Source organism: Camelus dromedarius, chromosome 8, assembly GCF_036321535.1.
Source record: "Camelus dromedarius isolate mCamDro1 chromosome 8, mCamDro1.pat, whole genome shotgun sequence".
In the NCBI taxonomy this organism is placed as follows: Eukaryota; Metazoa; Chordata; class Mammalia; order Artiodactyla; family Camelidae; genus Camelus; species Camelus dromedarius.
Genome location: NC_087443.1, coordinates 8,817,624 through 8,889,712, shown reverse-complemented (window position 1 = coordinate 8,889,712; position 72,089 = coordinate 8,817,624). Strand labels below are relative to the sequence as shown.

Sequence of the window (72,089 nt, the reverse complement as noted above, 5' to 3'; positions counted from 1 at the left end):
TGGCCTTTCAGAAAAGCTTATCTGAGTGCACTGCATCCTGGCCTAGAAGCATTCCCATGGCTAAGCAGTGACTGCCCAATGGAGTCCAAACTCTTCAGCAGGCCCTTAAGACCCTTTGCAAAGATGGCTTGCCATCTTCTGATTCCATCTCCCTAAGCACCTTATGTTCTAGCTATATCAGATTTTACCATCCATTTCTTGTCACTTTATTGGTTACTTTTCAAAATTCAATTTAAATATAATTGTACAAGTATATTTAGTCGTTCCTCTCTTGTGTTTCTATAGTATCTTCTTTATATAACTAAAAAAATACCTTTATACTGGGTAGTGGTTACTCAGATATCTATCTGTTCTCCACTAGTCTATGAGCTATGAAGGAAGGGTCTATGTTTCTATTTTTTATTTTCTATTAATTTAATAAAACAGTTGTTGAATGATAGGAATTAGACTATAATATATCTGAGATTCCTTACTGATCTAAATATCATAAATTTTTATTATCCAATTCTATTTTAGGAGACAAACCAACCTAAATTTATAAGTTGCCCTTGTAGAAAGCATTTTGGTAATAAAAGTATCAGGAATGTTAAAAAATGTCCATTAAATCTGATCCAGTAATTGTAATTGTAATAATCTATATTAAGGAAATAATCAGAAATATAGTGAAAAAAGGCTATCAATAAGGATGTTCAACAAAATATTTCTTAAGAGCAGGGAAAATTGGAGTCTAATTTCTTACAACAATCTAATGACTTACTAAATTACAGCACAATCATAAGATGGATTATTATCAAACCACCTTAAACAGTTCTTGAATTATAGTAAATGACATAGGAAATGCTCATGGTATAACTTCCAGAGGGAAAAAATATATAAAAGTGAATAAAGATGTCCAGTCAAATGGAATGATGAAATCATAGGCTGAGCCTTTCTTCTGCTGAAAACACATAGCAATGAATGGGAACATAAAAGAGAAAATCAAACCAACACAATGTGTTAATATCTCTTTGGACCAGAAATAGCAGAGAAGCCCAAGTTAATAAATAATGTGGAGATGAGAGGTCACTGGAGTGTGCACATGGAAAGGAAAAGGTAAAGATCTTAGCTTACATGGAAACTGGTGGGGAAAGAGGTCACACAGCAGGGAATGGAACTGGTCTCACCACTGGAAACCCAGAGCTGTGACTGGGCTCCACTCATGAAAGGAGTGTGAAAAGAGATATGGTCCATACACAGCTGTGTGTCTAGGGCAGCAACAGCAGACAGATAAGCTTTCCAGGCAAGACCTGAGCCAAGTCATTCACTAGCTTGATGTCTGAATCTGCAATAACCTAACATGTCCACATGGCAGGACTTTTAGGCAGGCTAAGTCAAAATAATTGAAAAAATTAAGAGAGTGCAAATGTGTGGGGTCAGGGGACAGGAGAGAGCAAGGGACAAACAGATTGACAGGCATTTTCTGTCAGAACTCCTCAACTCTTCAGTTGTAACACAAAAGCAATCATAGATAATTCATAAATGATTGGATGTATAAGGCTATGTTCCAATTGAATTTTATTTACAAAAAGCCTACAGGCTGTAAACTTCTGACATCTTCTGACACCTGTTTTAAATCAACATTCTAATACCTTAAAGAAAACTAATGAGTAGAAACAAAGGATACAGCTATTAACAAATGAAAGATGATACAAAAACTATAGGAATTCCAAACAGAATTTTAATATATTTTTATAAGCATCAAAGAGATAAAGGAAAGATAATATTCAAAATAAGAACAAGAAATTATTTTAAAAGTAATCATAGATATGGTAAAAAATATTATAACTCTTAAGAAACAAAAAATCATTATGATTTTAAGATAATTGCATTGAAAATATAAACATCAGGTTGGACAGAGTCATAGAGAAAGTTAGTGAACTGGAAGACATTGTTGAGAAATACAAGAAGGTTATAGCAAAAGGAGTAGTGTAGGTTTTAAAAATATAAAAGACAAGTTAGGAGACACAGAGTGTTGGACCAAATGGCTCCGATACCCATCTAAGAGGAATTTCAGGAAAAGAGGAGAAACTGATCAATATATGAAAAGGTAATTGTGAAGAATTCTTGAAACATTAAGGTACACATCAGTCTTTAAAATAAAAGTTCTAAGTACAGGGAAAGATAATAAATAAATAAATAAACAGACAAATAAACAAATAAATAAAGTCATACTACATATATTAAAGCAAAGCCAAAGATGAATAAGGATGAGAAAATACAAAAGTCAACAAAAATAAAAGTCATTATCCACAAAACATGACAGATTGAAAACAGATTTATCAGTGATAAGAGATGGCAGAAGAAAAACAGTATCTTCAAAATATTGATGAAAATGTGTCAATCTACAATTCTATGTCCAGCACACTGGTCATTCAAAAATAAGAAAGACAATTTTTTGCAGTCATTTCCAGACTCAGAACTTAACACCCACCAAGCCTCACTGAGCAAACAACCAAATGAGAAGGGAAAAATGGGATGCAAAAGTGCTGGCAGAGTGATTAAATATGTTGGTAAATGTTATTATTTAAGGATTATAAAATATCAGTAATTTTTAAAAGAAAAATGATACTAGTAAAAGTCTGAAAAACAGAAGAAAGAAAAGAGTAGTTAATTATTAGTCAGAATGTTCTAAAAGTTTCAGCTTATTTGGGAAGGTAAATATATTGAGTAAATTTATGGGATATTTTAAAACTATACACATTAAGAAAATATGTTAACAATTAAGATCAGCCAACAATAGTAATACTGTCTATAGCTTTCACAATGTATTGCAGGAGTCAGGGAGAGAATGTCAACAAAATTTTCAGACAATAGAAAGCCAGAAAAAGACATAATGTAAACATAAATATATTATCCAACTATAGAGCAGAGAACGTAAGAATGGACAAAAATTACAAAAATTGTATGCATCATGGTGTCGATGGAATAATTCGTGCATGTGCAACATATACACACACTAGATAAAAACATGCCAAATATTAACCTTATATTACTGGACTATAGGATGACAGATGATGGAAGAAATTTTCACATACTGAAATATGGGTAAGTCATTCTGGCTTACACATGATTTGGCTTAAAGTTTATGCTAGCTACAACAGACTGTTGTGAGGCTTTCAAACATGCACTGTACATCTGCTTTGACTATGAAAGAAAAGAATGCATTCAAGAATCAAAATGGATCAGTACCATACTGTTTTAATTACTATAGCTTTGTAGTATACTCTGAAGTCCGGGAGCATGATTCCCTTACTTCTGTTCCCCTTTCTTAAGATTGTTTTGGAAATTTGGATTCTACTGTGTTTCCACACAAATTTTAGTAATTTATTCTAGGTCTGTGAAAAATGCCCTTGGTATTTTGATAGGGATTGCATTGAATCTGTAGACCGCCTTGGGTAGTACGGTCATTTTAACAATACTAATTCTTCCAATCCCAGAACATGGTATACCTTTCCCTCTGTTTGTGTTGTCTTCAACTTCTTTCATCAGTGTCATTATAGATGTGTTCCTGTATTACCAAAAACTTGAATTTTCTGCACCGTAGCAAACTCAAGGACACCACCAGTCACTCTCCAAACAATATGTGCTAGTAGTTGCTAGCTGTAACCTCATGGTCTCAAGGTCTCCCCTTGTAACAATGCAACTGTTTTGGACCAATCTTTGCTTAACAAACACCCTTACTTCTTGCCAGCTCCAATTCTAGTTCTTGACAAACAACATATGTAATTTTGCAGTTTTTGCCTGTATAAGCCTTCCCCATTTTGTGGTTCAGCAGAATACAATCCAAGTGCTTCCTGACTCTGTCTCTCAGGCTATAATCCTCAGATTGGCTCAAATAAAACTGTTCTCTGTTCCTACTGTAATTGTTTATTGATTATTTCCATTGATAAAAATAAATATATTTTCTTCCCTACATTTTTCAATGTTGTCTGATGTTCCATACTAAAATGTTACTCATTCTAAAACCATATTAAGAAGTAATTTTTAAAAAGCTACTGGTTGCATTTGAATTAAGTTTATAACATCATTTTTTCTTTTCTCAAACAAAAATAAATAAAATCAGACATCTACAATTATAAATGTAAGTGTTCAAAACAAATATAAATCAATACAAATAAGTCTATGAGCTGATTTTTCCTGTATATGTCTGGACAAAGACATTATTTCAACTTGAAATTATAGGTAATGAATTTTAAATATTTTCAAGTCAGATACTGAAGGTGGGGGAGGGCAGGAGGTACAGGGAAGAACGTGCATGAGAACATTCGTGCCCAGTTTCAGGAACTTAAGACCTTGTGTTCCCCACTGTTCCAACCTAATCTCCAAGTGGACGCACAGCGGTTTCAGGGTGGGGTCTCAACTGTGTACACTTTCGTGTTTTCACCCTCCTAGACCAGAAAATTAGCTCATTAATTTTTATGTTTTATTATTAAAAGTATAACTACCATCTAAACTGAAAAGGCAAACTCTCTCCAGCATTTCTGCACAGCTGGGCCAACAGTGCCACTCCAACAGTGAGTCTGACCGAGGCTTGTTAGTATGTAGATTAAGAAAATTTTAAAGTTAAGTATTATTTCAAATAAGCTGGAGCTTTAAAAAAAATGCAAAGACATATTATAAATCACGTTAGCAATTGAGATGTAGAAATTAACATCCAGGTAGCTATAAATAATGCAAAATGTGTGTAGTTCCAAAGAAAAAAGTAAAATTGTTTCATATCTAACAAAGAAGAAGCTGTTCACCTTCTTTCTGGCACATTTAGAGACATTAATTTTTTTCATTGCTGAAAATCTGGATATGTGAAACCTAATACATGTTTTTTAAAACACCCTCTGTAATACAAGCTTTGTTTTGTGTGTGTATAATATTCAATCAGCCAGGACTATTTCCCCCATTGATAAAAAGAGCAACATGGCTTTACAATCAAGTTTGACATGACATGATAATATATCTATTAGATTACCCATATAGTAATATATTCTGTACTACTAACATATCTGTATACAGTGTATGTACAGCTATGGTAATAAAAGTGATATATTTTTAAGAAACAGGATTGTTTGTAAAATGATTTAAGCAACTTGACTTCCTTTGTCTTTCCTAACTTGTAAATCAGTGAACTGACTAGCAATACCTGAATCAATTAACAAAACATGTAGTAAATGCCTGCTGATAGGCACGCTGAGCAAAATTAATTCCGAGTGATTGGAGTAACAGCTCCAACCACGTGGGTATACAAATAGGACTAACTATATACATATATAACTATATAAATATAGTTATATGTGTTTTATAGAGAAAGAATGAAATCAGGAAGACTTTGCATAGCTCTTGTGAAATTATCCAAAAATCTTGCTTCATTACTTTTTACTCAGATTACTTCTTAATTCTTTAAATTAATGAAATTTAACGTATTGGAGGATTGAATAAGATATATTTACCAATACAAAAGAAATCTTTATTCATATACAGTTATGATCCTCAGACTCTGTTTCAAATCCATTGTTATAAGTAACATTTACAAAAACTACTTGTTTCAATCCAAAAATCAGTTGTTAAAAACTATTCAAGAGCTAGCATATGTTTAGAAGAAAGTTTTTGTTTTTAAAGAAATGTGATTTAACAGGTTGACAAAGTGGAGATTCCTATGAAAATGTGTATCATACAGATAAACAGCGTTTGAACAAATATAACCATAAAAAATCACAAAAATTACATGCTCTTCGTGTCCTAAGCAAGGATGATGTCTTCCCCAATTTTGGGAAAGCACGGTGTCTGGCATTTCACAGAAGCCCGATGAAAGCCAAGTTAAGAGGTAAAAGACAATGCACAAAACACGTTTATCCTCACATTATTCATGACACGTGTGCACAGAAGATACTGCATTTTCCAAATGGAAAGAGCCCACCCATAGCCTGGATGCCATCTACAGGGTCCTATGATGCGCTCACTGCTCAGGTTCGTCCAGAGACTTGGCATTTTCCTTGTCTTTGGAGGACCGGCCATGCGTCTCCATTTTTTCCAGTTCATCTGATTGTGCTCTGTGGAAAAACAAAAGCCAAGTGGTTGTTAGATAATCATGATCTTAAATACAGGAAAATTCTGTGTATTTTGATATTTTCAGCATCTATTTGAGGTAAAGCTTGACTTAATTCATGACACATTTTAAAATGTTTAAATATGTTTAATGCAAACCAGATCATCTCCAAATCTTCCAAATGCTATTGGCTATTAGTCATGCACCAAAAAAATATATATATATTTTTATTTATTCCAGCATGCTTTAAAACAGTACAGTTTTCCTCCCTTGTTTTTAGGTATTTATAATGCTCTCTGGAATGCAAGACTTTTATTTTAAAGTGGTATTTCTCTCAGAAAGTAATCAAGTTAAATTTGAAAGTAAAGGTGTTATAACTTTTTTAAAGAAAAAATATGTATTTAACTATTGCAATCATTGTTTCTGCCTCTTTGTTTTGGGAAAAGAAAAGTACAATTTCATTATTAAGTCATGGAACAAAAAGAAAAGATTTTGATTCTTTCCAATTTTTTCGTCACAAAAATGCTCCAGGCTTCTTTACTTCCTCACTGTCCTCTTTCACAAAATTTGTTGCTCTAAGTTTGGTTCTTTATAGGAGAGGATCCTCTGCATTTTAACATAAGGCAGAATATTTTACAGGTTTCAAAAAACACAAAATTTATTCTTAATACAGAATTTAGATGATTTTTATTTTCAGTCTTATCTCTATAATTCACAAAGATGTTTCAAAACAGTCAAAATCCTACATTTTCTAAGTGCATTAAGAAGTCTGAGTCAACCACCATATCTTGGGTTTGAGTCTAGTCCTCAGAAGTTAAAATCCCTTCAACATTTTCTGTTGTTTAAACATAAGGCAGCTCAGCCATAAACTGCTGTAAATGATAGAACCCGAGAGATTTCTAACAAAGCTATTTTGTGTTTTGCGTTCGCTGACTGATTTGAAATGCAGGCTTTTCTGTTGATGGGATTACCCAGCAAAGGCTAGCTCCTCAAAGGAAGCTTCTTTCAGCAGGGAAAGAAGATTTGATGACAGATCAATAGATCTTCTGAGGGCTTGATCCATTTTGCTTTTGGAATGTAATGCAACAAAAGATACATAGAAGTAAACAAGATGGTTTGCCTGCAGCATAACCTCCACTAAAAAGCCTGCCTTGCCCACCTTGATCCTCATTATAACAAGTCTCTGTCCACAATAACACAGAACCTTATATTTGTTCTATTCTGTGCTTACTACAATGTCTTACTGGTGCTACACATGTATGTCTACTTCTTCTACTGACTGGAGCTTATTGGGGAGAAGGGCTATGTCCTGTGTATCTCTGTGGTCCTAGTGACCAGTATGATTCATGGTACAGTCAGCACTCTGTATCCATGAGGTCTGCATTTGTGGATTCAACTGAACACAGATCCAAAATACTCAGGGCAAAAAATTTCATAAAGTTCCAAAAAGCAAACAAATTTGCTGTGCTCCAGCAACAATTTACATAGCATTTATGTTGTATTAGAAATTATAAGTAATCAAGAGGTGATTTCAAGTATACAGGAGGATGTGTGTGGGTTATATGCAAACTACAAACAATTTTATTTAAGGGATTGAGCATCTGGGGATTTGGGTAGCAATTCCCTGCAGGTACTGAGGGATGACTGTATGTAGTTAGAAGTCAGTAATTTTTTTTAAAGACAGAAGAATTAAATCAGTAATTGCATAGGAAAAAAGAAAGCCTCCATGTCCTGGGAGAAGAGAGAAGTTAAAGGAGGAAAGTTAATGACAAGACAATCAAAATAAGAAATATCAAAGACATAATGATATACAGATAATGCCAAGTGTTTACCATCATCCTACAGTAAAATGAGGGTCCTTATGAGGTAATTTGAATCTCAAATAGATACTTATGCATGCCTGAGACAGAGCTGGTCATGTCAAACACTAGGATACAAATAGATAGATTAAGAAATAAGAAGGCTGCGTCCAGCAAAGGTACATGTGAATTCACTCATGTATACATTCACTCAAAAAAACACTCTCGTGTACATATCATTCATCTCTTATGCAGGAATACTTATGTGTAGGAAGTTACAAAAATAGAACTAAAACTTAATGTTAATCAAATCTGCAATATTCCGCTATTCATTGCTACAGCAAGACCAGCTGTTTCTTCTTGCCTGACATCTTGGCTTTCTCCTTGCAAGACATGTGGGATCAAGCAAAAGTCAGTAATTTTCTACCTGTTAAAAACCCCAGTTTCTCACTCTTATCAGCAACTATCAACTATGTCAAACTAGTGCTACGAATTCATGCCAGAACTTAGAGGTCATCTCGATACTTTTGGCTTTGTCTGACCTCCAAAGTTAATATAGACTCAAGGGTTCTCCCCTTGTTCTTCTTTTAAAAAATGAATTTTAGGGATTATTTATTCATCCACCCATTCAATCAAAGGCTGACTGTTTACCAGGCATTACACTAGGCACTGGAGATAACAAGATAAATGCTGGGCTTCAGATTCCAGCAAAATCCCACCTCACAAAATACACACTTACTCATAATATCACTCTTACTTGCTCAAACCTTCTATAGTGATCTTCTTCCTCTGCTTTTTAAAACTGTATATAACCCTCTATGAAGAGGATGTTGGTGATCTCACTGCCATACCAGTGGTGATGAGAGTTACTTATTGAAATAGGTTCATTTTTCCTTATGGCCAAAGCTATGTACAAAGTAGCTACACACTAACACATCAATTACCAACATAAAGGAACTTCCAAGTTCTAAACGTTTAAATAACAAACCTTCCATCTCCAAATCTCACTCATAAACCTTCTAAGAGTAAATCATTTCAGTCTCCAGGACAGGGGTTATCTTTTGGTTACTTCCTTTGTTTTACTGTTCACCCCTTCCCACCCCCACCCCAATTATCTGCAGAAGGTTTCTTCCAGAATATCCTTTTCTGAGGGTTTCCTGTTTGCCTGTAAATGAACTAGAGCCCTGCTGCTAAGTCGGAGGCTTTCACTGGTTACCAAAGATTCATCCCACCCAACACCCAGACACGCTATTCACCCAACCACTGGCCGGAATGGATCCAGATTCCTGGCTGTCATCTCTGATTTCACCAAATATTTTGACCTCCGCTGCCCTAAACCCACAACACTCTGACACTGAACCCTGCTATTTCAACGCCTGAGAAAAACTGTACCTTTCCCAGAGAGGGGGTTGGGGAGCAGGGGTGGAGAGGGAGGGGAGGATGTTGAGAGGGACGGATGCACAGTTCTGTGGCCGAGTCTGTTAATGACACCCAGCAGGTGTCTCTCCAGTGCTGTTCCAGAGAACGCGGACTTGGATCCCTGAGAGTCGGTAAGTACTGCTGCATGGGCCGTCCACCTTCAGACTCACAATCGTAGACAAACACTCTTAGAAGTTATGTTGTTGACAAACTGTTTCGTCTTAACAGCGATCCCCATACTTACTCCATCATGAAACATGATTGTGCGTGAGAGAGAGAAAAAGAGAAAGACAGAGACAGAGAGACAGAGACAGAGAGAGAACATGACAGTAACACTCCCAAGACCCAGTGCTCTAAGGGATACGGGTGAAAACACTGTGCCAGGCCAGACTTTTACCACTTTCTTCATTCAGTTTCTACAATTTTCATACTATTTCTACACTAAATCTAATCTTTAAATCTTTGCCTCTCTCCTCAGACACCGCCTAGCCTCTCACTCTTGGACTTGCCTCCTAATGCTGTCCCCTTTGATGACAGTACTATACCCTCTGTCCTGGATTTCCTCCCACCCCTCTGCCGACCTCCTCAGTCTTCACTGCCCAGGCTGAAGCCCCTGTTTCCATCATAAGCCTTTGTTTTCCCTTCATATCCACACAGGCAACTACTTTCTCAACATTTCCAAGAAGCATCTTGGATCAAATAAAAGTCTAAAAATAAACTCATGTTTTCTTCCCCCAAATATTCAGTGATCCTGATTACTGGAAACTGGAAACTAGTCACCCAGCCACAAAGCTGAAAGTCATCTAAACATCCCTCCCTACTTTGCCTCCGTATCTGATGCATCACTAAGTCTCCAGTTCACTTACCTCCCTCCATTTCCACGGCCATAACCCTTGTCCAAACTGCCTCCTCTCTCAATTTGCCTCCTTTGATACTGGGCTTAGTCTCCTCATACCCATCCGTGGCTCTCTCTAATATAAATCCTACAGGGCACACAGTGTCATTTCTTAAAGATGTGGACCAGAGCATGTACTCTATGTCACTCTACTTATGACTCTGTAACAGCTAACCGCCATTCTTAGAATAACACCCTAGACCTTGGGTGCCTACGATGTCCGCATGGCTCACCTTTCTCCGCCTCCCATCTCAGGTCTTGCTTCTACTTGCTGAACACACTGGTCTTGGTGGCTTTCATTCACTTCCACAAACATTTCACATTCCTCTTTCATAAATGCTGTGCCCTGTGTCTAGAACATTCCCCATGCTTCTCAGCTTCCACAGTACCCACTACCTCATTTCAGCTCCAATCTCTCTACCTTGGGGAGGCCTTCCTTACCCTCCACATCCATGCAGAATCCCCCTGGTAATATAACCCCACTGTACAAATTCCCTTCCCCTCACAGCACATGTCACAACTGTGCATGAACACGTAAGGCTTGACTCCCACATTCGAAGGAAAGCTCCATAAGCCCAAGGATAATGTCTGTTTTGTCATCATCATAACCAGAGCACAACCTGAAATAAAGCAGATGCTTAATAAATGTCTGATGGCATAATAATGAATGACTGGAGCTTATTATATAAAAATTCCTGATGTCCCAGCTCCTCATTCAGTCTCACCTTTCCTCTGTTTCTCTCCTTTCTGCAACAGGAGCTGCAGACTACCAGGAGCTGAAGTGGTGGGTAACAGTTCCAGTGGGTGTCTGATTTGGAAGTGGTAAAGGTCAACATACTTGGTGGCATCAGTGATGACAGCCAGGAACTGGGCTCTGTGCTGGACGGCAGTTCAGGGCAGAGTGTGTCTGGTCTCAGGGAATAGTTTTCTTTCCTTTATACCAGGTATTAAATGCAGCATCAGCAGCAACCTGGCTCTTTCTGTAACTTACCTGTTTATTTCTCCCTCTTCAGTCCTTTATTCTTTCCTATCTAAACTTCACACTCCTGGCTCCCCCAGTCACTTCCCTGAATCCCTTCACAACCCTCTCTCTACTTGTCCAGCAAAATATCTTGGAGGTACGCTGACTTCTTTTCTCATCTTTTGGTTGGTTTTTGAATCCCTGTAATCTGGCTTTTGTTCTCACTTAGATCACTCTCACTAAGCCCAAAAACGATCTTCTTAGAGCCAAGAATCTCATCTATAGATAAAACCAGAGCTCAGTTTTACTGGGCCCTTAGTAACAGTCAGGTATCCTGCAACTCACTTTACATGTATAATGTCACAGGCACAGGCATTATTAGCAGCAACAACATCACCCCCATTTGAACGATGAGAAAGCCGAGCCTTAAGTCCCAACCGGGAAGCACAGGTGCCAAGGTTCAGACAAAGTTGGAGTGGCTCCCAAGCCCTCATCTGTCATCTCCTGGTGTCAATGGCCCTATGCTGAGGTCTCTTCACAAAGCTCTACTGAGTCTAGACCACCTCCTGAAGCAGCTCAGGTCCTTAAAACCCAACATGGGGCCAAGATGAAGTCACTCCATTGCTGCCAGTCCTTCTTGTGACTAAAAATCCTGGCACTAATACCACAAACAAACACAGGAAAGCTATGAAAAATGGAGGGAAGGCTAACTAGCCAGGAAGCTGACAACGTGAGGAGTGGTGAAGCTCCCCAGGTTTTCTTTCCCCCTTCATCCCTGATGAGGTGCTGGAGAAGCCTGGACCTGGAACCACCAGAAGATAAGGGTTGTAAATAAAGCCTCTCTCCACCTGTAGCCTAGGGACAGAGAAAGGGACGTCTGGCAGAAAAACCTTGTTCTTAATACTGGCTCTACTCCAGCCAAGACCAAAAGAAAACTGACCCCTTGTGGAATCAGTGTGGCCACGTGCAGAACTGGACCTGCAGCCTGACCTGGCAGTGCTGAGGTAAAGGTGGTGAGTGGGAGGAGTGCTACTCGGCAATCTGCCTCCCCCAACCTCCACCCCGCGGGTCTAGGGGGCCAGCAGGTGCTTCCTCACCCCCTCCCCCAGCAGCGACGAGGCAGACTGAGGTGTCTCAGAGTGGTGATACTGAGCCCTGTAATACAACTAGGACATGGGCAAAGACATAGATGTTTTTATCAAAGAGAATACACAGAAGACAAACACAGGAAAAGATGGTCATTTGCCATTAGGAAACTGCAAATTAAAATCACAAGGAGATATTACTCTATACCTATCTATTAGAACAGTGAAAACTTTTTAAAATGGTGACAATACCAAGGATGTGGCAAAATTAGATACCTCATATATTGCTTCTGAGAATGTTAAAATGGTACAGCCATTATGGAAAATAGTTTGGCAGCTTCTTAGAAATACATTCTAAATATACATTTAATATACAACACAGCAGATGCAATGCTGGTCACTTATCACAAAGATATGAAAATGTATCCACACACAGAAGTTAATACATATGAATATTCATAACAGTTTGATTTGTAATAGCTAAAACTTCAACACAACCCAAATGTCCCTCAATGTATGGAACAAATTTTGGTGCATTCATACCACGGAATACTACTACTCAACAAGGGAAAGAAGTGAACTTTTGATACACTCAACAATTGGATGGATCTCAAGGGAATTAATTCTACTGAGTGATAAAAAGCCAATATCAAAAGGTTACATACTATGTTACATACTATTTAACACTCTCAAAAATGACAAGAATTACAGAGATGGAAAACACATTCGTGACTGCAAGGGGTCAGGAAAAGAAAAAGGGAAAGGGTGTGAGAGATTTTGCAGAGGAGGAACAATTCTATATCTTGATTGTAGTGATGGTTACACAAATCAACATGTAATAAAACTGCACAGATACAAAGAGGCATACATGCACGCACACATACACGGGTGCCTGGGAAACTGGCAAAATCACAAAAAGCTCTATGGATCATACCAATGTCAATTTCCAGATTTTAACACTGTACTACACTTTTGTAAGTGTTATCATTCAGGAAAACTGGGTGAAGGCTACCTAGGATCTCAGTGTACTAATTATGCTATAATTATTTCAAAATAAAAACTTAAAAGAAAAGAAATCAATGTGACCAATTGATCATCTGTTCCTTTATGTCCCCAGTGTCCATCCTCTGAATAGCCAACCTTGGTTTATGGCCATTCGGTCCAAACACCCAAGGAAGAAGTCTTCTTCCAGTCTCTCCCCTCCACATCCAGTTAGGCAACACTTCCTATCTAGGTCAGCCCTGAAAAAAAATCTCAGAAGCAGATTTCTCCCTCTCCAATCTCACTGCCACTCCAGAATGCTATGGCCACATCCATCTCTGTCAGTCTCAACCCCTACCCAAATCCCATTCCAATTCCCCTATACATTACCTTCCTCCAACTCAGAATTCCTCACCCCAAATACATTTTATAAGAACAGCCCCAAATATTGCCTCACCATGAAGATTACCCCAGGTCCCCCAAGATCAAGAAATCGTGGCCTCTTCAGCAACTATCCTGTTCTTTCCATAGAACTCTAGCCTAGCACTTACCACATTAGGCTGTAATTATTTAGTTGTGTCCCAGGGAAATACAAACGCTCCCAGAAAACTCCTAGGGACTGAACCTGATTGTCAATCTACACAAGGCCAGGCCAAGAAAGTGCAGAAGCTGGTACTGAAAAGACTTCCTGACCTGTGACCTCCCAGCCTGATCACACATGCATCCATGGACATGCAAACTCCCTCACACTCAGAGGGGAGACACAGCGGCAGGTGATGACCCTTCCCAGGAGCTACCCATCCTCAAGCTTCAATCAGCTCAAGTTGCACCACTGGTAGCCACATTTAAGTCTTTATTAAGTAGTTATTTATTTTAGCTTTTCCTCTATTATTTTCTATTAAATCTTCCAAAGCCAAAGGTTACTTCCCAAGAAAAATGAACAAATTAATTTTCTATCAGACGACTAAAGAATGACTGAAGTATGCTGGCATATACATTCACATGCAGATTTGGAAAAAGTCATAGGTTTATTAAAATGAAGTGAAATATATTCTCACGCAATTCATTCATTCTTCCATTTGCATTCATACTGGATTACCTAAAGTGAATTACATTTGGGAAAAAGTAGTAACAAACTGATTTAAAAAATCCTTTATGAAGTTTCCAATTCAGTTAAGAATTAGACAAGTCACAAAAGACTACTTTACATGGACATGGTAATAAAAGCTTGAAGGGAAATGAGGCAGGGAGGTGGGATGGATGGTGATGCATGGGGCTGTCATCATTGTTCTTACTGGGTGATCACTACAAGGGATCCAGGGAGATCTTACTGACAAGAAGGCATTTGAGCCAAGACCTGAAGGAAGGAGGGAGACTACCACATATGTGTCCAGGGAGGATTCAATGCGAGGGAAGATGTAATGCCAGGCCCTGGGGCAGAATATTCTCAAGAAAGTAAGGGACAAGCCGCAGTATGAGAGACTGTTTTTCACAAATCATATTTCTGAAAAGAGCCTTTTATCTAGAATACACAATTGCTAATACATACTGCTCCAAAGAAGATATACAAATGGCCAACAAGCGTATGAAAAAGCTCAATATCAGGGAAGCGCAATCCAAAACCACAAGGAGATGCCACTTCAGAACCATGAGGATGACTATCAACAAAAAGACAGACGATGACAGGTGTTGGCTATAGTGTAAAGATAAATTGGAACCCTCATAGTCTGCTAGTGGAACTCTGTAAAACGGTGCAGCCACTTTGGAAGCAGTCTGGAGTTTCTAAAAAGGCCAACCATAGAGTTTCCTTATAACCCAGCCATGAGAATCTCAGGTATGCAGCTGTGAGAAATAAAACCTAGATCCCAAAAAAACTGGTATTCAAATGTTCACAGCAAAATTATTCCTAATAGAAAAAAAAATACAAATTGCGTGGACACCAGTTTAGGTATCCTGTCTCCATCCTGAGGCGAAGCCCCGCCCCCAGACCACAGGAGCCAATCCTCGCGCTCGCTGCCAGGACAGGCCCCGCCCCAGAGCCCTCCTCGGCCGCGCCCCTTCCTCCGCCTACCGGCCCGCGCATTGGCAGTTGGCAGTTGGCCTGAGCGGCCGTGGGTTCAGACGGCCCGCAAGTTCCCCGAGGCGGCGGCGGCTGCTGCTGCGGTGGCGGCAGCGGCGGCGCGGTCCCTCCGGGAAGCGCGGCGTGGGCCGAGCGGCGGCCGCGGAGCGTTGAGCCCAGCGCGGCGGCGACGGCGGCGGCGACGGCGGCGGCGACGGCGGCGGCGACGGCGGCAGCGACGGCGGCGGCGGGCGCGGGCCCCGAGCTGGTCCGCCGGCAGGTGTTAGACGTGGGGCCGCGCTCCAGCAGTCTCATCCGCGAGGGCTCCTACCGCGTGGTGTGGTGAGTGTCCGCTCCCCGCGTGCCGGCCGCGCCCGCCCGTCCTCCCGCTCGGCCTCCTTGGATGCGGCAGTGGCGTCGTGTCCGATCCGCCACCCTACCCTGGCCTGACCGCAGCCGGGATCCCCCGTCGTCCGCGCGCCGGGGGTCTCGGGCGGGGCTAGTCTGCTTGGGCCGGGGCGTTACTCGCGGTGCTTCCCGGGCGGCCCTCGATGGCGCGCGGAGTGGCGGAGCGGCGCGGGGGTCGGAGATCGGGACCCGGGACCCCCTGGACGGGAACGGCCCCCAGCACCAGGGTGCTTGAGTAGCGGCCTTCCCTTGACATCCCCATAGTGAAGCCGCGAAGTACTTCAGATGCTTGAGGAGGCGGCTGCGGTCTGGAAAGCGGTTCTCAGCGGCGCGTGTGCACAACCCCGAAGTCATCGTCTTGTTTTCCCCCCTCCCCTGCCTTTTCCGCGGACGGCTTTCGTGGTGCCAGTGGTGCTCCCCTGCGCAGGCTCTCTAAAAGGCATAAAGAAGCACCAGTGTGGGTGTGGAATGTCTCCATCTTGAAGTGTTTAAGTGGGTTTGGGCATGGTACTGTTCTCGTTTCAGGAAAGATAAGTCAGCATCGCTGTTGTGATTTATTTAAGGAGTCTTTTGGAGTTGGGCCTCATTTGACTTTTCCCCCCTTTTACCGGGCGTGAGCTCTCGTGCTAGCATAAAGGCTTCCAGAGGTTTTAGTACAATGACTGTGGACTTTTCCTGTTAAAGCTTTAGTGGTCTGTGTGTATGCCGCCCTGATGGAGTTCTTGCAGAACCACATGCAGGCGCCTTTGACTGGCTCCACATCCCTCAGAAGTGTTCGTGAGATGGAGGTGATGGTGGGTTTTTTTTCCTTACTTTTATTAGAACCAACTACCTGTGGTATTTTGTGCTGATGGAGTCTTGTGTAGTTGTAGGCTTCCTTACACATAAACCTTCATGTGAGTGTGTCTTTTGTGTTGAATGAAGGAAGCAGACTATGATCACTTCGTGTCAGGTACTGTGCTGTGTACCTTATCTCATGTTACCTGAACAGCCACCTGCAGAGAGGGAAGGGCAGTGCTAGCTCTATTTCAGATGAGAAAGTGTTTTGAGGTGAAGCCAGTTCTGAAGGTCGCACAGCTAAGGAATCAGACTTGAGATTGTAGGCTGAGATCCTGTTTCAGTTGCCAGAGCTCTTTTCATAACTCCCTATTTTCCTTAATTAGTGTTATTAATAATTTTGAAATTTTAGCATATTTTACCCTTACAAGCAAATTTAGTTCAGAAACATTCAAATTTGAACGGTAATAATTTTAGAAATACATAGAGGGAATATTTTACCACGTATGCTAGCTAGGTACAAAGACTAGTTAAAATTCTTTAAAAAAATACTTGAATATTTGCATTCTCTTTAGGAGCAGAGTACTTCACAGTACACAGCTATGAAGATTCACGTGAACTCAGTAGGCTAGGAGCCAGAAGAGGAATTAAAATTAGGCCAGGCCTAAAAGAAATAAGGTCCTAGAAGGTAACAGAAAGACGGTACTGCCCACAACATCACTTATCTGGAGTAAGTCTGATTGCTGTGCACCTGCTGGTATGTGTGCTAGTCACCAGGTCTCGTTGTGAGAGGTTCGGAATTGCCCATCACATCCTTGGGCCCTTAGAAAAAATTAACGCTTAAATGTGTACTGAAAAAGTCTAGTTCTATGACATCTCAGTCAAAATTTTTTTTTTAATCTGATGAGAATTTTTCCTAGCCTGAAGATGATTTAGATCTGGTAACTTTGTATCTCGGCTGTGGACTTAAGTGACTTAAGTCTCTATTAGGTGAAATGTCAAGTCCACTTACTAAATATATATTTTCCTTTCTTAAGAAACATCCAAGTACAAATAATATTGGAGTTAGAATCCTGGGACCAGACTATAACTTTCTACCTTCAGGTTGATGATATTTCATATAAGAGTTTAATTTCCATTGTGCATTATTAGTATTTAGTAAATGTTGGTTAACAATGCTGGGTTTTTGAAGGATTTCTTGATTGAAATATTAATAATATTTGAAGAACTGATATTTTAAAAAGCTTAATGTTTCCAGAAGGACTTAAAATTTTAAGGAAGAAAACAATTTTGTTTAATTTTCTGAATTTGTTCATTAGGAATTTTGCCTTTTCCATGAAAAGTCCTTTCCTAAACATTACATAGGGGATATAAAGAGTGGAGTTTGAATTGAGCCTTTCTGAGTGGTGTGATTTTGATAGAAAGATAATAGGTGCGAGTGACAATCTAAGCTATGGAATCCAATCCTGGAAAAGGACTTAGGTGGCAAATTGTGGAGGACCCTGTAGGCAGAATGGAGTTAGATTTTATGTTTGTGCAATGGACAAGCATCAGAGTTTTTGAAAAGAGGCAGGCTAGGCTAGTGACCTTATAAAGGTGAAGTGAGGTAGCGGTGTGGAGGATGGAGATGTTAGAGTCAATAATGGGCTCTTGTCAGAGGTGTGGTGGACTTTTCATCATGGTAGGTATGGGATGCAAAGGATGATGAGGTCTTACAGGGTATTGGTTTTGCTTATGTTTTCCTTTGCTGTGCAAAAGCTTGTAAGTTTAATTAGATCCCATTTGTTTGTTTTTGCTTTTATTTCTATTTCTTGAATAGGCTGCACTAGGAGAACATTGCCGAGATATATGTGAGATAATGTTTTGCCTATGTTTTCTTCTAGGAGGTTTATTGTGTCTTGTCTTATGTTTAAGTCTTTAATCGATTTTGAGTTTAGTTTTGTACATGATGTGAGGGAGTATTCTTGCTTTATTGATTTACATTGCTGCTGTTCAGTTTTCCCAAAACCATTTGCTGAAGAGACTGTCTTTATTCCATTGTATGTACTTGCCTCCTTTGTTAAAGATTAATTGACCAAAAGTTTGTGGGTTCATTTCTGCACTCTCTATTGTGTTCCATTGGTCTGTAGGTCTGTTTTTGTACCAATGCCATGCTGTTTTGATGACTGTAGCTCTGTAATATTTCTGAAGTCTGGGAGGGTTATTCCTCCAGCCTTGTTCTTTTTCTTCAGGAGCGCTGTGGCAATTCTGGGTCTTTTGTGATTCCATATAAATGTTATTATTATTATTTGTTCTAGTTCTGTGAAATATGCCCTGGGTAATTTAATAGAAGTTACATTAAATCTGTATGTTGACTTGGGCAGAATGACCATTTTAACAATATTGATTCTTCCAATACAAGAGCATGGGATATCTTTCCATTTTGTTAAGTCTTCTTTAATTTCCTTAGTCAATGTTTTCTAGTTCTCTATGTATAAGTCTTTCACCTCCTTGGCTAGATTGATTCCTAGGTATTTTATTACTTTGGGTGCTGTTTAAAAAGGGACTGTTTCTTTACTTTCTTTTCCTATTGATTCATTGTTAGTGTAAATGAATGCAACTGATTCAGTCTTGGTGGACTGTATATTTCCAAAAATTTGTCCATTTCTTCTCAGTTTTTCACTTTGTTTCTATGTAGTTGTTCCTAGTATCCTCGTATGATATTTTGTATTTCTGTGATTTTGTTGGTCCTGGATTTTTGTTGGTAGGAAGTTCCAAAATTTACTGATTCTTACTAGTTATCAGTCTGCTTTGGAGCTCTCTGGGCTTCCTGTAACTGGGTGTCTGTTTCCTTTTCCAGGTTAGGAAAAGTTTCAGACCTCGTTTCTTTAAATATGTTTTCTGCCCCCTTTTCTCTTCTCCTTCTGGAGCTCCTATAATGAGAACGTTATTGTGCTTGATGTTGTGCCATTAGTCCTGTAAGCTGCCTTCACTTTTTTTCCCTTCCTTTCCCTTTTTGCTTCTATCTTTGAGGTAGTTCCTCATACCTGTCCTCGACTTCACTGATTCTTTCTCGTGCTTCATCTATTGTATTTTTAAGTTCAATTATTGTATTCTTTAGTTTTGTGAGTTCTGTTAGGAACTTTCTTATATTTTCTAACTCTTTGTTGAAGTTCTCACTGTCTTCATCCATTATTCTTCTGAGTTCAGTGGGCTTTATGAGTGTACTTTGAATTCTTCATCTAATTACTAATTACTTTTTAGTAATTACTAATTTTAATTACTAATTAAATTTTACTTCATTTCATTGTTTTTTTTTTCTGGGGTTTTATCTTGTTCTTTCATTTGTAACATTGTCCACAGTCTTCTGTTTTTTCATTTCACTTGACTCTCTGTGTTGGTTTCTATGCATTAAGTAAAACAGCCACCACTCCCAGTTTTGAAGAGTTGTGTGGGAGATGAACTTTGTCAGTTAGCCCTGCCTGCTCTTGCTTGTCAGTGAAACTGTGATTATCCAAGCAGCTAATTTTATTTTGACAGCTCCCAGCAGTTGAGGGTGTACCAAGACCAGTCAGTATCTTAAAGGGGAGGATCTCAGCACCAAGGTTCAGAGAGATTGGAATCCATACCCCCCAGTAACAGCTTTTGAAGAATATAAATATCGAGGCTTGGGACTGCAAATGTAGTCCCTGCTGGCCCCTAGAGCTAGGAAGTCTGGAGGTGTCCCCTGGAGAACAGTCACAAAGAACAGGGCTACAGATAAGTATACAAGCTCCTTTCTGGGAAATGTCAGTGAGCTGGAGCAAGGCAGGCTGAGAGTGTAATGAAGGTGCCCCCAGCCTACCTTCCCTGAGAGCACCTCAGTAGCCTCCTGATGTGTGCCAAACCTGAAGCCTGCCTCCAAGTCCAAAGCTCTTGGACTAGAAAAGGAGGCCTTTTTTCGCATAAAGGCTGGGGGTGTGTCTCAGTCTAATGTGCAGGGCCCTGAAAGTGGTAGCCTGCCGGGAAGTGTGTCTCCAACTGTTACAGATCCATGGGACCGAGACATGCAGTCGGTCCTGGCCTCCAGAGCCAGGTGATCAAGGAGCATCCCCTGAGTGGAAGCCACAAAACCTGGGTCACCAGTGTGTAGACATTCCCTGCTTGGAGATACGCTCACTCTGCAGCCTATCAGAGGGAGAGTGCAAATATGGCTGGAGTGAGGCAGTGGGAGGTTGCAAAGATGACACCTTCTGAATAAAGGGGAGCAGAAGAAATGGGAAAAGATGAAGTAAGAAATATAGCAAAGCAGAGGGAGAGAGGCGATGATGGCACCTGCTGGCTGGAGCATAAAGCTGGCACCCAAAGGGAAGGGGAAAAAAAGATGGTACCTGCCAGTTTTATTAAGGCAGAGGGAGAGCAGGAGGATGGCACCCACCACCAGCCTCAGTCCCTGAGGAGTATCCCAGCAGCCCCTGCCCCTCAGACCAATGCTTTACATTTTGGAAATGAGTCTCTTTCACATAAAGTGTGGGTGCTTTTCCAAGGGCCACTTCTGCACTTGGCCCTGGACCAAAAGCACAGGCCCTTTAAGAGGGGTTCCTGAATTCACCACATCCCAGTGGGTCTCACAGCCATGTGTCCTGAGGGTGTTGCAAGTCAGATGCTTTGGGGGTTTCTCTCTCAGTTGTCAGTCTTCAAAGTTTGAGTCCCCAGTGCGGGGGTACAAACTGTTCACACCTCAGGGAGATGTTCCATGTTTTGAGCTCCCTCCTGAGTGTGTCTGTGCACACCAGGGGTGGGGTTTCTGGTGAAACTGTGCCTCAGCCTTTCCCGCCTGCTTTGATGTGGTTTCCCTCTGGTTTGCCTGATGTGAAGGGGTTGCTCCACCATTTCTCAGGCTTTTCCAGAGGAAATTGTTCCACATGTAGCTGCAGATTTGGTGTGTTTGTGGGAGGAGGTGAATTCAGGATGGTTCCATGGCGCCACCTTGAAATCAAACCTATTGTATATGTTTTAAATTTTGGTTTTCAATTGCTCAGGTCACTGCTAGTATATGGAAGTATGATTAATGCTGTGTATTCATGTTTATGTATGGATCTTATATTCTGGGATCTTTCTAAAGCTATTTATTATAATTTATTATGAGTTTTCTTACAGATTCCTTGCAGTTTTCTCCATAGACAATGATGTCATCTGTAAATAATGACAATTATATTTCTTCTTTTCTAGTCGGTGTGCCTTCATTTCCTTTCTTGCCGCACTGCACTGACTAGAACCTGTAGTGCTAAGTTGCAAACTGACAGAAAAGAGCAGACATTCTAACGTTGTTTTCAAACCAAGAAAAGCGTTCATTCTTTCACCATTATGATGTGGGATGTGGGTGTTTTGCGGATGTTCTTTGTTAGGTTGAGGTAGTGCCCTTCTACTCCTAGTTTCTGAGCATTTATGAATGGGTGTTGAATTTTGTTTAATGCTTTTTCTGTATTAATTGATGTGACTGCATGGGTTGTCTTCTTTAGACTCTTCATAGGGTAGGTTACAGTGTTGATTTTTGACTATTGAACCAGGCTTGCATTCCTGGAATAAATTCCCCTTGGTGATTGTCTATTCATGTGGATGCTTATGGCAGGTATTCTTGTGGATTTCTTGCTGTAGGCTAAATTATGGTTCCCCAAAGGGGTCCATGTCTAATCACTTCTATGACAACGAGTGAGTGTTACCTTGTATGGCAAAAGGGAGTTTGCAGAAGTAACTAAGTTAAAAATCTTGAGATGAGTTTATCACAAATTTTCTGGGTTTACTTAATATAAAAGGAGGTACACAGGAACTGAGTCAGAGAGACCATGAGATGATAGAAGCAGAGACTAATGTGATGCACTTTGAAGATGGAAGAAGGGACCAACTGCAAGGCAGGCAGGCATCCTCTGGAAGCCAGAAAGGGAAAGGGAACAGATTCTCCTGTGAGGCCTCAAAAGCAATCAGCCCTGCTTACACCCTGACTGACATCAGACTGCTGACCTGCAAAAGATTACTATAATAAATTTGAGATATTTTTAGCTAGTAAATAGTAATTTGTAATTTAATGATACAGTTTGTAATTTGTAATACTTTATAATAATTTGTCATAACAGCCAGAGAAAATGAACACACATATTTTGTTGAGAATTTGGGTGTGTATCCTGGGGATATTTGTCAGAAATTTTGTTTTTTGAGCTGTCATTGTCAGATTTTGGTGTTACGTTATGCTGGCCTTATAAAATAAGTTGGTACATAATCACTTTGCTTCTACTTGCTGAAACAGATTTTGTGGCATTCATATTATTCTGTATAAATGTTTGTGGTTTTCAAGGAATTTACCCACTTCATGTTTCTTCTCCCTGCGTTTGTTTATGTGTGTGTGTGTGTGTGTCTGTTTGTATAATTTTTTTTGAAGTGTAGTCGGTTTACAATGTTGTGTCAATTTCTGGTGTGCAGTGTAATGCTTTAGTCATAAATGAACATACATATATTTGCTTTCATATTCTATTTCATTAAAGGTTACTGCAAGATGTTGAATATAGTTCCCTGTGCTTTACAGTATAAACCTGTTGTTTATCTATTTTATATATTGTAGTTAGTATCTGCAAATCTCAAACTCTCAATTTACCCGTTCCCTCTCCCTTCCCCTCTGATAACGATAGTTTGTTCGCTCTGTCTGTGAGTCTGTTTCTGTTTTGCAGATAAGTCCATTTGCATCTTCTCCTTTAGATTCCATATTTAAGTGACATCATATGGTATTTATATTTCACTTTATGGCTAATTTCACTTAGTGTGTCCATCTCCAAGTCTATTATTGTTGTTGCAAATGGCATTATTTTATTCTTGTTTATGGCTTGAGTCGTATTCCATTGTGTAAATATACCACAACTTATTTATCCAGTCATCTGTCGTTGGACATTTAGGTTGTTTCTGTGTCTTCGCTATTGTAAGTAGTGCTGCTGTGAACATTGGGGTGCATGTTTCTTTTCCAATTAGAGTTTTCTCTGGATATATGCACAAGAATGGGATTGCTGGATCATAGGGTAAGTCTTTTTAGTTGTTTGAGGAATCTCCATACTGTTTTCCGTAATGGCTGCACCAAACTGCATTCCCACCAAGAATGTAGGGGGGTCCCTTATAGGAGGAACTGTTTCATATGCAAATACAAATCTGTGTTGACACCAGTCCACACACAGGTCCAGCTGTGGGTGGGAAGGGGACAAATGGTAATTGTGGGGTGCCTTTGCAGACTCGTTAGTCCTTAAGGCCACAGCAAGATGGGTCATCCTCCCTCACCTGGACAAGATGCTACCGCAGAGAAATCCCACAGCATTGCTGACTGTCATTCCCCTTTTACACACCTTTAACAGGCACCCCTTGAACTTCCTGTCAGCCCATTCCCCTTGTGTCCTTGGGATTAAGAGGGAGCTGTCTCCACCACTCCCCACATTGCAGTAATCCCAGGAGGCTAGAAGAGGCTCCCTCTACAATGGTGCAGAGAGGCAAAAAGCCCTGTCTCTCAGGCCAGGTCTTCCCCTCTGGTCAGGACACCCTGGTCTGTCGTCTGGCCACCTCAAGGAAGCAGACTGAAGCTCCCCAAGGCCAAAGGCTGTCTCCAGGCTCCATTCTAGAGAACTGGTTAGTGTCCAGAGGGCTGAAAGGCATGAAAACAGCTCTCCATCCCTAGTTTGCTGAGGGGTGCAGATGATGACGGGATGCCCCACAGGCCCGTGGCCAATCAGGCTCGAGGGAAAAGGACAATGCAGGGGTCCCTGGGGGAAAGTGAGAGCCGCAGGCTCCCAGGAGCAGTCTGAGGACCCCGTGTCAAAGTGGAGGAAGGTCTAGTCAGCCCCCTGTGGATCCGTAGCTCCTGGGACCTCCTCAGCCTCCTTCTCAGGACCCCTCTCTGTAGAGCAGCACAGACATGAATAAGACTACAGTGGTCTGAGATCATTTCCAAACAAAGCTATCATCATTCACATTTTACATGCATCACCCCAAGGTGTTGCTCCCACCCACAGCCACCCAGACCCTCCTCCCCCAGCCTCTAACTCCCCACCACCCCACCCCACCTTGGCCCTGATGGTCCCCCCTCCTTCCCTGCTCTTCCTCCCTGCCCCCCACTTCAGCTGGGGTCAGCACTGAATGAGGAGGAGCCCCTAAGGTCCCCTGGGGACCCCCTGGGCCCTGGCAGTGGAGGGCTGGCCCGCTGTTCCCTACTGGCTGTTTCTCCTCCTCCTCCTCCCTGCGACAAACAGGTCACACTTTGTCTGTTTTGCCTGTGAGGGGCGAACCAGCCCCAGAGTCAAGGCAGGCCCCCCAGATCCCGAGGTCAGGCCTGGGCAGGGACAGCTTCCCAGCAGACACTGGGCCTCCACTAGAGGCCGCTTCCCCGACTTGATATCTGGTGGAGGTGCTGGGCTGAGGCCAGTTCTTTGAGGGGAAGGGGCCTGGGGAGCCCCCTGACCTACAGGGCAGACAAATCTCAAGGGCCCTGAGGCAGAGCTCTGGGACATCCCCCAGAGCCAAAGGCTGTACTGAGAGGCCAAGAGGAAGGCCAGGCTGCGGAGCTCCTCCTTGTGCTCACTGGACCCATCCCTTGGCCCTGGGGCCTCCCTAAGAGGAGACGTCTCTCTGAGAACTGAAGCATCACTGGGTCCCAGGCTCTGTGCAGTGCACTTTTGACCCTGGGGAGGTGAGAGGGGCTGTCCAGCCTGGAATGGAGGGAAATCATGATGTCCTGGAGAGAGAATAAAGCCTTTGGTCCACTGTCTGCTCAGTAGTGCCTTAGAAGTTCCTCAAAATCAATGTCTGGTGGGCTGTCTTTATCACTGACCCCTACCTGGGGGTCTTGGTCACGTGTCTGGTATCTTGGCCAACATTAGACTCACGAGTGCTTGAGTCCAAATGGGGTGCACTGTGACTGGTGGGTGCCCGCACACCCAACTCCTCCTTCAGGTCCAGGAATCGTTTCTGCACCAGCTGGTAGGAGGGAGGTGGACAGTGACTGGCCTTGCATACATGGTGAGGGGAGAAGCAGGGCTGGGTACGGGGATGATGGCACTGGGGAGCAAGAAAGGGGGCGTCGCCAGGACTTCAGTCAAAGTACAGACACTAGAGCACTCCTGCTGTCCTCCCGGGCCTTATTCTGAGCTGTGTGTCCTTCCTTTCCCTCTGGGCCCCCATCCTCTCCTTCCTATGGTCCTGCATCGCACCCAGTCCCTAGCAGGCCCTCCACAAGGCCAGGCCTTCCAGGCAGGGGAGGGATGAACAGAGCCATGTGGGCCTCCTGTTCTGCGGTCCCATCCCTCCCCCGGCTGACCTGGGTCCTTGCCTCCCTTGGTTACCTGGGTGTCCCTTGCCTTCCCTCTTCTACCTGGGGCCCATCCCTCCCTTGTCTCCCTGAGTGTCCCTCCCTCCTCTGGCTCACCTCTTCAAGGGTGAGTCCTTCCTCCTGTTCCAACTCCTCAGCTAGGGCCAAGAAGTCCAGATGTGGTTCTGTGGAAAGCAGTTCTGCCAGAAATTGAGGGTGAATGACTGCCTCTACCTAAGAATGAAGGAAGAGGCTGTGAGTATCCTTGGCCTGGAGTAACTTGTGAGTCATGAATACCTGGAGGGAAAGTGAAAAAGAGACCCACCCCATTGTGCTCCACAAGGTAGCCTGTTTTAAACCACCGAGGCAGTTAGCTAGACACAGAGAGAAAGAGAGCGAGCGAGCAAGCGAGAGCACTCAGGGACAAGGATCAGAACTTAAGTCCCAAAGACCCGGCAGAACCCCAGTCCTGGGTGCTGAGAGTGCCAGTCCCTGGAATCTTGCAGCCCCCAGGCTCCAGGCCCAGCCCACCTTGGTGACACAGGCTTCCTGGGAGCACAGCTTGTCAGCGTAGCTCAGGACATCCGGGTCCGTGTAGGTCCCGTTCTCTTCCTGCTTCAGTTTATTTCTGTCCTCTTGGAATTCTGCATCTAGCCCTCCAGTGGCTGAGGGGACAGGCCCCGCCAGCTTCTCCATGGTGTCCACATACTGTTTCACAGCCTCAGGGGGAATCTCCTTAGGTGCCCTGGTCTCCCAGGGACACTGGGATGTGTGTACCTTCCTGGGCACACAGACTGGGGCAGAGCGGGAGGAGGAAATAAAGGTGAGGGTCTCCTGCGTCCAGCTCCTGACCACGCAGCGCACATGTCGGTTCGGACAGTGTTTGAACAACATGGACGTGGGTGTGGTTGGATTCAAGACTGCCTGCATCTTCACCCACAGTGATGGGGAATGAGGAGAGAGAGGTAAGGGGGAGCTTCTAAGAGAGTCACATGTGAGGAAGTGTGGAACCTCTAATTTTCCAAGAGTCTCCCCATGCAGCCCGCTTCTCAGGCAGGCTGTATGTGGTGGCCTTAGACAGGGAGGCGGGAGTTTTGTAACTGACCAAATCAATACCCCCGGGTGACAAAGTGCAGCTGAGACCCCTCGATGGCTGTTGAGGTTGAAAGACCAATGACCCCCTTGAGGGAAAAGGACTGATGTGGGGACAGTGGCCATCCCTAAGCCCCTGTTACCTTTGTGTTCAGCTCCAGTGGGCATGTGGGTACCTGATTGAGGGCCCACTTTTGGGGCTGGGAGCCCCCAAGTTTCTGGCTTTGGTGGGGCTGGAGGAGGCAGGCCCTGTACCCCCTTCATCCACTGCACCTGCTGAGTCTGCATCTCCTCCTTTGCCTCAAACTCCATGAACCTGAGGGATGAGGGAGGCACAGGCCATGCTGAGAAAAAGGCCTGGGCTCTGGAGCCCACCAAGGGAGCAGAGACAGAGGCATCAGAAGAGATTGTGCTGGGGCAGTCAATGTCTGTAAGGTACTGTCCCCAGCGGGGAACTGCTCCTGGAGCAAATATCAGATCTGGGGACACCCCTGCCTCCCCAGCACTGGGTTGTGTTCAGTAGCATACACCCAGGTCACTGAATTGAAATGGGCCTGTGTGGAAGGCGTAGAGGGGAGATCAGGAAGGAGTCACGTGGACTGTACTGAGAGCACTACCTGGATGTGACGTCTTGTGTGACGGTGTGACTCCTGGGAGAACGGAAGCCCTGGAGGGCAGGGCTGTTGTCTGCTGGATGCATTAAATGATGGTTGTTCCTAGGAAAGCACCTGTCCCTAGTGGACCTTCCTATTTGCAGAATGAATGAGCCCAACCAGCCCCATCACACAGATCCGAATGTGCCTGGGACCCCACTTCTCCCTCCCAGGGGTCCCTGCCCTCACTCGCCTAGGACAGGGACAGCTATTGGACCACATGTCCCCTTTGAAATGGGAAAAAAGTTCCACCCAAAGCCAAAGTGCCAGTGATCCAGGAGGCAGAGGCTTCCTCATGGGCAGGAGGACAGTGACCAATTAGCCCAAACACATCCCTTCCAGCTGACGTTTCCAGGGGCCAGGGCCTCAGGAAGCACTTTCCATGAAGGGCCCCCTCTGTTCCTGCCCTCCTAGGGTCTGATCCTCTCTTGACCCCAGTGTGCAGAGGGGAAAACTGAGGCTCACAAAGGTAGGGTGACAATCCCACATGTGACTGCTAGTAAGTGGCTGAGTCACCAATGTCCCATGAGAACAGAGTGCTCACCTTTGGAACAGAAGGTCCAGGACCTGCTGGGCAGTGGCGAAAGTTTATAGTTGCCCAGGAATGTGTGCAGGTAGGAGAGGTTGCTGCCCAGGACGGCAGTTACCAGAGTCACCACCAGCTTCTCCAGCCTGTGTCACTGAAGGCTCCACACCCTGTAGGTCTCATCCCTGCTCCCTGATGGTCCAGCTCCCCCCTGGGGTGGAAAGAGGAGAGACCTGAGGCAGAGGCAGCACCGGGGACCCCCAGGGGTTTGAGGCTGGAGCTCAGACCAAATGGTTAAGCCTAAAGTTCTTGTGCTAGAGGTGGAAGAGGGAATCCCTGAGTGGATTCAAGGTTCTCAGCATCACCAGTACAAGGGGCGGAAGGCGATGATTAAATGCATCAGTGTCTCAGATCATTGTGTCAGCACAGCAATGACAGCACCTCCCTGATGAACTACCTCATCCCTGTGACTGCTGCCACAACATCCCATTCCAGAGATGAGAAGACAGAGGCTGATCCCAGGGTGGGAGGGATCAGGGTCCTCAGGCCAACGTGGACATGTGGGGATGGAGGAGAAACAGGACGGTCTGTAGAAAAATGCAGAAACACTCTTGACTTAACATGAACTGAGATTCTGTCAAAGTCTCTTAGATTCCGACTCATGTGGGCACTGACTTTGCATCTGGCCAAGGCAGGGCTTGGGCTGTGAGGGCGGGTGGGAGAGATGGGGAATCAGATTCCTTTGCCAGCAGGTCTCTAAGAGGGAGCCCAGGGGAGCAGCAGGGCAGCTCTGGGACCCGGGCTTCCTGGGTGTGGACTCTTCTCGTTCACACTCACCCTGAGCCTGTCCTGGACTCTGTTGGTGTCGTGGGTCACCTGCCCTTCCTGCAGGGATATGGCATGGGGTAGTCTATGGACCAGGTCCTGTGAGGAGTCCTGCAAACACAGTGCCCAGCAGCCAGGCAGAAACCTCAGAGCCCTGTCTGGTTGTCCTGACTGGTTCTCAGACTCATAAGACAGCTCCAGTCTCGACACGCACACACCACTCTCTGCACAGACCTCCATCAGGGACAGAAAGCTGACAACCTGAAGGGCTTGGATTCCCACTGGCATGGAGAAGAGGCCCCTCAGGAGTCCTCTTTCCCCCCTGCCAGCCATGTCCTCGGGTGTGGCCATGACAGGACCACCAGATTACCACGTGTTCAATGGCTGGTTCCTGCCCAGAGGGGCCACCTCCCCTCAAGTCTCCCTTCCCCCACATGGAGACGAGGGGAAGTGGGCCTGCCCAGGGAGGGCTCCCAGAGGAGGCTGGTCCCAGATTGGCCTGCTCCAGACTGCCTGGTGTTACCTTAAGTGATCGCCTCATAACAGAGCAGAGGTGTTGGGGTTGAGGGTTCCACCAATGCCTACAGCCTCTCAAAAACCTCTCACTCCAGGGTTTCCTGGACGAGAAGCCCCGAGAGTTCACAAAACTGAAAGAACATGTTTCTCTGTGAACTGTCTCCAGCCAAGTGAGCTGGCTCAGGGGCCGTCACTAGAATGTGGGTGCCTGGTTACTGGGTTCCAATTCTGTTGGGGTCTGTTATCAAGGAAGTGACATCACTTCCTGGGGTCCACTTCTTGGGACTCATTCCTCAGACAACACCTCCGGACAGCCCTCTGGGCTGCTGCCTGCTCACCCCCTCCTCCTCACAAACCCACCTCTTCCACAGTTACAGCAGCCCTGCCCTCTCCACGGCTCCCGGGGAGGCTCTGTGTGCAGCTGTGAGGAGAGGACTTGGCTTCCAGACTCAACTTCTCATTGTTACCTGTTCTACATCTTGTATTTATCCTGGTGTTTCTCCAGGACGGTCTCCCCATCTGCACAGTGGGGCTGACTCTGGTCGTACTTCTAGAGATGTCCTCAGGCGTGTGTGGGATTAGACAAGAGAAGTGTAGGAGTGGTGTCACTTGTAGGTGATGCATCCAACCTCATGATTTTTTGTCTTATAACCAAGCTCACATCTATTCCTCTCCTGATCCCGCCTCATCGTCCTTATTTAATGTCACTGTGCACATGTGTCTGCGTTTGTGTTTCTGTGTGTGTCCTTGTGCACATGTGCAAGCCAGTGCTCACTCTCTGTGTGGCCAGCAGAACACTGCCCCCACGTAGGATGGTTGGGCAAGAGCTTCCTGAGGTCTGAGGGTTTCTAATTTCCACAGCAAACCTGATGAAAGGGGCTCAAGCCTTGGCCAGCAGGTCAGAGCCCCGTGACCCCAGGCCATGCAGGCAGCAGGGGCTGGAGCTGGGGTCACAGACTCACACAGTCTGGTTCCACTGTCCACACTCAGCACCACAGTGCTGGGGGCAGGGAGACTGTCCCCTTCATGGGCAAACAGCCTGGCAGGGTCATCTTCTCTGGACACACACTGGTCCAGGGACACATGGGCAGTTGAAGGGTTGCTGTCACCAGAGAGATTTGACAGTCTCATTTGGTGCTGCCTCTATGTTCCTGTCCTCACATGCCTCTCCCCAAGTTCCAGCCCCAGTATAAACAGTCACCTTCCCCAGGAACAACAGGAGTTTTATCCACTGGAGTAAGAAGACCCTCAGTCTCAGTGGAAATTCCCTGCCAATCAGCTTCTCCCAGTGATTTCATGAGGAAAGTGTATTAGATTTGATCTAATCTCCTAAGTGTCTAAGGTTCAGTCTGCCCCAAGCTGCCTTCTGAAACTCTCTTCCCACCCATTCCCCTGTCCATGCTGCAGCTTCATCTCCCCACTGCTCAAGCTAGAACCTGGGGTTCTGTCAACTTCACCCCTGTCCCTGGGTCCCAACTCCAAGTGCATTCACCACCTCTCTGTATCTCCCTCCCCTCCCTGTCCAGGCCGCCACTGACACTGTCCTGGATTCATGCTCTCTGCTTCCCTTTCTCACTCCCTCTGACCCAAGGAGCAGATGTTTAAAAGACAAATGTGTTCCTGTCACTCTGCTAACACACAGAAGTCTCTCAGAGGCACTTTGGGGAAAAGCCCCATTCCTGGACAAGTCCTCAGAAGCATCCCCAGGAGGTAGCACCTTCGTCCTGTGGGTTTACACACTGGTAAAACACTGGGATCCCCAGACAGAGTAAATCAATCAAATTTTCATTTCATTGCCACGTAAAATAAGAGGTGTATAGTCAAGAAAAACTGCTTATGGAAATGAGTGTGTCCATGAACAGGTTTTCTGATTCATTAGGGGTTGTGTCTAGCTGGATGCCTGAGTGTGGGGAAGGAGTTATCTTCCAGGTTAGCCAGGGCTCCAGGCAGATGCAGGTCCCCTAATCACTGCCTCTTGGGAAAGTGGGGGTTCAGCTCTGAGAGGCTGCAGGCCAGGCTGTACCTGACGTAGGATGGGATGAGTTGGGAAGGGCTGAGCCTCTCACATTCATTTCAAAGAGTGTCTGGAGTCTCCACTTTGTAGTTCTTAGCTCAGAAGGAATGGTGACACTTGGGTATCCCATCACCAATGTGGAGCAGATGTGAGTTGGGTCCAGTGAGACCTGGGGCCGCACCTCACTTGTGGACACCTGCAGCCCCATCCTTCATGAGGGCAGAAGACATACAACTGGCACAGAGTGTGGTGTGCAGAGTCAGGGTGGGTAAGCCTCCTGTGAGCTCCCTGGTGGCCAAGGGGACAAGGGCTTCTCCCTTCAGTCTTGACTCTCTATTCAGAATCAGTGGCCCTCTGGCTAACCTCTGATGCCCACTGAAGACATAAATGGTTGACATGTCTCTGGCTGCCCAGGGCCACCCTAGGCCCCTGCTCTGTAGAGACATGTCTGAAAAGTAGTGAGCTGGCCTCAGCATTCTCCCACCAGGACCCTTCTGGCAAATTCCATCCTGGCCCGTCCACTAACTCCTCCTTCACATCTTGCTGCCCTCCCCTCTGTGTTTCTATGTGTGCTTCTAACTCCACACTTTACCTTCTGCTGTTTTCTCAGTTTGGGATGTGCGCTTTCTTCCTTGACTCAGCTCATGGGCTCATCTCAGCCCGTGTGGAGCCCACTGCAGGGACCTGCTGCAGCAGACGGCAGGGGCGGGAAGGCCTCTGGGCAGTGGTGGGAAGGACAGGAGGCCTATGTGCTGCTCCACATCCTGGGTGTAGAGCCTTGGCAGTGACTGATCAGGGTGTAAAGACCCGAGTTTTTCTCTGGAGGAAGATAGCCTGGGGTTTGGTTCCCTGCTACTTGTCCTTCCTGGGGGGATTGGGAGCTCCCTCAAGTGCAAAATGGCCAGAGTCGCAGGGCCCAGGAGCCAGGGAAAGGAGAAGCCTCCTCAGGCCTTGTAGTGGGGGAGCAGGGATCCCTGCATGCAACCTGGGAAGGGCCTGGGCCAGCCTTTGGGCTCCGGAGAGATTCATCAGGGAGAAGTTTTCAAACTTTAGACTCTCAGCAGCAGAACACTTTCCTTGAAGACAATGGACTTAGAGCACAGAAGTTCAAGCCTGAGGGAAGTGGGGTGGGGCTAGATCCCTGGAAGCCAGGACCTCCTCTGAGGAACACCCTGGATCCAGGCTGGGGGCACACACACACCTGGAGGACCACTGCTCTAGGAGGAAGTTGGGACACAGGCTGCCCCAGGAGGCCTGGGACTGAGATGACAGCTCAGGTTCTTCCTGGTAACCGAACCCTCCTTCTTTTTGCTCGCCTTTGGTATTTGGTAATGGCTCTCTGCAAACTCCTGCCTGCCTTTTCTGCCCTTCAGAGGAGCCTATGGAAAGGATGGACCTTGCTGGACTCCATGGAGCCAAAGGGAGCCCTGGATGTCAGCATGAGAGCCACAGGCGGGCTTGAGCTGGCATTTGGTCCTGCCACCTACCATGTCAGGGAGGCCTGGGTCCAGGGACCAGATCTCTGAGGTTCTAGATTGCTTTTTGCAGAGGAGGCAACTTCTCACGGAGGTAACATTTCAGATTATCCTGGTTTTAAGCACACTGCACACTCTAAATGGGCCCGTTTCCTGACCACAGAATGGGGATAAAGAGAGGCCCCTGCCCTGCAGACAGGAGGTGCTCCTGTTTAGGGAGGATACGCTGTGTGATTTCCTTCCTCCTCACTGGCCTGTGGGGCGTGGCTCCAACAAATGGAAGCCTCCTCACCTGGGCTGCCAGACATGGGTCCCTGCACTGTGCCGCTGGTGTTGCCAAGTCCGAACTCACTCTGCTAGCCACACGACAGGCCAATAAATTGGGAGATGAGATATTGGGGCAAGGAATAGCGACAGAAAGCCGACAGATTTAGAGGATGGCAGAACAATATCTTGGAGAACCATCCTGCTCTAGTCACAATATAGGCTCCTTTTATACAAAAAAACCCCCAAAATACATAGGGGGTGTGGTTGGTTGTTGCAAACTTCTTGCTGCAGGCATTGTTTGTTCTTGCAGCCATCCACTGGGCCAGGTCACGGTGTCCCTGTAAACTTCCAACAAAAACAAAGGTTTTTCCTCTATTTTGCAACTTACTATCTCCACATGAGTGCAGAGGGGCTAACACCCTTAACCGTCAGAGCCCGGAGAATAGGCTGAGTCCCGAGAATACGCTCTCCTGTCTATTTCAGGCTAAAGGCAACATTGATTCACAAAAGGTGCATCGCTGGCAAGACCGAGCCTGGAAAACAGGGCACAGTGGTTAAAACTAAAGGAACAGATCCAATATAGACTCAGGTTTGTTCTCCTCTGTTACATTGTCAATGAAGTAGAAAGAGTACCTGGGGAGGCGGGGTGTGGCCAGGGGGTTGGGCCTACCAGTGGGTCCTGCCTTGCAGGCTGCCGCAAGGCGGGTGCCTGGAGGGCACCTTCAGTTTCACTTGCCCAGCCCCCAAGGTGGAGAAAATCAAAGGCTAACTGAATAGAAGCCTCAAATAATGGAATGAGGGCTGCAAAAGATTGCTGGCCTGGGAAATTGAAAAGTAAAAACCCATGAGGCTAACCAGAGTAAAAATAAAGTAAAAAGTACAGTGGTATAAAAGAAAATGAAATCAAATAAACATATGCTGAGAAACAGTAAAAATGAGATGAAAGAGGTTGGGAGGAAGGGGTAAGGAGGTCGAGTAGAGATGGACAGTTAATGTACAACAGAAGACCAAAGGCAGTGACTGAGGGAAAGCATGAAATAAGGAATGAATACATGTTTTTGTTGTTGTTGGATTGTCTTTTTTTTCTTTTGAAGAAAAACCCAGTGGGTTGAGAGAGGAAAATAGCAGTGGGATTTTCTGAGCTCAGATTCTGGCAGATGCGGGTTTTTTGGAGCCACTGGGTAGAGCCCAGCTTGGAACTGAAGATACAGGGCGTAGAGCTTGGCTCTTTCTAAGATGCTGACCCCTCCCTGGGGGAGGTTGATCCCAGTACTGGGGTTGGCTTCCCCCTTGTGTTCTCAGGGGCACTGGTCTTCTGTGCCAAAGCCTGCAGAGAATCCCCCAAGCTGGGTCTTGCTCTGTCTTGCAAGTGGTCACCTACACGCTGGCCTGGGCTGAACTAGCTTAGAAATCCTGGGTCAGGGCTCTATGCTGGGAAGGGAGGGAGGAGGGCAATCTTTCATGGTACAGTATCTTGTCTGGTTTGGGGGCTTGCTTAAAGGAGCAAATTTGGGGTGGGGATTGGGCAGTGGTGGTTCTATGTGCAGCAGACCGTGCCCCAGGGAATATGCCAGGGCCGCAGGCTCCTGGGAAGGTCAGGATTCCAGCTGGTGCTCCCTCAGTCCAGTTATTGGCTGAGATGAGAAACGAGACGACAGAGAAAGGAGAGGTCTGCTTTATGGGATGACAAAACTTTAAGTGACGATGATTGTGGTTTCCTAGCGGCCACCATGTTTTCTTTTTCTTGACATTTCATCTGCAGGTTTGGTGGCAAACTACAGGCTTGCAGTAGTGTTCCCGTTAAGATTCCTGATGGGCTCAGGGTATCACTTTGCACCTCCTTTCCTAAGTGGGAAATGGGAATACCATCTCCTAGTAAGATGTAGGTGCTGAGCACAGTGCCTACCTATGTGAATATTGAATACATTTAGCTAGAATTGGTATAACTAAAGATCTTTTAAGAAAAAAATGATCACCTGTGTTGGCTAAAGTCTGTTCAAATGAAGGATTTATTGACCCACTTTTAATTTCTATGAATACATCTTTGTTTAGTGAGGATCAAACAGAGGATTGAGTCCTAGGTCTGCCAGCATCTCACCTAGCATCTTGGGCAAGTTACTCCTCTGAGCCTCAGTTTTCCCCTCTGTGAAATGGGTTTATATCGTATGACCCAGAGATTGCTAATCTCTCTTCTCCAGCCAGGTTTAGAGTTGGGGTGAACTTGTTCATCAGGTTGAGTCGCTTCCCCAGGAGTCTGGTTTAGGGGAGCCAGCTTTTGCAGTCCTTGAGGTTATCAGCTCTTAAAGGGACTGGGCTGGCCAGGATCAATAAGTCTTAAAGATTTGATGAGCCTGCTAAAGCCCCAATAATAGCCAATGTCCTTGGAAACTGGTAATCCCAACTTCAGGTGGCAGACAGGATTCAAAGAGTCTTGCCTAGAGGTAGGGGGCATAGTGCCTCAGTCATCTCTGGGCCAGCCTCCCAGCTCTAGGAGAAATGGGACCTGTGCAGAGTGACCCTCCTGGCTAGTGAATGGCCCCTCCAGGCCATTCCAGTCTAGCAGGGAAAACTGGCTTGGCTTGGGAGTGCAGGAGGATGAGCATTAGGAGCTGAGCATCTTGGGATGGGGAAGGACCCCACACTGTGGGAGATGGAGAGGAAGGGGATACTCTGGCCAAGAGCTTCCAGGGGAAAGCCAGCCTGAGTCATAGCCCTCAGGTCACAAACTAGAGGGACCTCATCATCCAAACTAGAAACTGACAGAAGTCTCAAAACTGTCTGTCTCCTCAAAACTTCTTAGTATTTGGAAGGGGGCCTTGAGATTGGTCTCACTGCAGTCATGCTACCTCTGCCTAGCATAGTATCAAGAAAGCCTTCTAACTGGGTTAGAATTATCACATGCCTACTTTACTGCCATACTGCAGGGGTCCAATTAAGTGTGTTTGCAGAATCCCCTACCCTGTGGCTCTTGTTCTCAAGTTTGAGCCCCTAGAGGGTGAATATACTACCATGCTTCCGAGGTGGAGACAGTCCCCATAGGAACCAAACTGTTATATAATAAAATCCATCCTTTATTTATCCTGTGTCTGCAGCTGTTCAGCCAGTACATGGTAGAATTTCCAGGGAATGAGAAGGGAGACATGGAGAGTTTGTAGAGCCTGAGCGGGGCATGTTGTACAATTCGAGGCCAAGATGGATTTCTTGAGGAAGTGCCTTTGTGTGAGCACCACACTCAGCTGGACAGCTCGGCCTCCTGCATACCGGGTCAATTTTCTGTTTCTGCCCATTGGCCCCTCATCCCGGAAGCCAACTTGCCAGTCCATGTGGCTCCCTACTGTTTCTCCAAACCAGCTTTTCCTCTCCCCTAGGCTGCCCCTGCCCAGCCGAGTCAGTCCCATCAGCCACTGCAAGGGCTGCCTCACTGCTCTCCAAGCCTGCACTGGCCCCTCTCCACGGCCTCCTCCCCCATCTTTCCAAGGTAAAATTTGCCAGTGACTTCTATGCCAGGCAGCACGGGGACCCACACACGGACACACACACACACACGGATACACACGGACAGACACACACACACACACACACACACACACTTCATTTTCCTCTTGCTTTGGCTGGCTAACTAGCATTCAATGCCTGAGAGCCTCACTTCCTTCTCCTTTGGTAACCCTCACTCAGCCTTTAGAGCTGTCACCTCTTCCTGGCAGCCATCCTCTGGCTCTTCCTCCCAGGCTAGATCACAGCCCAGGACGTGCCTGTGCATATACATGGTACTTGGGGTCCTTGCCACATCTTTTAATAATCTGTTTAGCTGTCTGCCTCTCCTCTGAGTGGGGAGTTCTAGGAAAGCATCTCTGAATCTCTCATGCCCAGCACCTGATCCTGATCAAGGTAGAGGCCTTGGGGCCAGGCCAACGACAGGGCTAAGGGGTGCTCCTGGGCACCCAGGAGTGGACCCTGGTAGGAGGCTCTGCCAGGTGCTCCCAGATCAAACTTCCATGGAATCTTGGTCTGGGAACTCTCAGCTGTCTCCCCCAAATCTTGGGTGTGCCATGTGGAGCCCAGTCTGTCTGAAACTTGGTGGGGGGTGGGGCGGTGGGGAATGGTGGCTACCCTTCAGGCTTGCCACCTCCTCCCAGGCTGGGGCCCAAATAGCTTACCTCTACATCTGATGGTGGTGCCTGGCCAGAAACATTCACCTAGTGGTGTAGACAGCCCCGCTCTCCACTGGCTCAGAGAAAGGAACTCTCAACCCCAGCTCACGTGTCAGAGGCTCCGTGCAGGGTTGGAGTCTGAGCAGGCCAGCCCCTTGGAAAGCTCCTCACCTCCAGGCGCTGAGGTGAGGGATGCGCTGGTTTCTGCCCATGAATTGGGCTTCAGAGTCTGAGCATCCTGCCTGACTCGCTGCTGAGCCCCAAGTTGTGGGGCAGGGGATGGGCACCTGCCAAGGTCCCAGGGGCCATCTAGGGTCCAGCCCATGGCCATAGCTCTCCTCCAGAAGTTTGGCCACCAGCGGGTCCCCTTGCATCATGGTGCCTGGCTCAGCGTCCCTCCCCATCTTTCTACTGGCTATCCTTGGCCTGGCTCCATGAGGGTCTCTGCCTAGGATGGGGGTCGTGGCGTGAGGCACTGAATGGCTGAGGTCAGTGGGCACCAGTGGGTTCTGGGAACCCCTGAGGGCAGTGCAAGTCCTACACTTCTTCGTTTTCACGTCTGGCGAACAGGGGGCGCAAGGCCCCGGGCCACCAAGTCTCTGCCCACCGCAGCCCTGGTGGTTCCCCCCACCATCCTGGCCTCTGAGCATCCCCCAGGCTGGGAGTGAGGAGCACCTGGAGCCCTCTCCAAGCTGCGCGGGGCAAGGCTGAGACTCCACAGTCACCTAGTCAAGAGGATGGTGGAGGGGAGGGAGGCGGGCAGGTAGGGGAACAGGAGCGGACCAGAGGGTGGGTGGGTTGGCTTCCTCTGCAGTTTGCTCCTCGCAGGGGCCCAGACACACTGTGAGCCATGAGCCGCTGTGTGGGCCCGGCTGCCACAGCCACCACCAGATTCAGAGCAGAGGCCTGATGGCACTGGGCTGGGCTGGGGCAGGCAGGCCGGGGAAGATGCACCGGGCTCAGCTCCCCAGGACTGCACCTGGACCGGCGCCTCCCTGCTCCACGCTGCCCTCAGCCTCGCCCTGCCCTTGGCAGATGAGCCGCATGCCCAGGGGACATGGAAACACTGACACTGTGACTTCTCCGCTGGATATGCCAATGCTTGTCAGGGCAGGTCGACTCTTCCACCTCGGTAGGTGCGGTGGGCAGCGGGACAGAGGCTGAGCAGGGGGGCCCCAGCGGTGTGGGGGGCACATGGCGTGCAAACTTGGCTGTTCCCTGAGCTGAGGGGCTTGGGGGTGGTGCTCCCTAGAAGGGCCAGGCCGCGCCGCCCCACGGGGGAGATGTGCATGGGCAGTTCCTTGCTCCTGAGGGCTCCCGCTGCTCCCCGAGTTTCCAGTACCCGTGGGGCCTTGTGGCCTCTGTGGACACTTAGGGCCTAAGCTGTGGGGAGCCCCAGGCTAGAGGCATATCTAGACCCTTGCTGGGCCTCAGGCAGGGTAGCGCTAGCCTTTACTCTTGGGTGAGAGCAGCGGGAATCAGGGGGCAGAAAGGGCCCTGGTCTCACCAGGTTGGCAGGGCAGGATCAAAGAGGCCCAACCTGAACTGTGGGTGAACGTGGGTGGGTGGGTGTTGTCAGCGTGTGTGGCTGTGTATGTGCCTGGCACCATGTTGATGTCACTGTAAGAGAGCACTGGGGTGTGTGGGGCCATCCTAGCTTGTGTTGGTGTGTGCATGACTGTCTCTCAGCCTGTTAGAGTAGGCACAGTGTCTGCCTGTTTCCCTGGTATGTGTGTCTATGTATCTCTCATTGTGGGTGTGGGAGTGTGTGTGTATCTGATTGTGGCGATGACAGCCCAATTCTGGACAGTCCCAGAGTTTCCCAAGGCCCAGGTGTTGGGGGCTGGCAGGTGGTCTGGGGAACGAGAGCCAGGGGAGAAGCCTGGGCAGTGGTGTGTTGGGGGAGTGTGTGTGTGCAAGATGAGCAGGATGCGACCAATGGAGGGAGAACCAGGAGAGGAAAGATGAGACAGAGGAGAGGAGGAGGGGGCCTGTCGATGGGGAGTGTGTGGGAGCTGGTAGCAGCATAGGGAAATCCTAGAAAGTTGGGCAAGTTTAGGGGACTGATGGGTTGCTTTTGGGGAGCTCCTCGGCAGTAGCCTTTATAGAAGTTGGGAAAGACCAGAGAGCTGGGAGAAACTGGGGGTTGGGAGGTGTGAGAAGGCAGGAATGATGGGCCAGGCCAGGCAGGGGTGTGAGGGTTGGTGAGGGACTAGGCCTGGGCTTGGTGCGCTGCAATCCCCAGGCAGAGACCCGGGCCAAGCCTGCTTCCCAGTGGTGAGTGGTGGTGTCCGTGGGGCTTGGGTCTTGAGGTCAGTGTTGCAGCTCTGGGTATAGCGTGGAAGGGGACCTCCCTCCTCCTGCCCAGCCCCCAGCCTGGGGATCATTGGGCCCAGCCCTGGGACTGTGATGACCCTCAGGGCCTGGAGAGGAGGGAGGACTCCAGAGCTGTCCAGGCTGCAGAGCCAGGCTCTGGCGAGTCTGACTGATCTCAGGTGTAAGTGCACAGAGTTGGGCAAGGCAAGGATGCAAAGGTCCAGCTGGAGGCCACCCTGGAGGAGCTGTTCATGGTTTAAGAATGGCCCCTTCTGGGCTCAGCCTTCCTGTGTCAGGAGGCAAGGAGTCTAGGAACTTTGTCCAATACCCTCTTCCAGAGACCCCCAGTGTAATCGGAAGAAGAAAAAGCTGGGAGTGATGGAGAACAGGAGGCAGAGCCCAGGCAGCCAGGCTGGGACTGAGCTGCCTGTCATCAGTCACCAAAAGCCCCTGCATAAAGAAGCCCCTGGCACAGGAAAGCCACCGCGGACCTGCTTGCTCTGTTCTAGGCCAGCAGGGCAGAAGGAAGTCATCGATCCATTTTTGGGATAGGGGCCAGGGCCATTGGCCTGCGGGGAAATTTTCTGGCTCCTGGGATGACATTCCTGTGACCATGTCAGGGCCTTTAGGTGCTGCCTGAGGTCATGCCAGCTTGGCTCAGTCCATTCTGTGAGGCATGGCTCATACATGAGGTGGCTTGGTTGTGAGAGACTTGTGTGACCTGGTGGCAGCATGTGCCATGTGCATGTGTAACTCACGTCAAGTGTGTTGGCCTATGGGGGCGGGTGTATTTCTGTGCTGGTGGACCAAGGAGAGCCTTAATCTCTCCTATCCGGCTGGAACTCCAGCCCAGAACTCCCACCACCTGGCAACCTGCAGTCCTGCGAGCACCTTAAGGCCAAAGGTGGAGGTGGGGTGGGGAAGGAGAGCCCCTCTCTAGGCCTGGTCGTGACCCCTCCTCTCCTCCAGGTGCCATGTTCCAGGAGAATGTGGCCAAGGACGACAGGGCATTTCCAGCAGGCCGCAGCAGACCTGAGCCTCAGCGATGACATCCTGCAGAGCTAGAAGATCACCTGCTCCGTCAAGGTCATCGAGGTCAACAACCCTTTTCAGGCCCTGCAGGAAGGTGAGTGGCTGGCCCCTGTGCCCAGGGCTAACAGGGGTGGGGCCTGCCAGCCGGCACAGCACTGGAGACCAGCGGGGTTGTTACCAGCTGGGCTGCGCAGGGACCCCAGTGCCCCTGGGCAGTCGCTGTGCTACACAAGGTGCGCGCTCCCTCCCTGGCCCACCAAAGCCATGGCACAGGGAGCGCTCTGCCCTGTGGGACTGGAGTGGAGAGCTTGTGAGCAGGTGAGCTCAGCTCCTTTTGGACCATGTCACAGGCATGTGAGGCTCGTTTCCAGCTCCGTGGGCCAGTGTGTGTGCCCAGCGCTGGTGGCACAGGTGTGTGTGGCTCAGGGCCCTCTTTTTGTTGTGTTTGTGGGTGGGTGTGTCTGTGCGCCGGGTGTCTGGGGTGGTGCCCCTCCCCTGACCTGGGTGGGCTGGTGTCTTCTTCGCTGCCTATGGAGGAGCCTCTGGCACCCAAGCCCGTGGTCTCCCCTCTCAGGAGCACAAGCCTGGAGGCACAGCATTTCACGGCCCCTCTGTGCTTTGGCCTGCCTTTCTCGGCTGCCCTTCTCTGGTTTTGGAGGAACCAAGCTCTCTTGCCTTCCCTGCCTGGGCCAGAGGTGGGCGCTGTTGGACCAGGGAAGGAATGGAGTTGGGCCAGGCCAGGCTTGGGGGTGGGGGGTGGGAAGAAGAGCAGGGAAGCAGGTTGATGTTGATCGCGTGTCTCACAGGGAGGCTGCCTGCAGCCACCTGTGTGGGCGGGGCTCTGGGAACCCTTGGCCGCCACTGCACTGAACTGCAGTCTTGCTGCAGCCTTATGCTTCTGAGTGTGCGTCGCGGACAGAACCCAGCCAGCCTGGCCCGGCCCCTGAACAGCTGGCTGTAGAGCCCATAACTTGCTCTATTTGGTGGGCAGGGGTCAGGCAGAGCCAGTTTCAAATCCCAGCTCTGTGACTGATCTGCTGTGTGATCTTAAAAGGTCACTCACCCTGTCCAAGCCCCAGTTTCAGTGTCTGTGAAGTGGGGCTACCTCAGCGTTGTGGTGGTGGGTCTAGAGAGGTAATGTACACACAGCAGGAAGCAGGCTGTTGGCAAGCAGCCATCCCTGGGGAGCCCAGCAGCGGTGTGCTGAGCCCCGTGCTGTAGTTAAGGGTTTGAGCGGTGGCACATTGTACCCTAAGTAGGCCTTGATTCTCTTTATGTCCTGGCTACCATTCACTCTGTTCTCCTGTTCCCTGGACAAGAATACATGACACCCCTTGGTCTCTGGGCCCTGCCTGGTTCTACCAATCCCCAGGTCAGGGCAGAGACATGGACCCTGCTGGCTAGACACCATCCTCCCTGGGCCCTTGGCTTCAGCTCTTGGCTCAGTCTGTCCGTGTGCCGGCCCTGATGTGGCCTGAGCCCCTGCAGGCTCGGCCCGGGCCTGGCCTGGCAGGCGGTCTCCGTGCTCTCTTTTCCGTACTCAGCCCTCCTGCTCAGTGCCAAGGCAGAGGCATTAGGCCTTGCCTTAGCTCTGCTCCTGGCCTGGGGCTGGGGGCTTTTTTCCATCCTTTTGTCTGAGTACCCAGAGGCCTAGGAGGAAGGGTGGGGCCACACTCTGGGCCCTCGTCTGGGTTCTGGGCCCGAAGCTCTGAGACCTGAACTTCGCACTGGGCTGGGCTCCTGGGGCGTGTCACAGTGGTGCCCATCTTGGGAGGCCGGTGCCAGGAGCTGAGGGGCCCTGACTTGGTTCCACCCCAGGGTCCTGGCTGCCTTCCCTGTCATGGCTGCAGACATCAGGTGCTGCTCCCCCTCAGTCCTGGGTGGTTCCAGGGCACCTGCCCTCACTGGTCTCTTCTTCCCTCCCTCCCAGGCTCTTACTGAGGGGGTTGGCCTCCCACTGCCTCAGGGCCCACGCGTGTGGGGTGAGATCCCTGCAGCTCCAAGGGCCCTTACACTGGGATACAGTGGCCTGAGGCTCTCTCCACCCCACAGCCCTTTAGATGTTTAAAGACAGCCACTGTGCCCTCGGAGTTTTTCAGGCTTCACATCCTGCAGCCTGAATAGTTCTCTTTCAGTTCTCTTTTGGAATTGTTCATTTTGTCCTTGCCCCTCTGAACACACAGCATCCCTGATATCTCTTGGTAGGGGACTTAATTTGCTGACCTCAGCTTTCCTGCCTCTAAGATGGGGACAGTGGTCCCTCCCTTAACAGGTTGTTTCCAGGACCAAATGAGGTAAGGACAGTGGAGAACTTAGCTGGTGCCTGGCACTAATCAGTAAAAGCCCCTGGATGGATAACAGGGCAGATGGACACGTGGGACCTCTGTTCTCTGAGACCCCCTCAAGCTCGGGGTCCCACGGCATGTGGGGTTTGTTGCATTTATAGCTGCCCCGTCCTGCCACCTCATGCCGGCCTTTCCCTCCTGGTCAGCTTCTGGATTTGAAGTCCTCTCCTGGCAAGAAATGATAGGAGCTGATGGCACAGCCTCTCCCGGGCAGGGGCCACTTCCACGGGGGATGCTGAGGCCCAGCACTAAGGCTACGGTCACACCGAGGGGGTTTCCCGTGCTCACCGTCTGGAGTGGGGAATAGTTTTGGGGGACCCACTTCTGGAAGGTGTTTCCCCTCCTGAGCTGTTCTGTCAGGCGCTCAGGGCCACTGGTCTGTCCGTCCCCTCTGAGATGTGCCTGTGGGGCTGGGAGTGGGTGGTGATGGAAGGGAGGTTACCCAGGGGAAGCAGATGCTCACCCTGGGCTCCGGGTGCTGGCCTTGGGGGCTGTGTGGGCTGATTGCTGTCTGGGTGTTGGGTGTGAGCAAGGAACTGGGTTTCTGGTCTTCTGTTTTTAACTGAAGTGTAGTTGATTTACAATGTTGTGTTGGTTTATTTTGTGCAGCATAGTGATTCAGTTATGCATGTATATTCTTTTTAGTTATAGGTTATTACAAGTTAGTGAGTACAGCTCCCTGTGCTCTACAGCAGGACCTTGTTGTTTATCTGGTCTGTATGTAGTAGTTTGTGTCTGCTCATCCCACACTCCCAACAGTTCTGACTCAGTCAGTTATGGTTTGCTGGGCTTAATTACTTTAAAATTAATTTCATCTGGAGAAAGCAGGCAGTGGAGGAGAGAAAGAAATGGGACCCTCCTTAGGGCCATGAGGCTGGGCAGGGCTGATGAGATGGTTTCCAGCTGGGCCAAGGCCACTCTCTTGGAGAGCTCTGGCAGGCTTCCCATCCTGCTTGCTGAGTGTGGCAGGGACAGACAAGTGGGCTAAGAGTATGATCTGTGCTACAGGAGAGCGTAGCCAGCCCAGGGGCCCTGGGCGCACAGATGGGGTGCCTAATCTAGTTTGGGAGCAACCATGGGAGGCATTCTGGAAGAAGTGACTCCTGAACTGGGTCTTGAGGTGGGTATTCAGAGGCTTGATCAGACTAACGTTCAAGATGTTTGATGAGACCCTAGGTATTGATGTGCTGTTGCATCAAATGACAAAAAGTCAAGTTGTCTGTCTATTTTTGAGGTGTTAGCAGCAATGACGTTCAATGCTTAGATTGGTTAATCCATTTGGGGGTGAAGAAGGATGATATTTTAATTACATCATTTCTTTTTCACTTATCAGCTGGTTTAATTTTGTAAAGAGACACTTCCCTTCATCTACTGTTGGGTCACCCATTGAACCAGTTCATAGAGGAAAGGCAGGTTAGATGCTTCTTTGTTTTCATTCACTTATCCATTATCAAAACAATAAATTGCTACCCTGTCATCTTGCGAAGATGATGTATTTTAAAAACCAAAATGAAGTCAAGGATTAAAACCTATTTGACAGATTACAATGCACTGCAGTTATTGTATTTGCTGCTGTTCAACCTGTCTGATCTTGTCACCAGTTAGAACCCCTTCAGGTTAGATCTTAAGTCCTTTTGATGTGATCCTTGTAGTCTGAAAGCTTCCTTGACTTCTGGTTTGGCAAAATGTTTCAAGCTTATCTTGTATGTTTCCTGCCCAGGACTAGAATCAGTAATTTCTCCAAGAAACCTTAGTTTCTTTTAGTGGGAAATAATATTGAATACTAAATATTTGACACTGGTATCCCCCCTGCTTCTGGCTTGATTATTGTTTCTAGGTCTTTTCCCTAGGAAGTGCTAGATATTACATATTTGAGAAAATTCTCTGTTGTTTATACAGATGCATCCGATTCAAATTGAGAACTGTGAGATTTTTACTTAACCTATTCTGGGACATCTGTTTCTCCTTTCTTCCTCACTGGCAAATGTGATTCTCAAAGGCACAGGGAATAATTGAATTAGAATATCCAACTAGTCATTTGTTTCACCTCAATTGATGCACACCCAAGTTCAGATGAACAATATCCATAATACCGTGTAAGACTTCAATGAGAGAAATTGAAGACAACAGGAATAAATGAAAAGATATTCCATCCACATGGATTGAAAAAGTTAATATTGTTAAAATGTCCATATACCCAAAGTCTCCAGACATACTGCAATCTTTAATATAATCCAATGGCATTCTTCACAGAAATAGGACAATCCTAAAAATTGTATGGAAACACAAGAGACACCCAATAGCAAAAGCAACCTTGAGAAGGAAGAACAAAGCTGGAGGCATCACATTCCCTCATGTCAAACTATTATTACAAAGCTATAGTGATCAAAACAGGATGGCATTGGCATAGACAAAAACCCACAAGTGAATGGAACCAAATACAGAGCTCAGGAATAAACCTATGCATGTATCATCGGTTACTTCAGTCAATTTACAACAAATGGCTAAGAATATACAATGGGGAAAGGATAATCTCTTCAGTAAATGCTGATGGGAATGCTGGACAGCCAGAAGCAAAAGAAGGAAACTGAGTCACCATCTCACACCATCCACAAAAATTAACTTAAAATGGATTAAAGCCTTAAATGTAAGATCTGAAAATATAAAACTTCTAGAAATAAAAAAGGCAGTCAGCTTCTTCATGTCAGCCTTGGTGATAATTTTTTTTTTTTTTGAGCTGCCTCCAGAGCAAAGGAAACAAAAGCAAAAATAAACAAGTCAGATCACATGAACTTCAAAAGCTGCACAACAAAGGAAACCATCAATAAATAAAAAAGTTCCCTCTGAATGGGAGGAAGTATTTGAAAATCATAACTGACATGTGGATAATATCTAAAACATGTGAGAAATAATATAAATCAATAGGAAACAAAAAATAAACAAGCTCTATGATTATAAAATGCATAGAAGATCTAAATAAATTTTTAAGGAAGATACACAGGTGGCTAATAGGTACAAGAACAGAAGCTCAGTGTCACTAATCATCAAGGAGGTGCTAATGAAAACCACAATGAGATATCACCTCACACTGAATACAATGGCTATTATCAACAACAACAAAAAAGGCTAAGACATTACAAATATTGGAGAGGATATTGAGAATAGGGAACCCTTGTGCACTATTGATGGGAATGTAAATGGGTGCAGTCACTATGGATACAGAATGGAGTTTTCTCAACAAATTCAAAACAGTACTACCATACAACACTGCTACCCACTTATGGTATGTATCCAAAGAAAAGGAAAACACTAACTTTTTTTAAAAAATTGAAGTACAGTCAGCTACATTGTGTCAGTTGCTTGTGTACTGCTCAATATCATGGTCATGCATATAAGGAAAATACTTACTTGAAAAGATATATGTACCCAAATGCTCATTGCAGCATTATTTACAACGCTTAAGGTGTAGAAACTACCCAAGTGTTCAATGACAGGTGAGTGGATAAAGAAATGGTGATACAGGTGTACAATGAAATAGTCAGCCAAATAAAAGAAAGAAATCTTGACATGTGATAATATGGAAGGACCTCAAGAGCATTATGCTCAATGAAATCACTCAGAGAAAGGCAAATACTGGAGGATTTCACTTATATGTGGAATTAAGAAAGAGATCCAAGCTCATAGATACAGAGAACAGATTGGTGGTTCCAGAGGCAGGAGGTGAGTGCGGAGAAATGGGTGAAGGTGAAGAGGAACTAACTCCCAATTTTAATACAAATGAGGCATGGAGATGTAAGAAGCAGCGTGGTGGCCATACTTAATAATATTATATGGCATATTTGAAACTTGCTAAGAGAGTTGACCTTCAAAATTCTCACCAGAAAAAAAAATTGTTTACGCGTGTATGGTGATGAAAGTTCATCTAGACTTCAAATAGGGAAGAACAAACCTGACTCCATGTTGATCTGTTTCTTGTATTTTAAGCTTTGTATTCTGTTGGTTTTGCTACAAAGTAATCACTAAAAGAATGTTGTCTCTAGCCTGAAATGTACAGAAGAGCCTATTCTCCAGGCTCTGACCCTTAAAGAAGAACACCTTTCCATTCATATAGAAATAAAAAGTTGCAAAACACAGAAGAACATTGGTCTTGTGGAGATTTATAGGAACACTGTGACCAGATCAACAGCAGCAAAGAAAGGATTCAGGTTCCAGGAGGTTTGCACCAACCAACCACAACCCCTCCCCTTTTAGTATAAAAGAAACCTGAATTTGAACTCGGGTAAGAAGGTTTTTGGGGACACCAGTCTGCTATTATCTCCATCTGCTGGCTTTCTGAATAAAGTCACTATTCCTTGTCCCAGCAACTCCTCTCTTGGTTTATTGGCCTGTTAAGTAGCAAACAGTAACAGCTTGGACTCATCAACTGACTTGGGGTGACTATTTCACAATATGTACAAGTATGGAATGATTATGTTACTCATTTGAAACTGACCTAATGTGTGCCAACCATACCTCAAAAAGAAAAAAAAGCTACAGTATCCTAAGATAAATATAATATAGATGTAGCTGTGACTTCTGAAAAGTTAAAACTTTAGTTGCATCACATGTCAGTTCTCTCCTCCCCCTTCCCTCTCTTTTGTTTGTACCATTTCTACATTCTCAGAACATAAAGCCATTAGGAGACAGGCTGGGACCTGGGACCCTTTACCTGAGTGCACATGTTGATTTTGTGGTAGAAGAGCCCAGTGACACCATGTCTGCTACGGGGCCAGGTACTGTCTGACCTCTGTCTCAGATGTGTGTTTCTGTATTTCAATTATTCTTTATGATTTTCTTTTTTAAAATGAGGTAATTTTACAAGGCACCACACTAGGGTGGAAATGGTTGACCCTTTTTCTCATTTCTCTAGTTTCCTACAAAAGCTCTATATAATGCCAGACTTTGGAACCATCCAGACTCAGAAGAACTACCTGGGCCACTGGTAGTAAACCTTAGAGTGCCACAGTAAATGAAATATACTTTATAATTTCATGTTTGTGTAATTAATTATAAATTAATTAGTTGCTATCTTCATTCATAATTTGAAAGTCTCTGGCTTTTCTAATAGTTTGTGACTTCCTCACTGACATTTAGTGGCTTAATTTTATTTATTAGAAAATTAAAGATTGTGGACAGAATAACAAATTCTGGAATTACTAGGTTATAAATGAAAGCCTCTAAAAATATTAGACTGCTTTACTCCTGACCCACACTTTGTGGAAATGCAGTATTGTGTATTTCATGTTTGTATTAACAGCTATGTTATAAATTACATTAATCTTAAAGTTGCTTTCTGTGATTAGATCTCTTCTAAATCAAATTAATGCTAAGATTTTTGTTGATTAGATTTTTTTTACATTTCTAAATACGTAATTTATATTCAGTTTTAAATAGGTCAGGCAGACTTAATGTAAAGTTTCTTTCAAAGGAAAGACACTTTGGGAAGAAAGTCAGGTCTTTTCAGCTTTGCTTAATTAAAGCGTTTCTTTTGTTAGACTAAAGCTTATTTATTGCAGCAGGAACCAGCTTGCCCTTTATTGGGAGCGTGGCTATGTGTGTGTGTGTGTGTGTTTTTTTAAAGAAATACAATAAAAATGAAAAATAGAAATGAAAGGAAAATAAAGGAAAAGAAAAAGTAGGCTGGTTTATAAATAAGACTCTGAGTGATCTGTGCTCCCCCTAGTGGTGGTCCTAAATCATTATTTGTGTATAATGCTGTCATGGTGGCCGCATGACGGGTATCCAAGCTGCTAACGCTGCAGTGTAAAGTTTAAAAGTGGTGAATCTGAAGCCCTAAAAGTAACAAAGGATTTTTATTCAGAATAGATAAGAAAATATAGAGAACAATATGAACAAGATAAGAAACTGTGCTGGAAAAGAAGGAAGGAATATTTGACAGGGGGGCTCACAGTAGAAGAAATACAGTTAACTGATACATAAAAACAGGCTCATTTTCAAAACAGAAAAATACCAAGCATAGCAGTAAGATACCAGTTTTTACCATCAGGCAAAAATTTAGACACACCCACACTCTCTTCATGCAATGGTGCTTGTTACAACTTTTGTGGTAAATTAATTCAACATATTGATCTATAGTTGAAATACATGTACCCTTTGGTTTATTCGCCTCACCCTTGAGCCTCTATATGGTAGAAATAACAGTACTGGTATGTATTTTATTAAACTAGCAAATGATCGACTCCTGGAAATAATGGATTTTCTCTGAAATAAGCCAGTGGTTAAAAAAAAAAAATTCCGCTGGAATTCGACACAACATTGTAAAATGATTATAAATCAATAAAAAATGTTTAAAAAAATTTCTTCAGTTTAAGACTTTCCTGATACCAATTTAAGTAAGTTTAGGTTAACAGAAAAAGGCATTTAGTGTGTTATAAAACTACTATGGGGTTTTAGGTTAGTGGTAGAGCACATGCTTAGTATGCATGAGGCTCAATCCTCAGTACCTCCATTGAAAAAGAAATTAAAAGTAAATAAACAAACAAACCTAATTACACAACCCCCCAAAATACTATGGGCTGGTTGCATGCAGTATTTTTTTAAAAAAAAAAATCTCTACAGTTGTTGCTTCAGAGTTCTTGTTGTGCATCAATATTCATTAACGGTGCTTCTGATTTTCAGACTGGACATTTAGCTATGGACACATTACTGTCCCCTACTTCTAAATGAGCAGGAGACTTGTTAAAGAAGAACTCTGGCTCTTGGGTGGTCTGGGTCATATTGTAAAGCTATGATATATATATACATAAAACATTTTAATATATTATTTAAAGCCTGAAGAAAATTCACAAACTTTAAAGAATAATTGCAGCAGTTTGAAAAGATCTGTTCTCTTTAGTAGTGTCTTGAAAATCTTTTAAAGATAAAGCCATTAACACTTTGATATGGGGGAGTTATAGAGATTAAAAAATTAATTACAATCTCATATTTTAACACTGCACAGAATAAAACTTAGAATAAATAGTATTCAGAGAAGTTCTAGCATATTCATAGCATGTGTACAGATGGCTTTTGTATGTTAGTTAAGGGGATAAGTATTGAAGTGATGAGACATGCTAATGTATATTCATTTCTTTTCTCCTGGTGAAAGATGTGTGGATCATTTAAGTAGAGATGAAGATGAACAGAAACTAGTGGCCTCATTATGGGGAGCAGAGAGATGTTTATGAGTTTAGGAAAGTGTAAGTATGAACAAATAATGGGAGAAATTATTTAATCTTAGATATGACTCTGTGTGTGAGACTGTCATAGTTTTATATTAAGCATCCCTAGAGTTTTACTTTTGCTAATCCAAGTTGAAATTGTAACGCATTCTTGAGCAACCAAAGTTTAAGAACATGTTAAATGAGCAGTGTAGTTTTTTTAAGTTTGTTGCGCCGTATGAAATCATGCGTGTTAAGTTTGTTCACATTGCCGAGTGTTATAGTTCTTTCCTTAATGTGGAATCCTGCTTAAATACATTAACTTGTTTGTAGAAAATAATAGTTAAATGCAGTCAAGTTTTTGTTATATTTTTTAATTAATACGAATTTTCTTGATGTAACTACTTAGTCGCATTGTTATAATCACAGTTTATAATATTTGGCTTTGAAGAGTACTTCTGAACTGTATGCCATAAGTATATTTGTTTTTTGACTTTTCTGAATGACGTAACTAAGTTCAGAGTAGACTAGAATTTATGCTGCCAGTGAATTTCAAGACATACAGACAGTGTGTTGGCCAGATTGGATTAGCAGGGGATTTTTTTGAAACACCTATGGGAAAATGACCTATTGTGAATGAAAAGTTTCTGGCATAGATGAAATGGAAATTATTTCTTGGCTTTTCTAGAGTACTTCAAGTACAGTTGATAAACATAATTTTTAAAAATCCTAGATGAATCTACTTTAAGAACTTTAAATATTAGCTTGTTTATTAAATTAGTGATTGTTCTTTTCTGAATAGATAAACAAGATTATACTGTATAGCACAGGGAAATATACACAAAATGTTATGGTAGCTCACAGAGAAAAAAATGTGACAATGAGTGTGTATACGTCCATGTATGACTGAAAAATTGTGCTGAACACTGGAATTTGACACAACATTGTAAAATGACTATAAATCAATAAAAGGTGTTAAAAAATAAAAAAAATAAAATGCTTGGTAATTCATTGCTGGGAATGTATAGTACAGAATATATTAATTATGAACAAGCAATTATAACAGTGATGTTTTAATTTTGTATTAAAGCAATAGCTCTATTATTTTCAATTTAGAACACGGGGGTTGCTATTCCCTTAGATGACAAAGGCTGACAATCCTTCTTCATCTTTATGTCTTTTAGAGCATTGCATGTTGTGCGTGAATTAATGAATGAATGTTATGGATTGCCATGAAATTTCAAAAATTTTCTTTTAGGTAACAGTGCATAATCCAGAGAATCAAAGCTACTTGATAGCGTATAAAGATTCCCAACTCATTGTTTCATCAGCTAAGTAAGTTTTTCTGAAATGTCATGCTTTCTTTGTTTTTTCCTTTCAAACTGATATGCAGTGTTGTGTTTTTAGTGTACAGCATTGTGATTCAGTTATAGATAGATATCAATAGATAGACAGATTGTTTTTCATTATAGGTTATTACAAGCTAGTGAATGTAGTTCCCTGTGCTGTACAGTAGGACCTTGTTGTTTATTGATTTTGTTTATAGTAGTTTGTGTCTGCTAATCCCAAACTCCTAACCTATGACTCCCACTTCCCCTTCCCCTTCCCCTTTGGTAACTACATGTTACCAAAGATAAAAGTGTCTATGTCTGTTAGTTTCTGTGAGTAATTATTGTTTTGTAAATAGGCTCATGACATCATTTTAGGTTCCCCTTATGAGTGGTATCATTGTATTTGTCTTTCTCCTTCTGGTTTACTTCCCTTAATACGATCATCTCTAGGTCCACCCATGTTGCTGCAGATAGCATTATTTCATCCTCCTCAGTGCATGTAAAGTTTCCAAGTCTGTCTCCAGCCCTGGTTCTAGCTCATTATAGCAGCTTCTTCCTAATATCTCTACCCCAGTTCTTGATATCACTGCCCTGGTTCTCTGGTCTCTAGCCTGTCCAGTACAATCCCAGTACCACAGGGGGTTAACCTTCCACAGATCTCTGCTTTGTAATAATAATCCCAAACTCCAATTCTGTGTGATACCTTATTTCTTTGGATGTATGTCCAACATCCTTGGTATAGTATCAAATACCCACTTCAGCCTGACTCGTTTATCTGTTTTTTAACCTCTTATTTTAAAGAATTTCAAACAGATAAAAGCAGACAGTAGCATCATAACCCCTGTTGTACACCTCATTCAGCTTGAATAACCAGCAGTCATGGCCAGTCCTGTTTCCATGTATAACTCTATCCATTCCCCCTTCTATATTATTTTGAAGCAAATTACAGATTTCAAATCACTTAATCCATAAGTACTTGAGTATATAATCTCTAAAAGAGGACTCTTAAAATATAACCACAGTACCATTCTCATACCTTATAAATTATTAATTGCTTAATATTATCATATGTGCAGTCATTATTCAAATTTCCAATAGTCTCAAATTTCTAGGAGTCTCTAGTTTCTAATAGATTTGCTTTTAATCTGTAGGTTTCTTTGTCATCTTTGTTTGTCTTATATTTATAAATTATATCACTTAGTAGCCTTAAGGCATATTCTGGTTGTTCTATAACCAAGTTTACCCTCCCTTACCAAAGTATATTCTTGCAAGTTAAAATCTGTTTCTTTGTTTGAAAATGTCTTTTGTATACTTCACGACCCCTGACATGTGCCTTCTAAAAGGAGGCAGTTAGGAACCTTTGTGATTAGGACCTTTGTGTCAGATGTCTTAGAAGAGGCAGTAGAGGTCGGAATTGGATGTTTGTAAAAGACCACTCATATGGCTTTTTGAAATTTTCAGCAGAACCCTGATTAAAGCAGGGACAGCATGTTGAACAATTAAATATTCTCCTGCTGTTCCCACCTCACCAGCAGCTTTATTATTTATTAGCTCAGTGCTCCTTAAAGCCTGTGAGTTAACAGTAACAGCATGGCAATTCTGGTGAACATCCCCAAACTTCTAAAGAACAAATTATTTCATGTTAGATGCAAGGAACCACTTCTTAACCAGAGCGTACATTTTAAGGAGCAGCTGGAGAGCAATCAGATATAGTACAGTTTTCTTTAAGGGTTTTGTGTGGTTTTTAATACATGAAGACTCAGCTGACAGAGTCAGCTTACTTCGTCTCTCATAGACTTTTTTAAGTCAATGGACATGGTGATTTACAGAGTTTTCAGAAATACTAGACCCACTTAAAGATTATATTTCCTTGTTATTTTGGGTAGCATCTTGAGAATCCTTGGATATAGATGATACCCTTGTATGACTGCCAGGAAACATGTCAGTTAAATGACCTCATGTTAAAAAATATGATGTAGGGGGTTGGGTATAGCTCAGTGTAGAGCACACGCTTAGCATGCACAAGGTCCTGGGTTCAATCCCCAGTACCTCCATAAGAAAACTTGGTTTGTTCTGATGTTTATGAAGTATTTAATATTTATCTATACAAGGTTATTATGCAATATTAATATAAATAATACTCTTTACCTAAGCTAAGAGCTTACATTTGAAATGGAAAAACATCTAAATGAAATTCAGAAGTGCCCAGTGTTAGCTTTTAAATGTTTAACTTGTTTGGGGAATGGGTTGTGGTAGGTTGTTATGCTGGAGAGTTTTGTAAAATGGGGGACAGCTATGGGTAGTAAAGTTATAAGCATCTGCATTGAATTTATAATTCTAACTTTGCTCAGAAAAAATTTTAGTATCAAGTTTTCCCAAAATAAAAGCAAAATCTAAGCACCTAGTGTGACTACCCAGACATGTTTGGTACACAATTAAATAGGTAGTACATTTTAAGTTCTTTAATAGAAAAAAATTAATTTGGCAGCATTTATGACAAATTTAAAACAGTAAGGTCCAAGTAGGTAGAAATTCTTAATATAACTATGTTTGTTTAACATAACAGTCTACATTTTGTTTTCTCTTAAGAGCATTACAACATTGTAAAGAATTAACTAAGCAGTATAACCATGCTGAGAACAGTATTTGCTTACCCGACAGTCAGCCTCTGCCTCACCAGAATATCACCAATCACGTGGGCAGAGCAGTAGAAGACGGCATGAGGGCCGTCCCTGGGGTGCTGCTCAGTTTAACTAATGATAATGGTAGGTCGTATTTTCTACATGTATTCTCACTGAAAGATTGTATTACATGTAAAAATAAGTTACTCCTCTTGTTTCTTCTTTTCTTAATGTCGTCATTTTAAAATTGCCATCATATAATTCACTTATTCATGTATAGATTTAACTGCTTTTAGCAGTTGATACTTTAAAAACCAGCCTGGTAGCTTGGCTCAGAAATATTATTGTCAACAGTGTGTCTCAATAAAGGAAAACTGTACCTTTTTAATTTCTAATATTTGTGTTGATGCATATTCGTTGTTAGTGTCATAACAATGGTGACAGCCTTTATCCTCTTCCCACTCCCTGTGTCAAAATGGGGCAGCAGCATAGCAGGAGGGCAGGGCGGCGTGACGGGCACAGCGGTGAGCTGTGTGCTTCAGGTGCCATGGCACCTACCTCAGGGGCAGAGGTCTGGTATTCGAGGGCTGGTGGGTTCAGGTGACTGTTTCAGAAGTGAGTACTTGATCTGTTAAGATGACCAAGACTGCATCTTAGTTTTGGATTTAAGAATCAGTTGCTCAATATATTGTGAGTTTCAATCAATTCCTATGAATAGAACCTCTTAGAGCGCACAAGAGAGCCATGAAGGGCCATGTGTGAAAATAAAGGGTATAAGAACTAAAAATGGTGAAGTCATTCTTTGGGAAGACCATTATTTATAATTGTAAGTTGGTTATTAACCATTCTGAAGATGATAGCACACTGATTAGTTTTCTAGCTGTCAATAAAAGTTGTATATTCACTTGTTTCAATTCTCACCTGTGGTAACAGGCATATTTTACCTTTTGTAGGGTTTAGGTCTACTGGTCAATCTAGTTGAGTATAATGCTTGGAATTGGCACTGTCTTGTCAACATGGAAACATCATGTCCTTTTGATTCTTCCTTCTATAGGTGAGAGGGGGATGGTAGTTTAAGGGTGGCTGGACAAGTCCCTGCAGTTCAGGCTTTAGTGCAGTAAGCAACAACTTAAAAACAAACTAACACCTTCAGTTTTTACATCTGTCCAGTTTCTTCATCTGTTGTTACCTTGTCTCGTTCCTACCTTCCCTCCCCTCCTTTTCCTCTTCCTCTCTCACCGGGTCAGTGAGGCACACTCAGACTGTGTACCCTTACTTATCATTTGCTTACTCTGCTGACTGTTTTCAACTACTGTAATCATTCCTTACGTGTTGTTAGCAAAAAACAGAAACAGGGCCTCTTTGTTTATGAATCAAATGTAGATTATTAACAACAAATTACAAATCAAGTTTTAGCTTTATCCCATCTGGTTCAAGTCCTCCAGCATCACTTACTGGTCTGATCTGTGCCCGGGATGTGTGTACCTAAATATTGGGGCATACCATTCAAAGTATGTATGTCTTTGGAGTAACTTCCTTGCTTAGGAATCGTGTCAGAGTATGTATATTTAAAATTGATGTCCCCAACTTGCCCCACCCCAATCACATACTCCCTCGTCAGCTGATTTATACTCCCCTGTAAAACTGTATGTGGGTTTTTGCTTCTTGACAGTGCTGGCTGTTACTGGTTTTCACTTTTGCCAGTATAATACTTTCTGCCAGTTCCTAGCTACCTTTATCATTTCCTTAAGTGACAGTTTGCACATGTTGAGAAGTGATCATGAACCTTTTTTATTATTACTATTTTTTCCAAAGCCTTTGCTAACCTGTTAATCCTTTTGGCCTTTCTGAAACTAGAAATGCTTGATCTGTGTCTTCAGGTAATAACCTGCAACTTCTCGTTTTCTTGAGTCATAACTAGGAGCCTATCATTCCTTTTCAAACATTTGGATCTCAGGACTTCTTTATTCCGTATACTTTTATGTGATGTAAAGTATACATTATAATAATTATTGGGCATACCAAGTAACTTTTGTTTGTGTGTGCTTTATCTATTGATAAATTAGAAGTCAAAACAAAAAATTGTAAAGTTCAGGAACTCATTCTATAAGCCATTGGTGTATAAACATAATCACATGGCATATAGATTCTGGAAAACTCCCACCATGTAGTTGTGAGAGAATGAAAGGAGTCAGTTGACCTTTTAATATACTTACGAATGCTGTTTTGAGCTCACAAATTCTTGAAAGGATTTGGTGGACCCCTAGGGAACCTGGAACCAATTTTAAGAAATACTGCTTCATATAAAGCTGAAATTTTACTTTCTTGAGGATATTAAATTTTATATACCATGCTTGTATATATTTAGCAAAGTTTTGAGATCTCCTTGGCCTGTGGTTTTCAGGTAGCTGCCATCAGTAACTCAGGGTTTTCCCCGGTCATATCAGTGAGTATGCGAGATGCTTTCTGTACGTTTGGCACTGCAGCAGCATGTGGAAATAAAGGGAGTGAAGGCAGGAGGTTTAGGGGTTCCCTTTTAGAGTTTTTGGTGTGTCCTTCCATTGACAATTGTACTTCCATTGTTAAGTATTCTAGTTGAGGTCCAGTTCTAGGTCTTTCTCTGAGAACTAGACTTTTACTTTTACTGGTTCTTGTTTATCTCTTAATCCCTTTAAATTCATTTTAAAGAAGCCATATTGCTTCCCCCCAATATTATGTTTTATTCAGTGTTCTTTCTTCCTTCCAGTTAATTTATCCAGGCTGCTAGGATTTAAAAATTGTTTAATTCTTTTAACTTTTCATTTGTATTTTTTATTCCAATTTCCTCTCAGTATAATCCAAATTAAGAAAAAGTGTTGAGATTCTCAGTCTTATAAACAGAATGCCTGCATCATCAGTAGATGCACTTAATTTGCTTGATTGAATTTCAACAGCTTTTATACTTTTGGCCTTCAGTTGGATGAGGAGCAAGGGCATTTATTGATATTTACCCTTGTTTACCAGACAGCATGCTTCTTAGGATTAGTGATGTTTAAAAGCAAATTGAGCCTTAAATTTGCATATATTCATGCTGGTTGGTGATCTCTCTCAGTGATCTTCAAAAATCATCTTTATCAGCTATTCCTTGAGCGAGAGAGAGCAGCCCAGTTGGCAGAAAGTAAAACAGATGAGTTGATCAGAGATGCTCCCACCACTCAGCATGATGAGAGTGGAGAGAGGCAAGAAAGAAGTGGAGAGATGCGGCGGGCGTCAACTGAGAAGACGGATGGTACAGAAGAGAAACAGAAGGAGGAAGATGATGAAGAACTTGACCTCAATACAGGTGTGTTTATTTTGATGTATTCAAATTACATATGTGTTCTTTTTCCTCCAAAACATTTTAATTCATATATTGTTACAGTCTTGCTGTTTTTATGGCCTCTCTAGTTCAGTGCAGACAAGCTTTGATATTTCAGTGCTTGTGGGAGTTCTTCACAGGCTTCCTAGCAGTGGGGAAGGTATGTGTCCAATGCAGGCAAGGTCTGCTTTCCTTTCCTGCTTCTCTCTTTACTTATCTGTAAAGAGAAGCAGCTGAATAATAGGACCCCTAAAGGTTTTTATACTTCTGAAACTTGGGGATTCTTTTATTGGCCTCACTTTGTAAACTGAGAGCTATTGTCATAAATTACAGTACTAGTTCTCAAAGACTTTTGCCCATAATTTTAATTGGGTTGTCATTTTTTGGTTGAGTTGTAGAATTCTATACATTCAAGAGACTTGACTCTGATCAAGTACCTGATTTGCAGATAAATTCTGAGTTGTCTTCACTTTTTTGATGGTGTCTTTTGAAACACAAAAGCTTTAAGTTTGATGAAGTCCAACTTACCTATTTTTTATTTTGTCACTTGTGGTTTTGTTGTTGTGCCTAAGAGACCATTTCCTAACCCAGGGTCACAAAGATTTAGTCCTGTGTTTTCTCCTAAGGGATTTATGGTTGGGCTCTTATATTAAGGTCCTCTTCCATTTGTGTTATTTTTTGTTGATGTGTGTGGATATTCCATTTTCCTAGCACCATTTATTGATGTTTAGCAGTTTCGAAGGAAAGATGACTAACAGAGGTGTTGGTTTCTTGGATGATTTTGTGTGTGTGTGTGTGTGTTTTAATGTACAGTTTTTGGTTTAAATATTTTCAGCTCTTCAGCATGCTGGCAAGCACATGGAGAATTGCATCGTGGCCTCATACACAGCACTATTTCTTGAGTGTCTCTGCCAAGAGAGTCCAGTAAGTAATAGTTCAGTGTTGTTTTATGTGTCTTAAAAAGATTCCATTGTGACAGCTTCATATCATTACCTAATTAACTTACGACTTTTTCTTACCCCCTCACATTTGGTGAAGTTTAGAAGGTGCATTTCAAAGTAAGAATATATTGGGTTTAATGAGGAAACCCCCAGGTTAATGGAGGAATGGATTCATTGTGGCCTTGGTTGACGTCAGAGAGAGCTTCAGCTACAACCTGTGCCCAACTGGCTTCAGGTGCAAAAGTCCAGCCTCAGTGAGAGCATCAAAGATTCAGTTTCTGTCTTTACATTATGCTGTCCCCTGCATGTCATCTTGTCTTTGCTAGCTGTCTTCATGGCCCTGTGCAGACTCTAGCTACGTGACTTGTCTGCTTAACTAATGTCCAGTGGAAGGAGGTGGCCTCTTCCAGTATATTTATTTGCAAGAGCAATGGTTTCTTGCCCTTAGGACCCCTGCACACCCACTGCAAAAAGTAGCCTTCCCCTCACCTTGGGCAAGATTGGCTCACTTACTTTTGTTTGATCTACCCACTGGCCAGGGAAATGGGATTACTATGTGCGATTTAGATCATCGTGATTTAACTATGAGAAGTATGTGAGTGTCTAGACATTCGGGCTGAATCAGCACAGAGGTGGACAGGTTCTGGCTATTGGGATGGTCTCCTTTAAAAAGGGGAACATATGGATATTTTTTAACAGAAAGACCCCATAGAAGAGCCAGATTTTAAAATAAAAGGGAGGGTTTTTCCCCCTTAGGAGCCGGGGTCATTGAGGATGCAAGAAAGAGTGGAGAGAGGTCTTTTGTATAGTTGGACAGTTAATTTTTCTTTTCTGAGGCTGAAGGATTAGAAGTAAAGACCATGATCTGAAGGGCTTCTATCAACCCACTCACATTTCTTCATTTTTGCCATCGACATTTCTGCATTGTCTTGCTTTCTACTGTTTCCATTTGTCTTAAGTCCTGTGTATTTTTCTGAGTCCTTCTTGTCCATCTCTTCCATATTTACATTGCAGTCAAGCTCTGATCTAAGTGCACACTCGTCTACTTCTTTGTGGCCCTTGGTGGCACCACTGCTTTCAGGATCAAGACCAGAGTTCTTATCATAGGCCCTACAAGAGCTTTATTCCCCTTCCTGTATGTAATCTCTTCAGCTCAGGCCTTTCCCTTATTTCCTTAAAATCCAGAGATTTTAAGGGCAAATGAGAAATAAATGCCAAGAGAAGGGAAGGAGCAAGAGTCTCCTTCAATAGCCACCCCCCCCCAAAAAAATGATGGGCATGCTATTTAAACTTAAAGATTTTTCAGTATTGTATTTTGCACACACCCTAGTTTCAGTCATGGTCTTTCTTAAGTAATACTTCTTGAAATTAACTTGAGTTCTTAGATGTGATTTATTTTGGGCCATCTTTCCTATGTTAGTAAATTCCTATCCATCTATATCTCTCTTGTCTCTAAAGATATTATAAGATCCTTAGGTTGTGGGAAGTGTTGTGAATTCATGGAACCTAAGATGTCTTTGTTACCTGGGGGATTATTATGACTAACCCCAGAAAGCTAGCTGATACCACAAAATGTAAAGGAAATTGGTTTGCCCAAGGCTTAAGTGGAAAAGAAACAGAGAAGCAGGTGGTTCTGTGCAGTATGTGCTGCTCTGTGGTGAGGGCAGCCTGCCTAGGGAGCCCAGGAGACTCTGCTGTCATGTCCCATCACCCCCCACACAATGACATCCTGCAGGGCTCAGTCTCCCCTCCACCCTTCCTATCCTTGCTGCTCTCGTGACTCCCCATTCCTGAAGTCCTGCACACCGCCGCCATGGCTGACTGCCTTAAGAGCACATCTGATCATATAACTCCTCTCTCACCAGTCTCTCTTGACTCACCATCATTTAGGGAATGATGACTTGTTACTACTGCAAGACCCCAAACTTAAAACTACATTCCTCAAATTTCAAATCTGTCAGACTCTTGGGGCACTTTCTAAATTGCCCAGATAGGCCACGCTGTTTCCCACCTTGTGCCTACTGCATGCTGCGTAGAAGTAAATGCTGTGACTCTTTCCCACCCCTCAGCCACTCACGATGTTGTGTTCTGCAGTGTGGTGACAGAAAAGGGTGGATTTGGCTTATTGAGAGGCTTCCACTCAGAGCCTAGGATCTGATCCCTTATCCTGTGTGATGGAAATGCGTTTCTCTACTGAGCAGGCTGCATGGACCCCTCAGCCCCCTCTCTCAGCCCCTTCCCTAGAAATTGGTTAAAGACGTTCTTAAATTCAGCTTTCCTTTCCCTCTGCAGTGACCATAGCTATTGCCTTTACAGCATATTCTCCACTCTCCAGTATAGTTTAGAAATACAGACATTTAAAGATTGTCAAATCTCTCAGTATTTTAGCTGCAAGACTTGTTGACTCCATAGGAGTAAGCTTGTGCTTCACTCCCAGCTGGGGACCTGTGGTGGCTTTTGGTGGGAAGGGTCACTTAGAATATGGGTGATTGATACTGTGCACCTTAGCACATGGTTATGTTAACAATGTTTTTTATTAAATCTTTTCTGAAATTCTATTTATATCATTATTTTGCTGATATGTAATTTCAAAACTACCTTGACAGGAATAAAGAAGAGGGAGAGAGGGGACTGGTTGCATGTTTCCTAAGAGGGGCAACATGTACTCTTTCCTCTCCTGCCCCATCAACAAAAATCAAGTCAGAAATTTCCCTGTTCCTCCTCCTCTTGTGGCAGTGTATTTTCTTTTGTGTTTTTTATTATAGGTGAGCCTCCTTAGAAGAGCTTTTCCTTTTTTTTTTCTTTATGGACCTTTAAAACATTTTTAAAATATGTTGAAATAGAACAGGTTTTTAGACAGGCCATGTATTTTCCTTGTAACAGATAAGTTTGTATGTAGTCTGGCTGCTTCTTGCTAATTAATGAGGGGAAACATCTTAAGCTTCAGCAAAACTGGATTCCCTACATCAGGCAGTCTAGATAAAAACACAGTTGTTAAGAGAGAAATGGAAATGGAAACAAATTCTGTAAATCTAAGTGCTTATGAACCTTTTAAAGTGAGAAATGGAGGATAGATTGAAGGAGAACTCTGAAAATGTGCTTGAAAACAGGGTCCATGAGGGGAAGCTGAGCTCTGAGAAGAAAGACACCTCCCTTGGCATCATGGCACTGTAGAGGACCAAGCCAGCCTCCAAGCTTTCTTCCTGTAGAGCTGTGATCGCAGCCCTTGATTCTGAAAAGTCTGCTTCCGACTCCTCCAAAGAACCGTGACCAATTCCCGGGAGTCCTCTCCATTACCAAAAGAAGTAAACAACAGCCCTAGAGCCATTGAAAAATCTCCCGAATCCCAGAGTCTCATCGATGGGATGAAAAAAGCATCCCTCAAGCAGCCAGGTGTTCCCCGGAGCATCTCCAGTGAGAACGGTAGCGAGGGGTCGCCCTCCTCTCCCGCAGGGTCAACGCCAGTAATCCCCAAAGTCCGCATCGAAACCATCAAGATGTCCTCTGGGGAAATCAAGGGGATGGTGATGAGGGTGTTGCCTGAAGTCAATCTTGATGCTGGAAAAAAGCCTTCAGAGCAGACGGGGTCCATGGTGGTGTCTGTGATGTTGCTTCTGCCATCTCCAGCCTCAGCCACTGTCCTTTCCTTCCAGCCTCAGGGCACCTGTGCAGTCAGTGGTCATCACCAATGCTGTTGCCCCTGCCGAGCTGACGCCCAAACAGGTCATGATCAAGCCTGTGGTGACTGCCTTCCTCCTGGTGTCAGCTGTGAAGACGGCCGGCTCGCAGGTCGTTAATGTGAAGCTCGCCAACAACACGATGGTGATAAAGACGGTCATATCTGCTGCCTCCATTCAGGGCACCAGCAACGCCATCATTAATGCTGCCAGTGCCACCCAGCAGCAAACTGCCGTGGTGCTGGGCTCCAGCCTGGCCAACACCAACTCGTGCCAAAGACTGTGCACCTTGCCAACTTAACCTTCTGCCTCAGGGCGCCCAGGCCACCTCTGAGCTCTGCCAAGTGCTCACCACATCTCAGCAGCAAATAAAGCAGGCAATAATCGATGTGGTGGCCTCACAGCCACCCAAAACGGTGTCACGGGTCCTGGAGGTGTCCTCCCTGCAGAGTTCTGTGGTGGAAGCTTTCAATGAGGTGCTGCGCAGCGTCAGCCCAGTCCCAGTTTACATCCCCAGCCTCAGTCCTCCTGCCAACACGGGCGTCACATTATAAACCCGTGGGTACAAGTGCTTGCAGCGTGGGGACTCCTTTGCCCTGAAAAGAGCCTGACCCAACAGTAGGACAGATGCAGCGTGTGCATTGAAGTGACGTGCACTGTAGTAGGAACCTCATTATTGACAAGTGCAGCCTCTTGTCTCATGCCTGTGGGCACAAGAAGGGAGAGGTGATGCAGGGCTTCCACTTGATTGTGAAGCCGGTCCCAGCAGATCAAATGCTCATTTCTTCATCAAGCAATATCCTGCTTCATCTCCCACTCTCCTGAGCTCTGTGGGGCCATCACACACACTGTAACATAAATTCAGTCTGACGTAACTGAGATGGTCACGTCAGCCCCTTCGAGCACACCCATCCTTCCAGCTGTGTCTCGGGATGAAGACCCATCCAAGCTCTGTAGGCATAGTCTGGAATGTTTGCAGTGTAAGGTTTTCCAGGATGAGACATCGCTGGCTGCCCACGTCCAGCAGGGTGCAGATGTGAGTGGACAAAAGACTTGCACTGTCTGTCAGATGCGTCTTCCTGACCAGTGCAGCTACGCCTCCCACTGGAGAATCCATCAGCACAAGTCTCCCTGCACATGCCCCGAGTGCGGGGCCATCTGCAGGTTGGTGCACTTCCACACCCACGTCACCAAGAACTGTGTATGCTACACGCGAGAGTTGGTTTTCGATGTTTGCATTGCAATGTTGTGTACCCTGACGTGGCCACACTGAAGTCTCACGTGCAAGTGTGAAGTCTTCTACAAGTGTCCTATCTGTCCAGTGGCATTTAAGTCCTCCCCAAGCGCACATTCCCATGCCTACACACAGCACCCCGGCATCAGGATCAGAGAGCCAAAAATAATATATAAGTGTTCCATGTGCGACACTGTATTCACCCTGCAAACCCTGCCATATCGCCACTGTGACCAGCACATTGAAAACCAGGTGTCTGTTTTCAAGTGTCCAGACTGTTCTCTTTTACATGCACAGAAGCAACTCATGATGGACCATGTCATGTCTATGCATGGAACACTGAAAATCATGGAAGGACCTCTGAACTTGGGTATAGACTTGCCTTTGAGCATTAAGCCTAGAACTCAAAATTCAGCAAATCAAAACACAGATACCAGATCCATGAGTGGGAAAGAGAAATTGGGAAAGGAATCCCCAACACCTGTGAAGAAATCAGTGGAAACAAAAAAAGTGGCCAGTCCTGGGTGAACGTGTTGGGGTGTGACCGCCTGTTCACACAGAGAGACGTTGACATTTCCCACGCGAGGAAGGAGCACGGGAAGCAAATGAGGAATCACCCCAGTCGCCAGTGGGACAGATCTTTCAGCTCATCCCTCAGCCTCTGCCAGCACAACCGGGTCAAACACAGGCATCAGGAAGGTTTACACCTGCTCGCACTGCCCAGACTCCAGGCGGACCTTCGTGAAACAGCTGATGCTGGAGAAACACATCCAATTCATGCATGGTATTAAGGATCCTGACGTGAAAGAAAAGACAGACGCCACCAATGAGGAGGAAATGGAAATAGAAGATGCCAAGCTTCCCAGCCCCAAGCGGAAGTTAGAAGAACCCATTCTAGAGTTCAGACTGCCTAGAGGAGCCATCACCTGACCCCTGAAGAAGCTGAAGACAAACACCCATTGCGATAGTCATGCACAGCTGCATATCTACATGATTCTTGATTTGTTAATTTAGTCCCAGCAAGGAACTTTAGGACCATACGATCTAATTTTATGATACTGGATCCCTGAGGGAATCAGAGGTGTCCTCTGAGACTTAAGGGACAATCAAGGGGGGCGAAGTGAGAATAGAAGCAAGAGCAGAAGGTGAGATGTGACCTGGGCGAGCCCTGGGATCAGGTGGGTCCTGGCTGAGGGGCTCTGGGAAGGTCTTGAGGTGCAAAGGGCCTGGCAGCTGAGGAAGGTGCCTATGCATGATGACCTCCTGTCGGGACAGCTCCAGGACAGTCCCCATTTCAAATACATTTGCAGATCTGTCCTGTCTTCCCTCCCAAGTGCATTCATTCAGCAGTGCAAGCATGTCTTCTTGGCCAAGCGCTGGACTAGAGACCTGTAATATACTGGAAACCAAGGCCTAGACTCTGCTCCCAGGTGGCTGACCATTGGTTAGAACACAATACAATACAGGGAAAGCTGTTGTAGGCAGAGGATCAGGTAATTAGAATCATAACCTGTCCCTCTCCCATGGTTGCTAGCATCCCTGTTCTTGATTCTGACCCAGATGCTCCTTCAGGAAACACAGGGTTTTAGCTGAGCTCCCCAGGGGAAAGCAGACTCAGTGCTGTGAGGATACGAGACAGCGTGGACCCACCTGGGCTGTGCTGAGCAGATCTTTCCTGGTGAGTGACTCCCACTGAGACCTACTGCCCTCCTTCAATTGTCTCCTAGGGATCCAGGGACAATCCCACTGTCCTGTGAGCAGAGCCCTTGTACTCAATGATCCACATCACACACACAAGACAACATAATTTAAAATATCTCTACAACATCACACTGGTTGTCGAAGTGTTTTATTGAAATCAGTATGTACAGATGGCTGGAGGAGAGAGGAAGGGACAGAAGTGGTCACAGATGGGGGCTGGACACGGAATGAGACATGTCTACGTATCCCAAGGGACAACTTCCCCTCGGTGGCTCACCTTCTACTTGTGAATTGGAGTAGATTTACATTAGATCCCGAATGAGATGGAAGAAGAAAAGCAAATCTCTATAGCTTAAAGAAAGCCTCCGTTTCTAAAACATCTTCTGAGGAAGGCTCAGTTGGACAGGACCACTTTGGAATGGAGCAGCGTGTTTCTCAGAAGCAGTGACACACCTCCCTCTGGTGGCCGTATGAGGAATGGCATGGGAGCTGCTGGCTCCGTGGATGGCAGACAAACAGGCAACATTCACACACACACAACATCCGTCTTGCTGTTAGGAGAAAGCCAATTCCATGACATCAAAATTTTGGCTGTGCCTTCTAGTGCAAGTCCTCGTCTTGATCATGACATGACCGGGCACTTCCCAAGGGCAGGGCCTCACGGAGAGTTGATGGAGCCCCTGAGCTTGGCCCTGGGTCCACAGCAGAGAACAGAGAGGACGTCGCTGCCTCACAGGACCTGCAGGGAGAGAGTGGGAACGTGCTGGGGTCACTTGTCCACAGCCCCGCCCTGTGTGTCTGGTGCAGAGAAGTGAGTCTATCCAAAGACATGCATGGCCCTTTCCTGTTCACATTAACAATCAAATGTCAACACAGGTTTGAAATGTATCACCCAGCATCTTTGTCTCATTTCATCTAAAATGATGTCCAACTCGAAAAAACGAGATGACTCTCTATTACCGGTTACTTTGTCAGTTACCGGGTGTAATGACCGTATCCACTGAAAATGTTAGAAAACATGACTTTCAGAGCTGCGTCATGTTCCTTCTGATCCCTTGTCCTTAAAGGACCTGTTTCTATTGCTCCTGCTGCCAGCTTCCTCCACAACGATGTCTTCTTCATCTCTGAAAGTGGAGCCCAATCCTGTCCTCCCCAGGCAGCTTCTAAATCTAGGATCCCTCCTTGAACTCCCCGAACACGAGCCCTGTCCATTTTCCTAGGATGGCAGGCACTTCCGGCATGTCTTCTCTCCTGTGGATTCAGAGCTTCTCCCAGACCAGGAAGCTCCTCAGTCAGTTCTCAGTCTGCTCTCTGCTCAGTGCTTGACAGACAGCAAATACTCAATCAAGATTTGGACATCACTAATCTAAAGTAGTTACGCACTGTTTCAGATGTCATCCTAAAATTAGAATTAAATCCCAGAAAAGAATCGGGATGTCTTGAAGCAAAAGGGCTGGTTTGTTGTTTGCAAGGTCTGCAAACCATGAACACACAGTTTTTACCTGCAATGGACAGTATGAACCCCGGGGCTTGATGGGTTGAAGAGTTTCTCAAAGCCAAACCCCAGAATGTATAGGTGGGCGACTTGCAAGGGGCTTGGATGGCCCGTGCAGCCTGACTACAGATCCTCGCAGCTGAACTGCAAGTTTCCCATGACTGGCTGACACTGGAGCATCTCCTTAGAGGCTTGACTAGGTGGGGCCCTTAGCAGAATCAGAAGTCTGACAGGTTTTGTTTGTGGTTTTCTAAGAACTTGGGAGTGTGTGACTTAACCCCAGGTCCGTCATAAGCTACACAGCATCTCAAGCTTTCAAAACCTCCAAGTGGCCCAGGGCTGTCTGGGCTTCTGTACTGAAGGTGTTTTGTCGAGGTGAATTTGGTTTTGCCTTTAGGCTTGGGTGTGATGATTTCTGGCCAAGTCCTACAAACTGACACTGAGCCTGTGCTCCTAAGCATCAAGGTCGAGCCTCAGCCCAGGTGGCCCTTCCCCTGGGTCCTCTGATCTCTCCTTTGCTCCCAGTTGAATCAGGGTCTTATGTCTTTCCCCCTCCAGGAAGAGCTTAGACTCTCCTCCCCGTGAGGCCCTACGTTGTGTGCATGGGGGCAGCCATCTTCAGGCAGAGAAGAGAGAGCGCTGAGCGTGGCCTCATTCAGTCACCCCCAATCACAGGATCCCCAGACGTTACTCTGATGGACATCATCAGCCTCCCCACCCTCTGTTTCTGGTTTTGGGGAAAAGGCAGAGGTCCTTCCCCTGCGGAAGCTGAATGCAAGGATGCCAGTCCTGGGGACTGGACATGGGCGGGGCAGTGGGTCACTGCTGGGGGAGCCTGAGGAACGGGAGGGCCTGTGAGCACCTCCCAGGAATCCTGGCCTGAGGCTCAGACCTTCCAGCAGCTTCTCCGGCACCTTATGTTTTGGGAAGACTCTTTCTGCTCATCTGAGCTCAAGTGGGTGCCGCTGTTGCAAATCAAAATTCCCCTGCATGGAGCATAGCGTGCCTTAACACGATGTCCTGCCTTATTTTTAATTTTTAAATGTGTAAAATTTAAATGAAAAAACAATTATGATCATTCTCTTCATCCATTACTCAGCCAGACACAATAAGTCCCAAGTAATGTGTTATCACCTCTGAGAAGAATCAGGAATTGTAAATTCACAGACACATCAGGAACGACGGGCGTCCCGGCCCTGAAGGCAAGGGCAGGCAGCAGAGCCTGACTGGTACTTACAGCGCGTCCCTCTGCTCTGGCTCCGGCGCTGTCGCAGGCAGGAGAGCTGGAGCTGGCTCTCTGTCCAGAGGGGTTTCCCCAGCAGGTTCTGGAGCTGGTGCTGTGGCTCCGAGAAGGGAAACTCTCATCAATAGGACTGCTTTCCCACGTGTCTCCCAAAGCCAGGGGAGCCCTCACTGCTACTCAATCAACTCTCAGTCCATGATTCCACCCCCAGGGAGTCTTCCCAGACTCTTCTCTGTGTGGTCCAGTGCCTTCCCCTCCCCGCTCAGCCCATCCCCCACCCTGCATCTTCCCCACCATCACCGTCTGCCTCTGGGAGTTCCAGTTGCTCTAGCTGTGCCAGGAGGAGGTGGGCCTGCTGCTCCAGGTCTGAGCCAGGCATACTCAGCTCTGTAAGTGAGCACGGTCTTAAGGCATGGGAATTCTGGAGGCTGGTGGAAATCGTCTGGGTACTGGAGCAGCCAGGTGCCCAGGATGGAGGACATGGCCCTGGGGGTCGGCAGGGGGACACCAGAGTCAGAGGCTTGGCCGTTCCCAACACGTTGGGCTCCCAGGGTAGCCCAGCAGGGACCTGGGCGTCTTTGCCTTTGGCTCCTGCCCACCCAGAGGCCAGCTCTGCTCCATGTCCCATCTCGGCTGGCAGTCTGGGCAGAGGTGGGCTTGGACACAGAGGAGGGGCTGCTACAAGCCTTTTGAAGGGACAGCCCTTGCTCAATGGTGTGACCATGTCTCTACCTCTTCAGGGACACCTGTCACACTTCTCTGTCCCTCTCCTTGCCCCTCCCCACTGCATGGCACCTCTGTGAGGACAGGCAGGCTGTACGCTCTGGGCACTACCCTCTAATGGACACGGGAGCTGCTCTATGAGTGTCTGAGCCAGGAGGGAACAGACAGGCTGTGTCAGCCATCCAGGCTGCCCACGGGCCTCCTCACTCCACAGACTTTAGCTCCTGCACCTGCTGGCCGCATAATTCTCCAGGGAGCCTGCCTGGGTCTCCTTCTGCCCCTGCCACTCACCATCATCAGGATGGGCTCAGCTGTGCCCTGAGGCTCACTGGGTCCCCTGAGCACCAGCTGAGTCCCCACCATTGAGGCTCCACCAGATGGTGGGCAGGATGCTCTCCACCCCTTGTGTTCTGCGTCTCACAAAGGGTGTGTTGGCAGGGATGGGATGGATAGGGGGTGGTTGTGGGTTTTCTTAGGGCTTGACTCTGTCCTCTGACCTCCCAGATGCCCCTCACAGCGCCACAGTCCCATCCACAGCTCTCTGGGTCTCGTCTCCTCTTTGCCAGGGAAAGCCCTAAGGCTTCTGCTCTCAAGCCAGACTCACAGGATATGTGGGATCCAGGATTCTGCCCACCTCTGCCCAACCAGAGAGCCCAGAGCTTCACACAGTATTTGGGGAAGGAGTCCCTCCCCCTTCAATCTAGGAGACTCACTGTGTCAGCTGGTGCAGGGATCCCCCGTCATCTTCAGTAACAGGGAGGCTGCACCCGTATCTAGAGGAGAGCAGGAAGGCGTCACATGGACTGTCCTGAGCACACTAGCTGGATGTGGTGTCTAGTGTGACAGTGTGACTCCCGAGAGAATGGAAGCCCTGGAGGGCAGGGCTGATGGCTGCTCAATGCATTAAATGATGGTTGTTCCTAGAAAAGCCCCTGTCCCTGGGGGCCCTTCCTATGTATTTGAGGAATGAGTGAGCCCACCCAGTCCCGTAGTACACATCTGAGTGGGCCTGGGACCCCACTTGTCCCTCCCAGGGCTCCCTGCTCTCACTCTCCCAGGACAGGGACAGCTAATGGCGTCACAGATCCCCTTTGAAATGGGAAAACACTTCCACCCAAGGCCAAAGTCCCAGTGACACAGGAGGCAGAGGCTTCCTCATGGGCAGGAGGGCAATGACAAATTAGCACAACTACAGCCCTGCCAGCTGCCGTTTCTGTGAGCCAGGGCCCCAGAAAGCATTTTCGATGGTCTCCCTCTGTTCCTACCCTCCTAGGGCCTGATTGTCTCTTGACCCCAATATGCAGGGGGGCAAACTGAGGCTTAGGGAGGCAAAGGAACAATGCCTCATGTCACTGCTAGTAAGTGGGCCGAGTCTCCAATGTCCCATGAGGACAGAGTGCTCACCTTTGGAACAGATGGTCCAGCACCTGCTGGGCAGTGCTGAAAGCTCTATAGTTGCCCAGGAATGTGTGCAGGTAGGAGGAGTGGCCGCCCAGAATGGCAGGCACCAGGTTGGCCACCAGCTTCTCCAGCCTGTGTCGCTGGAGGCTCCACACCCTGTAGGTCTCATCCCTGCTCCCTGATGGTCCATCTCCCCCCCTGGGGTGGAAAGAGGAGAGACATGAGGCAGAGGCAGCACCAGGGACCCCCGGGGGGTTTGGGCTGGAGCTCAGACCAAATGCTCAAGCCACAAGGTCTTGTGCCAGAGGTGGAAGAGGGGAGCCCTGAGCAGATTCAAGGTTCTTGGCATCACCAGTACCAGGGGCAGAGGGCGATGATTAAATGCATTAGTGTCTCAGATCATTGTGTCAGCACCTCAGTGACAGCACCTCCCTGCATGAATTACCTCATCCCTGTGACTGCTGTCACAGCATCCCACTCTAGAGATGAGAACACAGAGGCTGATCCCTGGGTGGGAGGGATGAGGTTTGTCAGGCCAACGTGGACACGTGGGGATGGAGGAGAAACAGGACAACGTGTAGAAAAATGCAGAAACACTGTTGACTTAACATGAACTGAAGTTCTGTCCAAGTCTCTTTCTGAGATTCTGACTCTTATGTGGTCATTCACTTTGCATCTGGCCAAGGCAGGGCCTGGGCTGTGAGGGCGGGTGGGGGAGACGGGGAATCAGATTCCTTTGCCAGCAGGTCTCTAAGAGGGAGCCCAGGGGAGGAGCAGGGCAGCTCTGGGACCTGGGGCTTCCTGGGTGTTGAGTCTCCTCGCTCACACTCACCCTCCGCCCGTCCTGGGCTCTGCTAGTGTCATGGGGCACCTGCCCCTCCTGCAGGGAGATGGAGTGGGGGACTCCATGGTCCAGATCCTGTCCCATCTCTTGTGTGGAGTCCTGCAAATACAGTGCCCAGCGGCCAGGCAGAAACCTCAGAGCCCTGTCTGGTTATCTTGGTGGTTCTCCAACCCATAAGACATTTCCAGTCCTGACACACATACACCACTGTTTGCACAGACCTCCTCCAGGGACAAAAAGCTGACAAAGTGGGGACCTTGGATTCCCATTGGTAGAGAGAAGAGGCCCCTCAGGAGTCCTCTTTCCTCCTTATCAGCCCTGTCCTTGGGTGTGGCCATGACAGGACCAGCAGGTTACCAAGTGTTCAACAACCCATTCCTGCGCAGAGGGGACACCTCCCCTCAAGTCCCCCTTCTCCGACACGGAGATGAGGGGAAGTGGGCCTGCCCAGGGAGGGCCCCCAACAGATCTGGTCCCAGACGAGCCTTCTACAGGCCACCCTGTGTTACCTTAGGTGGCCTCCTCAAAATAGGCCAGAGGCGTCTGGGTTGAGGGTTCCACAGATGCCTACAGCCACTGAACAACCTCTCAGTCCAGGGTTTCCCGGCGGAGAAGCCCTGGGAGACCGGGAAACAAGAAGAGAACATGTTTCTTCTTCAACTGTCTCCAGCCAAGTGCGCTGGCTCGGGACTGTCCCTAGAATGTGGGTGCCTGGTAACCAGGTTCCATTTCTGTTGGGGTCTGTAGTCAAGGAAGTGACATCACTTCCTGGGCTACACTTCCTTGACCCCCCTCCTCAGACAACACCTCCGCACACAGCCCTCTGGGCTGCTGCCTGCTCACCCCCTTCTCCACGCAAACCCACATCTTCCACAGTTAGAGCAGCCCCGCCCTCTCCACGGCTCCCGGGGAGGCTCTGTGTGCAGCTGTGGCGAGATGCCCTGGCATCCAGACTCAACTCCTCATTCTTACCTGTTCTCCATCCTGGATAAGTCCTGGTGTCTGTCCAGGCCTGTGTGTCTCCCCACCTGCACAGTGGGGGTGATTCTACATGGTACTTCTAGGGATGTCCTCTGGTGTAAGTGGAATAAGGCCGAAACAATGGGGGAATGGTGTCCCATGTAGGTGATGCCTCCCATGTTTTTCTTCCTCTGACTTCCTCCTCCATGTCTGTTCCTCTTCTGATCCCACCCCATCATCCTTATTCAATGTACAGTGGTGTACGGGTGTCTGTCTGTGTGTGTGTGTGTCTAGGCCAGTGCTCACAGTCTGTGTGGCCAGTAGAAAACTGCCCCCACACAGGAGGGATGGGTAAGAGCGTCCTGAGGTCTGAGGGTTTCTAATTTCCAGAGCAAACTCGAGAGGGGCTGAGGCCCTG

General features: G+C 45.8%; 3 pseudogenes; all 3 read left to right on the top strand.

The window, feature by feature from the left end:
• Positions 1-48,734: 48,734 nt before the first annotated feature.
• LOC105094854 (wings apart-like protein homolog) lies at positions 48,735-58,588 on the top strand (annotated as a pseudogene).
• Positions 58,589-61,314: 2,726 nt separating this feature from the next.
• On the top strand, positions 61,315-63,343 carry LOC135321889 (zinc finger protein 532-like; annotated as a pseudogene).
• A 144-nt stretch (positions 63,344-63,487) lies between these two features.
• Positions 63,488-65,892, top strand: LOC116155721 (zinc finger protein 532-like; annotated as a pseudogene).
• The last annotated feature ends 6,197 nt before the right edge of the window (positions 65,893-72,089 follow it).